Source organism: Microtus oregoni, unplaced genomic scaffold (genome assembly GCF_018167655.1).
Source record: "Microtus oregoni isolate MIOR12 unplaced genomic scaffold, Mior012 000154F_ref0000087, whole genome shotgun sequence".
NCBI lineage: Eukaryota > Metazoa > Chordata > Mammalia > Rodentia > Cricetidae > Microtus > Microtus oregoni.
In genome coordinates, this window is record NW_024544809.1 from 54 (window position 1) to 72142 (window position 72089).

Consider the following 72089-nt stretch of genomic DNA (forward strand, 5'->3'; position numbering starts at 1 on the left):
CAGAGACAGGAAGGTGGCTGGGGCTGGCTGGCCACCAGTCTAGTACCAGGTTCGGTGAGTAAACCTGTCTCAGAAGAATAAGGTGGAAAGAGAGAGAATAGGACATCCTGGTTTAATCCTCTGGTACCTGTGTGAGACAATCATACCCATCTGATGCGCACGTGTATGTGTGTGCGTGTGCATGCACACACTTACACACACATAAATACACAATACACGTGAACACACACGCACACCCCCTCATGTGGGTAGCCTATAAAATATATAACCAGACATATGCATGCGATTTGAAAGCTTACATGTAAAATACTTGCTGATATGAATAGAGAAGAGAATTAGAAGTCAAATGTTCTAAAACCGACACCCATAATATTTTCAGTTATTTAAATGCGCACTAGCAAATTCCTAGCCGCAAGAGAAAAACACAACTAAACAGACAAAAGTCAACCCTTAAACTTTTAAAAAATATAGTTAGCTTCTCCTAGAAAGGTAACTCAATTGAAAGAACGTGGTTCCTGCTGTGCACCTGCCCCGTGTGGTCCTGAACCGCAGCTTTCAAGATCAGGTTTTCTGCATCAGGCAGGACCACGAGACTTACACTGGATGGCTGTGTGAGAGCTGAGTGGAAGCCGGAAGTGAATGCCCAGTGGACAGGAGAAACCCAGCGTACCTTTTCCTTCCTCGTGATGCATCAGCAGAGATGCAAAACACCCTTTCCACATGACTTACCCTAGTTCCCCGAGGATAGCATTTTAAAGACCCGAGTGGACAAGTGCCCCCCCCCCCCGCCCAAGAGCTTACGTTGCAAAATGAGAATCATTTAGCTTATTTTATTCCTTTAATTAGCGTTTTTTCTAACAAGACTAACCCATCCAGAAGCTCTGCACTCAAGAAACCAGACACGTCAGAAGACGTTATTTCTCAGATCTTGCAGTTAATAAACGACCAAGTTAGACTTTAAACCCAAGGGTGCCTGATGCCAAAATCCACTATAATTCATGCGAAGCAGAACCATCGAGCTGTGCCTTTGTGAAATCTTAATATTAACTCCAAGAGAACTTCTTCAAATAACCAAATGGAGGGAAAGTACGGTATGAAACCCACAGCTTAGCACCTGAGGTCAGATTAGGTTTATGTTTGACTCAAAGAGGTTTGCTTAACCCCTTTGTCAAAACTAGGCTCCAAATATGCTATTATCATTTATATAATCTTTCCTTACATAAAGTCAACATTATTATGAAGCCCTATGTTAGATTACCTATGAGCAATTTCTATACCTCGCTGTGTTAGAAGTCGGTCCTATGTATTTCTGGGTAATTCCTTTTTTTTTGTTGTTTTTGTTTTTTGTTTTTTGAGACAGGTTTCTCTGTAGCTTTGGAGTCTGTCCTGGAACTAGCTCTTGCAGACCAGGCTGACCTCGAATTTGCAGAGATCCACCTGCCTCTGCCTCCTGAGTGCTGGGATTAAAGGCATGCACCATCACCTCCCGGCTTTTTGTGTAATTCATAAACCACAGCCTCTATTCCATATCTGCAGAGTACATCCTGAGAAGTATTTGGCCGTGGTGATGGCTCAGCCGGAAGAGTACTTGCTGAACAGGCAAGGCCTGGGGTTCAGATCTTTAGAACTGACTTAGGAGCTGGGTGTTGTGGCAACCCTCCTGGGATCCCAGTGCACGCAAGAGGCTAAGACAGGGAGGGGGCTCACGGGAGCAGGATGGTGAGATAGATCCCTTAAGCCCAGGATTCCTGGATCGAGTAGGAGACCCTGCCTCAGTCTATGATGAGTGATCTGAGAAGACACCCAGGTCTATGCATACATGCCCCTACACATAGAAACACACACACACACACACACATGTATGCACACCACATGCACATCCGCAAAAGAAGATCAGTTTCTAAGGCTTTTGCAGGCAGTGTTCATAATTCATGGTTTCCTAACAAAATAGTTTGGATAAAGGATTATTTAGAGGGTAATCTGTAAAAATAAATAAATAAATAAAAGCACCCTGGTAATTAATAAATTCCTGAGACATCCGGTAGGTTAGAGGATGAGCATTATTAATAAACGTGAAGCAGCCATAACTTCTATCCCGAGTTACACGCCAGCATCGAGCACGTTCACAACAGCCTTGGAGCGCCGAAAATGTGCCGCTGTCTCATTAAGGAAAAGAAATTAAAAAACACCTTCCATCATGTGATTTACCCAAGAGTGAGCCCAGATTTGAATTAGCGACTTCTTTCCCCCTTTGTCTTCTGTCCTTCCTCTGTCTGTCATATGAACTTGACTCTTAGACTGTCTATCTGGTGAGTCTGTCTGTCTGTCTGTCTGTCTCTCTCTCTCTCTCTGTGTGTGCCCCTGTGTATGTCCGTCCCCGTATGCCCCCAATGAAGAGCTTTTGCTGTGTGTTAATTGAACAGCACAGACAGCATCACATGGTAAGGCTGGGAGACTTGACAGAAAGCTTTAATAGAGTTTTACAAGGGATTCAGTCACTAACTGCATCTGATGCAGCTGACTCAGACAGCAAGCACACAAAGGCTATCAAGCAATGCCCATAGTTGTCTTTAACATGTATGCCAGATGTTCATTTTATAAGGTTGCTTTCAACCTGCTTGCTGTTTCCAGCATCTATCACCATAACATATATACATACATGTGTTACCACCCTTGGGTGTATGGAAGAGAAGAAAATTTCAGATTAAGCTATGAATCAGCTTAGGTGTAAAAGTTGATTATATGTGACATCAACAAGTAAGGTTGGTTGTTACATTACTTCCTTAGAAGCAGGATACGCAGAAGGCTATTAGTCCTAAGTAGCCTCAAGGAATATTACTAACTCTGGCTCTGAAGCCCAACCAAAGTTCTAGTCTCTTTGAATAGAAGAGATATTTTCATAATATTATAGCAGCACAGTTTTGTTAAAGATCATGATGCCAATGAAGAAGATGCCCGTACAATGCATTTTCTGTGGGCAAGGGACATTTCTAATGGGATGATAAGGTGATCTTGCTGGTCGATCAGATGGAGTCAGGTGAGCAATGATAGCCGCAGCCTTGAGATGCTAAGAGAGATGGCCGACCATCCCCTAGCGGGATGCTTTTCTGAGTTCGAATGAAGGGTTCCTATCTCGGCAGTGCTTGTGTGTTTATGGATTCAGTTGCTATGTTTGAAAAGCATGGAGCAGCCTGGAGTCATAATCTCCTTTGTTTTTGATGGATGTCTATGGCCATTGGTAAACACTAGGACCAACGGCTCAGGCTGAGGCTGTGAGTCAGTGATCTGTGTTCCTTCTGCTTGTCACAGCAGTTGGGGTTGGCTGTGGTCCAGGCTGCTCTTCACGGCACTTGTCTCTAAGGGTGTAACTTGGCGAACGTACTTGAGCGTGAACCGGGAACGCAGCGCCCTGCGGCCAGACGGGTGACTCTCTGTTTTCTCCTCGTAGAACGCCATAGTATCTGTTAAGGAGCTGTGTGGACTCCCTCCGATTGCCAGTCTGAAGCAGTGCCTGTTAACCCTGTCCTCTCGTCTCATCACCAGTGACAGTGCCCCTTCCGTGTCTCTTGTGATGAAGGACAGCTTTCCTTACCTGGAGCCTCTGGGTGCCCTGCCAGACGTGCAGAAGAAGATGCTGGCCGCATACGACCTGGTAGGCTATGACTGTTGCAACTTTCCGTTTCTTCCCCCGCGTCTATGGGAAGCCCTAAAAGCAAAGGTTCTTGGGTAGTCCTCCAATGACCAGGGCAGTGACTGCCTCTCAAATGTGGCCGGAGGTGGCAGCCAGAGCTCACTATTCAGTAACCATCAAGCCCTGGTGAGACCGCTGGGGACATATGGCAGATTGGGCAGTCCCTGCTCTGACAAAGGGTAAATGACTTCTCCAGTCCTCGGAAGCACGCCTCCTTTTCTTCTGGATGATGTTCCTGAGGGGGAGAGACTCTGCTCTCAGGGCTGATCAGTGATGGATGAGCCAAGAGGCTCGCCTGGATGCCGTTCTAAGCTGATGATGCTCTTTTCTGACTATGTAATAGAATTTACGTAGTGATTAGATTTGGGGATAACTTTATTTCTGTGTTTCGTGCCGTAAACAAAATTAAAAAGCAAATGATAAAATAGATAGCAAAGCTGATTAGGTATAAATAAACATCTTGGCTGGAGGAGAGCTTGCAAGCCAGCCAGAGGAGAAAGGTGTAGAAGCGCCTTACGTCAGTCAAAATTAACTTCTCCCCTATGCGATGCATGAAATTGTCAGATACTAGGTTAAAGCGAAATAAAAACTAAAATACTGTATCTTTTAAACAGCAACCCGATTATAGCTTAAAATGCAAACTTTCATTCAGAAATTTAGACAGCAATTATCTGGGGGATTTTTTTCTTAACCAAGTTCTTTGGTGCCTTGGTTCCTTTTATTTGTCTCTTCTTCTTTTCCTAGAATATAGCCCTTAGCTTCAAGGTCCAAATGGCTACCCACACTCTGCTTGCAACATCTGCATTCCACTCATCAGGAACGATCTGAGAGGACACATCTTCCTTCTTTTATTTTCTGGAATTATAGACAAAAAAAATATTACTTTTCTTTCCTGTTCATCAGCCTGGAGTTGTTACACAGCCACCGTTAATTGCAAAACGTAATCTAAAATGTCATTTCCAGGGGACTAAAATCCTTGTCTTCTATTGCTAAGAAGTAGGAGAGACAGGCCATCAGGCGACAGCACAGACTCTGCCCCAGAGGGCGGCAGGCAGCTCCTTTCCTGAAATGCCATTAAAGCAGCACATCTAGCTTTAAAACACATTTCCAATTAGATAAGTGAATGTATTAAACTAAGCATGGTGGTGTGCCCTGTAGTCTCAGCGACTCCAGGAAACTGAGTCAAGGCAGTTGCTTGAGCCCAAATGATCAAGACTGTCCAGTCGTGAGAAAACAATGAGACCCCACGTCTTGAAAGTAATGTATGAGATAGTCCCCTACCTACCATTAAGTCATCAGCTGTGCCCTGCCGCTTTAACCGTGGTGCTTCCAATCACAAATGTAAGAAGACCAGGGGCTGCAGAGATAGCCCAGAGAGCAAAGTGTTTACTATGCAAGCGTGAGATCTTGAGTTGGAATTCCCAGTGCCCGCTTAAAATGCCATGTGAGACCACACACATCTGTGACCCCAGCGCTGGGGGGTGGAGAGAAGCGGAGGCCTGGAGTGGTCTGGCCTTCCTTTGAGCCCAGTCAGCACCAGGTTCCGTAAAAGATGTGCCCGCTTCTCAAAATATGAATAGAGTGCAATGTTAATCTGCAGTCTTTGCCTCTGTATGCAAGGATGCGCGCGCGCGCGCGCACACACACACACACACACACACACACACACAAAGGAGAATCGAAGACAACTGATACTTTTATGCCGCACACCGCGGCCCCCATCTGTGCTCTATGCGCTAGAACCCAGTTCGCGAGCTTCGGGCAAGGGGCTGGAGGTTGAAGAAACACACGCAGAGACAGACCAACACACGGACCTCCAATCACTGGTACAAAAGCCCTTCTTTAATAGCACCATGGAAGCTTAAATACCCTGCAGTCAATGGCCAACAGGTGAAAATCCCATCCTCTGATCCTCTAGGCTAGGCACAGCTTCTAGTAACTTCAATTAGAAGGCTATAGCAGGGAAGAGCAGCTGAAGGCCAGGACTCACTTTTATTTCCCAGCCTACAGTGCAAAAATAAATTGCTATCTACATTGTTGGAGAGACGTTGGATAAAGCAACTTCAAATGCTTGTTCATTTAACCTATGTGTTTCTTCTCTTTAGATTTGTTAGGGTTTATAGATCTTCATAATGTTGGTAAGGAGGAATGAGCTAAAATACAGACAGGAACCTAGGAACTGGAGAGATGGCTCAGTAGTTCAGAACCGTCTCTGTCTTCGCAAAGAAGCCAGGGGTACCGTTCCCAGCGCCTCCTTGGAAGCTCACATCTGTTTATAACTCCAGCTCCTGGGGATCCCACGTCCTCTTCTGGCCTCCATGGGCACCAGCACCCATGTGACATAATTTATACAGCTACACAGCTAAACATAAAATATTTTTTTAAAGGCTAGGAATCCACCAAATGGGCTCCCTTTAAGAAGCTGTCAAAGTCAGTTGTCTAGCGGCACAGTAAGGGTGGAGGATAAAGCAAGACGCCTCGTGAAGCAGTCTGGTTATAATCATGTATGTACATGTGAGATTTACACGGCATTTGTATGAATATGCACATGCAAAGCACATAGGATGCTAGGAAGACATTAACAGTGCTTTTGTTTGTTGCGAGTGAATTTTATTTTCTTATTTCTTCTTTTCTACATTCTGCTTCCTGTATTTACCAAATATTCTTTAACAAACACCATGAATTTTATAATTGAATAAAATAACTGTCAGTTAAGAAAAGGCTGATATTTTGCCATTAAAAATAACTGGGAGAAAGGCATCTGGCATAAACATCTTCTAAATGAAAGGGGAGAAGTGCCACTGGGTACACCCTGCACACAAACGCTGGGCTGGGGCCAGACAGGGGGAGGCTCGCCTGCTGCCTGTGTCGCATTTTTTTTTTAAATCAATTTTTCATCATAAAAGTGGGGATTGAAAGCTGTTCGGTGAATAGGTATAATTGCCATCTAAGAGGTGAAATTAGGGTACTAGTTGCCATAGAGACAGACAGTAGACATCACTTGTTCCCTTGTAAGCTAAGACAGGAAAATAAGCCATTTGGAGGGCAGTCAGCCCCGAGAGCTGGGTCTGCGTTGAGCCAGGATGGCTCCTTCGTTGTGGTCGGGAAGTGCTGCCTCACATCCTGAGTGTCTGATGGTGTCATGTCCTTGCCATTTTACTTGATAAGCCCAAATATTAATATTAGCCTTTCTCTCATCTCTGTTTTTAAAACGCGGCAGAGCTGGACTTATACAAAACTGAAATGGCTTATAACAAAAAAAAAAACATAAATACTTAAATGAAGTCCAGTTATAATTCTCCATGGAAATAGCTTCTCATTTCGGTAGGAAATGGAGGGAAAATAACCTGCTCCAAATAGTGCAACTTGTACAGCCAGTTCGCTGCATCTTTTGATGGCGCTCAGGCTGAGGCGGGATGGCTACGATGCCACTGGCCTTGAGGAAGGAAATGTCATTGTCGCTCTGTGGAACTGTGTTCTCTCGTTGGGCATCTTGTTTGCCGTTCATGAGTGTCTGTGTTTGTTTGGAAAAGGTTTCCTGAGATATTGTCCAGACCCAGAGCAATCAATCATGTAAAAACATGGACGGGATCTTTCACAACGATCAAATTCTGTGGTGTCTTCTGATATAAATAAGTTTGAAAGTGCTGACTGACGTCATCAGGGGGGCTCTGTGATCTAACACCTCCGCAGCCTTTACCGCTCCTCCCGCTCCCCCCAGACCACACTGGTTCTGGCTCCAGGCCGTCGTGAACCACACTGCCTTTGTCCTTGGGATGTCCTTTCCTTCCCTGGAAAGTTGAACCTTATCTCTTCATTCTTAGCTGATCATTTCCTGAGAGACCCTTCCCCAACTATTAACCCATCTGCCCCTCCATCTCCTAGGTGTTTTCCCACCACGTTTTATAAAACAAGTTTTATTAAGAAAGCATCATTTGTTGACTGTGTGCACTGCATCAGTTTGCTTCCTTTTTTGACGTACCTGTGTCTATGTCCTTAGTCTTAGCCTTCGTCAAGGGACAAACACATTTTGGGTACCTTTTCTCTGCAGGGTGCCGTGTGACATGCTAGGGGTTGGCCTTCCCAAGTGGGTGGCTCTAACAGGAAGGCAAAACTTACAACGAAGAGGGGGTGCACGGAGACACACAGCTGAGAGAGACCAGTGGCTACTTTTTGTCCTGAGGCGGACTCTAAAGACTAATGAGACTTCATGGGGACCCGCGGGGCACCTTCTGCACCTCAGCCACCCCACCCTGGCTTCCCTGGCCCTTGGCAGAATTGTATTTGCAAATAAGTAGGAAAGGAAGCAGCTTTAGGTGCTCTTCTCTCTGGATGGCTGAGTGTCTACGCTTCTAATGTTTTGCCAGCCTAATTTTTCCTGCATAGTTAAGAAGCATTCGCTTGATATATTCGAACTTTTTATGGGTTTTAAATTAATATGGGAGATCTTTTGGGTCACTAGTGTCCTGAACGCACCATTCAGAGGGGGATTAGATATCAAGGACTCCAGCTGTAAAATGCCCACCAGAGCATTCTTCCAAGGTGACTTCTGGGCTGAATTATTTAACACTAGCCTAAAAGTTAACTAACTCAACTCTGGCAAGAACAACAGAATTTCTGGTGGTGAAGATGCTGAGCACTCTAGCGAGCACACATTGAAGGTTAATGGTTTACAAAGTGGGTTTGGTTGTGATTTGGAAAGCAGGTTGTGCTGGCGCAAGAAGAAACACAGCAGCAAGAAGGAATTAACCACCATCTAATCGTACTTGGCAGCTGAACTAGTGGAGAATATCACAATTAGGCTAAGAATAATGGGTTGGATAACTATATTGTCTTGTTAGTGTTATTACCAAAAGATAGCTTCAAGATGGAAAGACATTGTCTGTAGTTTCCTAAAGTAGCACGTAGCATCTCTCTCTCTCTCTCTCTCTCTCTCTCTCTCTCTCTCTCTCTCTCTGTCTGTCTCCCTTTTTCCACATACATGCACATGCGCACACACCACACACACACACACACACACACACAGGACTCTACGTGCTTGCAGAGGTCAGAAGAGCATGTTGGATCTGCTGGAGCTTGAGTTACAGAGGCTGAGAGCTGTCTGACTTGGGTGCTGGAATCCACATTCGAAGGAAGCAGCATGTACCCTTAATGCTGACCCCTCTCTCCAGCTCCCCTCTCTCTCCCCACAATATAATTTTGCTTATTGAAACTGAGGTTGAAATAAGTAAATAAATCAAAGGTATTCTCCTCCCAACATTGTCTCATTATAAGGTTTGCGTAAATTTTTTTTTATTGGTTTGAAAACCAAAAAGTGCATTGGTTTGCACAGCGGTAGAACTTGGGAAACTAGCTATGGACTTGTATGTGCTTGCTAGAGCTGGTTATTTCAGAACAATAAAGTTAGGACATAGAAACCCCCCCCCCCCTCAGGGACAGCAATGCCTTCTGACACATTTTAGGGGCGTTGTATATGATGGGATAATCACTGTCATCTGAAGGGGCCACCATTTCTACCTGGTACCGGGTTTCTGACAACATTGACTATCAAGGCTGCATCGACAAACGGTAATTTCAGGGTGTTTATTTGGCCTGACACGCGTGCATCCTTGTTTGACCTCGTGTTCCTTGCTTCTCAAATTCTTGGAACACTTTGGCGAAAGGCAGTCAGTGCGGTAGTCAAATTGGCCTGGAAATTGCAGAGAGATTTCGTGTGATGGTTAATTGTGATTGTCAGTCTGATTGGAGTAAGGAAGACCAGGGGCAGGAATGGGGTTCAGCTTTGGATCTATCTGTCAGGATTTTTCCAACGAAGATTAATTAAAGGTAACAATCCCTTGTGGGTGAGTGGTATTATTCCATAAGCCCAAACTGAATCAAAAAGGAAGAAGAAAAATGCTGGCTCATGCCAACATCTCCCTCTTCGGGCTTTCTGGTCTCTCAGGAGGGGAGCAAGCTTCTTCACAGTCCCTTCCGTGACGGGCTGTCCTCCTCCACAAGAGCCAAACCCAAACAACCAGAGCACTTCATAAAATCTCCTCACGTGGTGTTTTCTATGAATGAGATAAATCGTAATAGGAGCCGAGCCAACACTGATATTTCAAGCAACTTCTCAAGATTTGTTGATAGCTGCTTTGGAAACAGAAGGACGGGAACAGCACAATGTCCCTTTCTGAAGAAAGCAGGCATGGCAGTGGAATTGTCACCAGAAGGGAGGAGACACGGTCTGCTGTGCTCAGGTTCCTGCACCATCATAAGTCAGGCTGGGGAATGTGGCTCACGGCCAGCCCTGGTACAGGGACATCGTTGCCAACACGGGAGGTGTCATGAGCTTCTGGGCAGCTGAGAGGTGTTCTGAGTTTTATATTTGATGATATTTCCTGGAGAGTTGGCCATCTTCACAGGACTGAATGCTAAAAGAGAAAGACGCCAGTCTACAAAAGATGCTTGTATGCGTCCCATTTAACAGAAAGCACTGAAAACTAAGAAAAACGGTCCTTCACGATGTCATCTATCACGAAGGCATCATGAGAATCAAACTTTGCCGTGGCTGTGTCTCCTTCCAAACAGACTCAACCATGACACACGTCAGTCACAAGAAAGAGTCCTCCTATCTAGTCAGGAAACCCACATGTAACAGCAAGCCTATCTTCAAACGTGTTGAGTTTGAGAGCGTTCGACTCTGACTTTCAGCAATTCAACCAGCTGACCCACTGTGCAACCAGAGAGCTGAGACCTGGTTTGGGACTAGAAGGAAGACAGTAGCTAGATAGGTCTTAGGGGAGAGCACAGAAATAGAACCGAATAGCTTCTTGAATTGTCCCAAGCCGTAACCTGTCTAGAGTTCCCGCTCCTTTCTTAAAAAGTAGGGGTGTGGGTAAAAGCTTCTCTAGCGAGATTGCACAGGAGGACTCTTTCTCGTGACTGGCGTGCGTCACGGATGGAGTCTGTTTGGAAGGAGATGCAGCCGTGGCAAACTTGATTCTCGTGATGCCTTCGTGATGGATGACATCGTGAAGGACGAAGGGACAGTCCCCAACTTGTCCTTGCCGTAGAAACCCAACCTTTAACACGGGTTGCAGCGTAACTCGTAAGCTGGGCTGTTAACCCATAACTCATAAGTATTGTGCTGTTTCCAATACCTGTATTCTAGGCTCCATTGTTTCCTCTAACCCTGTGCCTTTATGCGAGCCAGCTTTCAGATCTGGTTGGGTTTTTTTTTTTGTTGTTGTTTTTTGTTCGTTTGTTTTGTCTACAAAGAGGCATTGTCCACGATAAACTATTCTTAAAGTGGCTCTGAGAAGAAAGTTACATGTTACTCTGAATTTCAGTGGAATTCCAGAGAAAACTGGTGTCCATGGGGATTTTTGAGTCGTGACAGGATGAAAACTTACTATTCAATCGGTTCAGCTTCTCTGTCGAATCTAGGAGACGCAATCTCACAGCAGGATTCCTGGTCCTCCGGCCCTCACGATATTTCTGCCCCCTCTCCTGTGATAGTCCCTGAGTGTTACATGTAGAAACTGGGTTATAGGTATGTCGAGTGGGGGTGGGCACCAATTTCTCTCTGTTTTGACCGGCAGCAGCTGGCTGTCATGGTCTTATGCTACAAATAGAAACCTCCTTGTTGAGGGGTGAGATCTATACCGCTCAGGCTGGGCCTGAACACAGGATGTGCAGGCCCGACTGGGCCTGGAGGTTGTATACACGGCAAGCGGGTAAGGTCAGGAGACAAAAGGGGCCTTGGCTACCATGGGTGGTGAGCGCCCAGCAGTCAGCAACAGTGGGAAGCTGTGGTGACAGCCAGGCCCACGGAAGTAAGAGACAGCTATTTCTGGCCCTTAGGACTCTTCTGCATCTGCCCTTGTCTGGAGCTGTTGCCTGGCAGAGAGGAAGTTGGGACACTAGAGCCCAGCAGGGAGGGAACCATGGGGAGGCTGTTCGCTCTACTGAACCCTCTGAGATCCCTGTTGGCGGCTCCCTTGCAAGGATGATCTCAAGAGAAGTTAGAAGGCAGGAGAGCATTGTGTGCTACTGCTCACAGCTCAGCCTCCCTCACCCGAGCCCTCACCTGAGCCCGAGTGGGAAGGGCAAGTAGAGTACTCAGCACAAATCGTACTTAGTCTGTAAAGATCGCGAGAATATTCTCATCATAAGCTGTATATACAGACTAATGCCTTAGCCTAGACATAATCAGATGCATCAGAAGTAGAAGCAGGTGTAGCATCTCCCAGTGTTCTGAGTGTGCCTGGCAGATCTGATGGAGTTGTCCTTGTTGTTCAGCTCACACTGTGCCTGGGGAAGTAATGATGGCGAGTGTCTGTCCAGCAAGCGGCTGTTTACCTGAGCCTGTGAGGTTGCTTTCGCTTCCTCTGTTGGAGCAATAAAATAGAAACGGAGCCACTTTCCCGCTCTGCTCTGTAGCCCTTTGCAGGTTGAGATACCCTGGAAGAGACACTGGAGTGGCGACTGCCTTTCAGCTTCTTCCCAGCACGAAGTTCATTTCTTTCCTCGCGATACCCTGGCAACCATATTGGGAACGCAGGGCTTTAATTCAGCAAGGTAGCCCCATCAATCGTTCCAGATAAAACAAAGGTTAAAAATCAATCTTGTTTCATCTCACACATCAGATATCTATGTAGTACACCCCACTTCGTGCCATAGGGACTATGAACCTCATGCCTTGAAAACCACGATTGTGGACCACTGGGATTGATGACGGAGGCAAGTCAGCTACGAAGCGGCAGTGATGGGTACAGGATATTTGATGTCTTTAGGAAGGGATAATGATACTGAGAGGAGAGATTACCAGTGAGGAGAAAGAGAACAGAGACCAGGCTGTTTCCTAGAGGCGTGGAAATGGGAAAGGAAATGGGAACCCTAGGAGGAGGATGGTAAGTTGCGTCTAACCGCCGAGCTGTGAAGACTGAGAACCGGGGGAGGGGGGGCGGGGGGGGGGGACAGATGCTGGCCAGGGCTAACGTCTGACAGGCACAGTAAGTCCTACCCAGAGTCAAAGCGCTGAACGCCCACTGGCTTGCTAGGGGATGAGGGCGGCTCTTGCATCGTTTCCTCAGCGGCTTTGTTGGAAATGTTTAAGTTAAGAGATGACGAGACTAGAGAGAGGTAGGATCCATACATGGCAGATAAGGGGATCATTAGAGAGGGGTCTCCTGGAGATGTGGGGAGAAATGGTACCGGCAGTCTGGAGAGACGAGCCAGAGATGGAGAAGAGGACTCTTCCATCTTAGCTGTCCCAGAGGCAGTGGCACTATCAGATGCAGGAAATGTCCTCTTGTCAGCACAAAGGGGATCTTTAGTTAAAAAAAACGAAAACAAAAACAAAACCCGCAAATCAACAGACAGGGATTCTTACTAGAGAATGATGCTACATTTTCTTGTTTGAGTGTACGACCCACACAGATGCAAGTCATCTCAGTTAACATACTAGCGAAGGAACTTATCGGTCATCTTCTTTAAAGGCTTTCCCCCCCTCAAAGAACAGATTAAATCTGGTTGTAATGGGTCATGTGTCTGGCCTTGTGTGTGTCTGTGGGTTAAAGTAGGTACACTCCTGTGTGTGAGCCTGTGCCCTCTCAGGTGGGCATGACGGGGACAGGCAAAATCAAAGAAGTGGTAGCCCAAAGTGGAAACAGGTTGTGTGCCAGGAATGGGGATTCTACGTCTAGCGCCATCATAAATTAATTCCGTTCCACCGATCAGGAGTTCTAACCTTATCGTTTCCGAATCTACAAAAGAGAGGGCTTGCCCTGTGATGGCTGTAATTCCTTAAGCTTTAAAACCCATCCATATTTTAAAAGTCTGAAATGGATTAGGTGGATTTCCGTTACTATAGCAGATACCTGAGATCAGTTTATAAAGAGAAGTGGCCCAGCGGGACTCCCAACTTTAGAGGTTCTGGGGTACAGGGAGGCAGACACATTGATCGCTGGTCTCTAGGCGAGTGCTGCCTGGCAACAGACGGGGCACTTGGCAGACTCAGCCATTTACCTCATGGCTGGAAGGGAAAGAGAGGAAGGGATCCCATCCCATAGCCCATTGAAGATCGTACTCCAGTGTCCTGAAGACATCCCAGGAGGCTTCCCCCACCTGCTGTGAACACTTTCCTGGGAGCAACCTTTAATACACAGGCCTTGGGGCACAGTTAAGATCCAGACAGTGGCAGCTGTGTTAAATGTGGGGTTTGTCCAACCTCCATGAATGTTTCTCTTGCCGGAATCTTCTCTCCTCTTCTTTCTTGCTCTTTTGCCCTGGCTGGTATGAAACTCACCGCGTAGTCCTGATTGATCTTTGCTAGGTAAACAGGCTGGCTTTGAACTTGTGGTCACTCTCTTGACCCTGCTCTCCACAGGCCGTGGTCAGAGGCATGGAGCCCTCCACTAGACACCATTCCTTGGAAATAGAAGGTGTTCATGTAAATGAGCACTTTGGTGCCATCTAAACCTTCACAGGTCTTATGGTGTTGATTACTGATTTATCATTTATATCCAGTTATTCAACAATTAATATTTTGTATCTATTGCATGTCTGGTATGTTACACAGCTGAGGCCATCGTAAGAAAGACGACTCCGGTCTCAGTGTCTGGGTGAGCACTGGGGCAGAGATTTCCCCACCTCTCCCCATCTTTCACGACGGCCCCTCGCTCCCGGATGTCTTTGCGAAGCCTCTCTATGCACTGTCTTCCCAACGAGTCAGGTCAAGGGTTTCTAACAACTACTGTTTGATGTTTTTTTTTTTTTTTTTTTTGTGGCAGATGATTCAAGAGAGCCGGGTCGTCATAGAAACGGCAGACACCGTCCAGGAAAAGATTGTCCAGTGTCAGAAAGCAGGTAATATTGTTTTCTACTTTGTTTAGAAACCACAATGACAAGCCAGGTCTTAAAACTAAACCCTTTCACCGCACTGTTTAGAGTTTAAGTTATACTCGGTTTTGTCCGGTAAAGGAGAGCTTAGGTGATGCTGGTGATATTTGTGTTTAGGAGGGTGGTGTTCAAAGATGCCAAGAGACGAGGGTTTATGAATAAACCCTTCTGGTTGTGATCCTCTGAAAGCCTCCACTGCTAGCGGAGAAGCTGTGGTTCTGTGTGACTCTTTAAAGCCCACTTCGTAGTTAGGATTGGAGCCACGGTCCTGTTTCCTTCTGAGTTTTTGCCCTTCTTCCTCGTTCTCACGTTAGATTCGTACTTTCTCTAGGAATGGGAGAGGTCACGTGACTGTGAGCACCCACCTGGGTTTGTTTGTGCCCACTTTATATCTATACCACAGAGCTTGTGTTTCTTGGATCCAGGGGCTCCTCCGTCCACAGGGATGAGGAGGAGAGAGACAGGGCAGAGCTGGCAGCTGCTCTCTCTCTCCCTGTTCTTATGTTTGAAGTACGAGCCCTGTCTTACCCGGTCTTCATGGCGACTGAGCATGATGTCCCGTTTACAGAAGGGACATGTGAGAGGCTGGGGACTCATCCGAGGTCTCAGTGTCAACCCAGAACAGAGTGGACTCCTGGACACAGACTAGCAAATCTGTGCTATTTACTAGGCTGGCCAGCAAGCGACCTTAGATGTTTTAATTGACAGGAAACACGAAAATCAAAATTCCCAATGCATACAGGAGCTCCGTCCCAAGTCTGCAAGCTTTGCATGCCTTGACCCATTTGATCTTCACCATGGTCCCACTCCACGGCACCCATTCCCACCCTTTCACCATGAGGAGAGCCAAGCCCTGAGAGTCTCCGGGGCTAGCGCAGACTCAATTAGTGCGTGGGTGAACTGTGTTCCTCCTGGCTCTCACGGGCTGTGTCTGGTATACAAGCACCAGCTAAGCCAATGTGGTTTTAGCCTACAATAAGAAAAGCCGCCCAGAACAAAAACAAGCGCCAATCCTTACCCAGTGTGAGCTGTTGGAAGCCCAGGGAGGACCCTGTCTGTTCTGAGATGCAGCTGTCTGCATCACTCACATCCAGAAAGTTGGCTGGTCCAGCGGCCCCGCCTGGATGCCATCCTCAAGGATGAATCACCAATAAGCAGACACGAGTTAGACCGCCCACTGTGGGGCAGAGAGAGGATCCAAGCGGATTTAATTCAGCATCTTTCTTTAGACATATAAAGGGCCGGACTGTGGCTAAGACATCAGACCTCCTTGGTCTGGGGCCAGCGAGTGCCGAGGGCTAGAAGTTCTGGGGAAGGAGACCTTGGCTCAGCATCAGTCCCATCCCTCCAAAGACGGAACAAATTGTCCATAAGAGAATGCGATTCTCATCCTGAAGTTCTGAGGAAAAGGCAGCAAGAATGGATGACGGCGATGTTGTTGGTGGGCCAGAGAGTACACGGAAGGCTGCTCCCAAACGTGAAACATGGGTGCTCCCAAGATTGCTGTCTTTGAAAGGCTTTTTATTTGGGGTCCAGCCGGCTAATTGTCGTTTTACCTGCAGGGACTCCATGGCCTGCTTCATAGTCACGCGGCCGGCTCATTAGCAAACACAAGAGACGTGTTGTATACTCACGTGAGGTTATCTCTGCACCCCACACCCTTCCGTACAAAACCAGGAAAGGACAGATGAGGTCAGGAGCATCTGCCAGGAGGTTTACTTCTCATTTCCTCCGGTGTTTATCTGTGCATCCAGGCCGCTGAATGTGACATTTAGCCCCTGATTCGCTTACTCTTAGATACCTTCCCCGTGGGATCTAAATGACAAAACAGAAAGAATTCAGGGGTTTAGAAATTATGAGAGGAAACAGGAATGTGAGTTTATAGTTTGTTGGCAATATTTTCATGGTAAATACGCACGTTTTCCTCATATTCTTCATGTGTATTCTTTCCAAAGGGATGGAGTTCCACGAAGAACTTCATAATCTGGGGGCCAAGGAAGGCTTGAAAGGAAGGAAACTCAACAAGGCCATCGAGAGCTTCGCTTGGAACATTACTGTGCTGAAGGTACAGCTCCCTTGCTGCCCCTTCCCCTTCATTTCTCTCCTCTGCTCTCCAGGGCGGAGAGAAGCATCGTCAGCTAAACATGGTGATTTGAATTTTGAGCCACGAGGGGGATGATAGCCAGGTTCAGCTCTAAGTAATGGGGACGCAAAGCCTAGGCAGAACTTGCTCTGATTTTTCTTAATAGGGAAACGCAGTTCATGATGGAGGTTGAGGGGAGTACACGAGTGAGACCTGATCTTAATGCCGCGTGCATGCTTGTGTGTGTGTGTGTGTGTGTGTGTGTGTGTGTGCGCGCGCGCGCGTGCACACACGAACCCCTCCACAAGTCAATATGGCTGTTCTCATTAGTGTGAAGTCGTGCCTGATGAGGCTGGGAGGATTCCAACGTAAGACAGTTGGAACAGCCTTAGACTATGAAATTTCTGGGGCCACTTAGGATCTTTATTTTCGGAATATTCTCTATAAATGCATTTCTCTTGAAAATGTTTTGGAAGTCAGTTCCTTGAGATTCTAATGTGCTTTCTGCGGCAAATCGACTTCGGGGTTCGAAGTGAACACGCCATGTTTTATGCTTTCTTACGTAAAGGGAGAAACAACTTAGGTAATTAGGAAAACTTGCTCGGGAATTGTGCTGGGAAAATCGATGGTTGTTCATACTTAGAAAATGCCTGCTGTGTCCAGTGCCATTTAATGGCAGCTACATGGAATAATAAGTTAGTACAGCCCTTATAGCTGTCAGTATCCTTGTACAGACGAGGAGATGGAGGCATTGGGGTCCCTCAGCTTTCAGTGGTCCAGCTGAAGTGTGAATCCAGCTGTCTTTAGCCAGCTCGACAGAGCTTGCTGCCGAGCTCTGTGGAAGTTTGGAGTGAGCTGCAGGATATACTCACATCTCCTAAAGAGTCAGCCGTGAGTGCTTATGAGCTCTTACTGTGTGAGATGCGTGGCAGGCATTGGCCGAACACAGGTGATGTAGGAGATGTAGACTTAGGCCCCATTGAGTTTGCAGCCTGAGGCTGTGACACAGAGGGGCACCATTCATCCGGGGGATGGGCTTGGGCTGCAGTGTTCGAAGAAGAGCAACTAGAACTTTAGCATGAGATTCTTAAGTCTTTTCCACTTGGGAAATTGTTCCCTGAGAAGTTTTTCTGCATCCCCAGGTATATAGGTATGTGAAATGCCATATAAATCATTTGCTGGTAATAAATATAAAGATGTTTATCTTAAAATAATTATGAAATATATAATGGTACCATTTATTAAAGACAAAATCTAGCGTTCGTACTAATCAGATGGGTGTCCTTATGTGCCCTTACATAGAGAATTAAATCTTGGCTGAACATCTTCAATGTTTCTGATATTCTGATTTTATTATCAACAGTGCTAAGGCAGGCACATTGTTTTGTGTACAAAGACAGAAACATGATTAGGGCCATTTCAGAAGCTGTGGAAAACGCCGTTCTGATCCCAAGCTATAATTCATGTAATGATTGTTTTATGAGCCCAAGTTGTCAATGCAAACAGCAATTTTAAAAATCAATAATTCTCAAACAAAGCAATCCAAAAAATGTTTGCTATCTATGTGCTGAAGGAAGACAGCAGAAACAGCCGGTCTCTGTTTTCACTACTTAGGCCGTCCAGTTTCCAAAAGGAAGGAACATCTTGTACACGCAGTGAAGACAATATATAAGGTTGGATAGTCTCAATTAAAGGCTGATGTCTTTAGGTGGTGTTTGCTAATGTGACCACGTGCACGGTGTGAGCATGCGTGTTGTGTGTTCAGCACTGAGGCTGCCCTGAGGTCAGGTGACACACAATGCAGTTCATGTGTGTTTGAGGCTCCGAGTACTTTAGTTCATTGTTGTTTGTTGTGCATTGCCCACATACCGTTATGTAGCCTTACATAACATTGTGTTCCAAAGTCGAACAAATTGGGACCAATGGCATAACACAGCATTTACTATATGGAATTTAGTATAAACCCCTTTGGAAAAGCAGATGCTTCTTTGGGCTTGTTGAAGGACCAACTATCAAGAAAGGTGCTCGAGACCAGCACGCACAGCTAGGTACACACACACACACACACACACACGCACGCACGCACGTGTATATATATATATATACATATATATGTATATATATGTACACACACATACATGCTGTGGGACAATAATCTTTTATCCCGTTACTTGTACTATTTTTAATAAAATGCTGATTGGCCAGTAGCCAGGCAGGAAGTAGAGGTGGGGTAATGAGAATCCTGGGAAGAGGGAAGTGCAGTCTGGAGTCGTGACCCAGCTGCAGAGGAAGCAAGATGTGACTGCCTCACCAGAAAGGGAAGCAAGCCACGTGACTAACTCAGACAAGAATTATGAGCTAATGTCAATTATAAGAATTGGTTAATAAGGAGCCTGAGCTAATGGGCCAATCAGTTTATAACTAATGTAGACCTCTGTGTGATTCTTTAGGACTTAATGGCTGTAGAACTGGGCAGGACAGAAAAACCTCAGTCAACACATATGTGTGTATATATGTGTGTATGTATGTAGTATGCATATATTTATACCATATGTGATATACAAGGGATAGATATATATACACATAAACATATATATGTATATACATACACACACATAAATCCTCTATTGCCCTTCACCAGTTCTGCATCGGCTATGTCACATGTCCCCTTAATAGAAGAAGAGACTGAGGCTGGAATACATTTATCGTTGAGTCACATAGTTATTAGATGGCTGAGTGGAGATTTTTAATTGGTTACTCATAATCTTGGCTGTTACCCTGAACTACCGACTATAAAACTCCATCCATGTCCCCAGCCAGCCTCATACAGGGATGAGCACATGTGTGCGTAGGCTGCTGGATAGCCGTGAGGTTTCAGTCTGTAAAGAGCCAATTCTCAAAGCACAGACCTAGTATTGTGTTTGTGTTGTTCCCCTCCATTTTCCAGGCGAGACTTTTCCTCTCAGAGCGGGCTCTCTGTTTTTACTTTTCTCTGGTTGCTAACTTCCGACTAGTGCCCACTTGGTTTTCTGAGGTCTCCTTGGATGTTTGTTTGCTTTAATGACAGGAGCCGATTTCTGGATGTGACTGAGCAAATATTGAGTAGACACTCCAAGACAGATCTTTGAAAACAGAATTGATCTTCCATAATTACAGCTTGTTCCCTAGCTGTTAGCATTGCAGGCTGGGCTCAGAATCCTAAGCAATGGTAGAGGAGCTTTCCAAACGTCAATTATTTCATTGGAAATATTTTAGTATGTCTGTCATCGGGTTTAGTCAGCTTATTAATCATGTGACCGTTATCCTAGAGCTAAAAATGTTGCCTCTAAGGGATTCGGATTATTGGGTAAGAGAATGAAGCTGGGCTCTGGCCCTGCAGGAGTTGCTTTCCCATTGGGTCTGCTCCGAGAAGGACTCTTTCCCATTGGGTCTGCTCCGAGAAGGACTCTTTCCCATTGGGTCTGCGCTAAGAAGGACTCTTTCCCTGTAAACCTTCCTTAGCCCTGGAGTCCACATTCAGAGATATTATTTGCTGATGGGTCTCCAGTCTTGATATTAATTCTCTAAGTTTTAATAAATGATTGTTTTATATCTGAGTTCATTTCAGTCATTTTACCTGGATAGATTAGTAATAAGCACCTCGGCAAGACGTAATCATAGTATCTAAAAATAGTGGGCGTGGCTCAGCTTTAAAAGTCCTCAATGCCTACTGCTAAGCGTCCCTTACACGCCTGTAGGTCAGGTACTCTCCGGTATCTTGGGGTAGAGTGGGGATTTATCAATACTGGCTAAAAATAGGTGTGTTCATGTTTCTAAGGGCATTTAGTGCCAGTATAATTACCAAGTCAGAGCAAAACAGGGACAAATGAGAGCTGTGTACCCAGTGACGGTGGGTCATCAACATGGGGCTGACACGGTTTGGGACATTGGCTTTGGAGAACATTGACCTCGGACTGAAATACAAACTCTTGAGTTTATGTTTTCTGCATTTCCGCATATGATAAATTTAATAGCACATGATAAGAAAGGTAAATAAAAATGTATAGAGAGTAGGTAAATTCAGTTTGGGATCTGGTGAGAGCCCCTTCTCTGATTCCGAGGTGGTGTCTGGCTGTTGCGTCCTCTGGCAGGGTAGTATAACTGGCTGTGTCTGATGGCAGGCAGGCAGGCAGGAAGGACAGAAAGTTACGTCGAGTGTCCCTAAACGCTCTCACCAGGCTCTGATCCTGTCATAAAATATTGTATATATGTGTATGTATGTATGCATGTATGAATGAATGTAATGGGTGTTAGACGGGGGAGGGTTCCATGGTTCCTCCTGTTTGAGAGCCGGTGCCTGATTTACTGAGCCATCTCCCCTGCCCTGATAGCTGCCACCACCACCACCACCACCACCACCACCACCACTACCTCCTCCTCCTCCTCTGCCTCCTCTTCTTCTTCTTCTTTTTTGATATTTATTGAGCTTTACATTTTTCTCTGTTCTCCTCCCTGCCTCTCCCCTCCCCCTTCAACCCTCCCCCAAGGTCCCCATGCTCCCAATTTACTCAGGAGATCTTGTCTTTTTCTACTTCCCATGTAGATTAGACCTATGTTGTCCGCATTGTTGTCTAAGGTCTCTGGGATTGTCAGCCACCACTTCTTGAGGAAAAATAAGCAGCTTCAGAGCAGCGTCTCAAATGCAAGCTTTCACAAGTCATAGCTGCCTTGGCGTCTGTCTCTTCCTCAGGCCCACTGCTCAGCGCCCTGGGCTGTCTGTCCGCTATTACCCAAGCTCTTAGAGCAGAATCCTGGGATCTTTTCCTCTGAATAGCAGAGCTGAGCTGATTTACAAATGAGAGAAGAGTAAGCTTCCCAAGCGTTCCTCTGCAGGCTCACAAGAAGAAAGGAGCCTTCTTCAGATTACGGTTGAGGAGCCTTTAAGTCACTGGCCTTGACAGGTGAACATTAAGAGGGTTTAAATAAAGCTTTGAATCCTACCATGTCTGAAGGAAACGTTTTCCCAATGGTGCATGCTGAATGAAGCCTCTGGCCCCAAGTTCCCTTCTGCCTTATCTAGGATTATCTAAGAGTTTAGACACATGGGAGGCCAGATGATATATTCCCCAGGGCCATGAGTCCTACATTTGTAAGTTGCCTCAAACGCAACTAGAGCTCTCAAATTCTCTCACCCCTTTTGGGGCTTTTTTTTTTTTTAAACTGAATCAAGATCATTCTTTATGGCTAAGATCCTTGCAACGTTTTATATTTTACGATAACATAAAATACTTTCTTTTCAATCCTTTTCTACAGTACAGCTCCATTTCCTTTCTTAAATACTTTGGACATCACTAAATCAATCGATTGTGTAAATCTCTCTACTTTTAAATTCTTTCTTTTACATGGGGCATCTGCCATCTTCTTACCCACAGCGGTATAAGGCACTAGAATAATCATTAGATAATCTGTTGACGGTCTTCCATTGTGGCCCCCCTATTTTGGCTGTCCCAGATAGCACTTTCTAAGAGGGAGCCTAGTCCACAGCTGTCACCCAACCTCACAGGAAATTTTTCGCAAACAAAACGATGTCCGTGTGTCCCTCTACAAGACTGGACTGCACCGAGGACACGCAGGTGACTTTGTAGTGGTTGTGATAGCTGAAGTCAGCTTGCATCTCACAGCCTGTTTGTATCCTGGCAGTACAGATAGCAGTGAGCTACACCTCATGGACCAAGCACTCTACAGTGAAGACAGACCGTTCAGAACAGAACACAGGAGTAACTACTGCTGCAGAATGCTTCTGCCTATCCAGTCACGGGTATTAGCCACCTCGCCGCTCAAAGATTTACCTACCAACCTAAATAGTTTGAGATCTTACAGGTCAAATGGGGTTGATGGCTCAGAGAAGCAATGCTGTGTATTGTTCTGTGTCTCTGGGCTACATTTACTGAAATTCTTTTCATTTTAAATAAAATTATGTTTTTATTTTGAAATTCACCAGTTCTAAAGGCGTTGCCTGAATTTTGGTGGTTGTGGGGTCTGTCCTGTTAGAAACTGTTAGTGACCACAGCTGAGCTTTGACTCCCGAGGCTTGAGTTAATCTGGGAGGCAGCCTCACCTGGCAAGTCTGAGACTCGAGTGATCTCAGCCTGCTGCCTCTTAAAGCATGCCACTGACCACCAGGAAGTAGATGGGTAGTAAGAGAAAGAATTGTAACTGGAGACCGCTTGTTCATTTTCTGGATGCCCAGGCCCGAATAATCATACAGAAACTATATTAATTACAACACTGCTTGGCCTATTAGCTCAGGCTTCTTATTAACTAACTCTTACACTAACCCATTTCTATTAATCTGTGTATCGGCAAGAGGTTGTAGCTTACTGGTAAGGGTACGGGGTCTGTCTCCTTTGGCAACTACATGGTGTCTCCTTGACTCTGCCTACTCTTTATATCTCTTCCAGCCTGGCTATATTCTGCCCTGCTATAGGCCAAAGGAGCTTCTTTATTAACCAATGGTAATAAAACATATTCACAACATACAGAGGGGAATTCCACATAATCTCTCCTTTTCTGTCTAAATAAAAAGGAAAGTTTTAACTTTAACATAGTAAAATTACACATACAAAACAGTTACCAAATAAGAATTACAGTTGCAATATTTAGTCCATTTACATTTGACAAGTTAAGGAAAATACTCTATCATCTATCCTATCTTTGAGAGTCTAAAGTTTTATATCTAATTTATTGTTTATCATAACCAAGGAAAACTATAACTATCTGTCTTTAACTCTTCAAAGACCTCAGAAGGATATAGTATTACCTAAGTTAACAAGAAATGCATTGTAAGCAATTTCTAAAATTCTAGAATTGACAGAGACATCTCGTTGCCTGGACAGTCACCCAAAGTTCTTCTGTAACACTGGGGCATCCATCTTCAGCCTATAGGCCCATGGTGTCTGGCAAACTTTTCCATGAAGCAGGAAATATGGAGATCTGCTCTGCATCGTCCTGACAAAGTTCATCGGTTGCTTTCTTCTGTGTCTGGCAGATTGTCTGGCAGTTTCTTTCATGAAGCAGGAACCCTGAAGGACCATCCCATCTTCTGGAAAGTTCAGCAGTCACTTCTCTGTGGGTCCTGCATGTCCAATTCATACAGCATAACATCAAGCAGTTCAGGCAAGAGCAGTTTCTTGCCCAAATGGTTAGGAAACTCTATAAGGAGCCTCTTCGATGCCCTTGAAATAGATTGGTGCTGCCAAAAACAGACTTGTCTCACGGTTGAGAAAAGTCTAAGTTCTTAAAACATTTTAAATGCCATATTCTGTAGGTCTTTGAAGTGCTGAAAATCATCTAACTGAAATATATCTTTGACTACAAGTTTGCCTATTATAAATGAATATTAATCTGTATTTTTTAATTTTATGTTGCAATTTTAAGTGAGCTGCACAAACACAATACCCTAAACAAGAGTAGAAATACTTACACACAGTGTAACAAAATCGACCTTAAATTTGTATTAATAGATCATGATCCATAGTAATGCAATGCATTCACTTCTGTATCATATCCCCCTTTAAATGAAAACAAGCATATATAAACATTATTTTGGAAATTTGGGCATTGTTTTCTCCAAAATGCTTCCTGCTGTTTGTTGGGCAAGCATTTTTAGGGTTCACAGAAACCTTTCGGGGGTCTTCTTCCATCAAACCACATTAGCCTGAAAGGAATCCACAGATTCTCATCTTCTGTGGAAACAAAAACAGAACCTCTTTTCCAGAGCAACATATTTTTATACCCAAATTTTGAAGTCAAAATACCTTTATGTTGGTTTAACTTAGTAGCCCCTAGAATCAAATGTCTCTCTGTAGAAAAAAAAAACTCTAAGAAAACACAATAATATACATAATCCAGACTCTGTATATATTTTCCATCTTTACGTGGCTTATTTTTCTTTACTCCTTCAATCGATGACTGTACTCTTTTATATTACTTTTACTGTTTCTTTAAAGACTTTGTTTTATTTTTTAAAAACTTTTTTATAATTGTCTATATACTTTATCTTCTCTCTCCCAAGCCTATGTACATTTTTTAAACACACTGTATCTCGTTTAGAGGTCTTTTATGTTTGAATCTGCCCTGTTGTATATCTGAAATCCTTTTTTGACAAGTAACATTTTAAAATGGTAAGCCGTGTGGCTGTGGCAGCCCTGGATGCTGGCTCTCCCTCTCTTGGCCTTTCAATATGGCGGAGGTACTTTCACCAGCTCTGCAAGCCATGCCTACTGCCCTAGCTCCAGAGACTCAGTGGGTCTATCCTGCCATTAAGCAAGTTGTAGCACACTGCTCACAAAACCTAATTAAGTCCAGGTTCTCCATGAAGAGCCGGAGTTCATGCTACCAGCATGTACCAGGGAGCTACTGTTCTTTTTAAAGAAGCCAAGCAGCTTTTGCTGCTAATGCTGAGTCAGGAAACCTTCTCTTAGAAGCGAGCAAACAGAAATGCTGCTACCAAGAAGCTGTGCTTAACCTGTTCCTTTGCATCTAGAATTTCTTCCCAAGCTCTCTCGATTTTATGTGGATGTAGCTGCCTCACGCTGGTGCCATTTGATATGGATACTTCTAGGAAAACACACACACACTTACATGCACACACACACACACACACACACACACACAGACACACACACACACACACAAACAGTGACCTGAATATCATGTGCCAGTACCATTTTCTTTACATACTAAAGAAAATATTTTTAAACTTCAGTAAGTAAAGGGTGTATGTACATCTGAAAGGCAAATCTGAGTGTGGTGTGTTTATCCCAAGACTAAGAGTTTAAAAAGTGACTCCTTCACAGATGCTCAAAACTCTGTTAGTGTTTCGCTTATCAATATAAAGATCTCTGTCTCACACCTCAAGGAATTGATTTATTTCTATTTCAACATTTATAAATAAGGTAGTGTTATGTACGAAAATGACTTCTAATCCATACCTTAGCAATTTTTTGAGATTATCTTGATGGATCGTAAGTTATGTCTTGGGTTGCAAACCTCTGCTTCCCGAGTGTCCTTGCTGTCAATATGTAACCACTGACACCCGAAGAGCAAACGGTGACTCCAAACTAGTCTTTTGTTGTTGTCGGTTTTGTGTTGTTTCTTGATTTTATTTTGAAACCCATCCCATCCTCTCAGTGAATGTGTTTGCAAGTCCACAGAGGGAGCTGTGCCTACAGCCGGGAGTGTGAGGGAAACGGCAGCACAGCCCTGTGCTCTCATGGAGGGCAGTGTGCGACCCTTACTAGGCATGAAGAGAACGTTGGCATTGTCGCTGTTAGGAGTGCCTTGCGGGAGGATCGTGAGATATGATGATGCATTCATAGAAGAGGGTTTGACGGTGCAAACCGTAATCCTAGCCCTTGAGGGACTGAGGAGAAAGAATTGCTGTGAGCCTGACGCCACCAAGCTGCATGGTAAATTTCAGGCCAGTTTGGGCTGCAGAATGATACATGGTCCTAAAAATGAATGAATGAATGAATGAACGAATGAATGGATAATTAAATTAATAAAATGAAACAAAATGAGAACTAAAAAGAAGAGAGACTATACTGTGAGATTTGACCTTATTGGAGGGGTCAGGGAGTTGGGTGGGATGTCTCAGGGTGGAGAGGAGACATGGTGGGGTGTCTCAGGGTGGAGAGGAGACATGGTGGGGTGTCTCAGGGTGGAGAGGAGACATGGTGGGTGTCTCAGGGTGGAGAGGAGACATGGTGGGGTGTCTCAGGGTGACATGGGGAGACATGGTAGGGTGTCTCAGGGTGGAGAGGAGACATGGTGGGATGTCTCAGGGTGGAGAGGAGACATGGTGGGGTGTCTCAGGGTGGAGAGGAGACATGGTGGGGTGTCTCAGGGTGGAGAGGAGACATGGTGGGGTGTCTCAGGGTGACATGGTGGGGTGTCTCAGTGTGGTGTGAGGTCTTCTAAAACCTCAGCCTGATCATTTAATTGCCATTCATTTAGCCTCATGGCTAATCTGTTATTGTAGGAAATCCGATCACGAGTCTTACTGTCAATTACCCAACTTCTTGAAAATGATCTGTGGCAGCATTTTATATTCTCGATCATAAGATTCCTTGACACCTTTCATATATATAGGGAGATGTTATATTTTTTTGAGATACCTAAATAATTTAAAGCTGATAAAGGAGAGGGCGATTTTATTCTGTTTATTTTTGTCATAAAAAGGGGCAAATCTTTTTTTTTTTTAAGTCCCACATTTAGGCATTATTTTATTTTAAGCGGCTCTCTAACCATGCAGGCCAGTCCAGATAAGATAGAATATGCATGCGTTTTAGCATTAAGCAGTCTGGTTTCCGGTGTCCAGATTTCTGCCTTGGGTGGCCTCATCCCAGCTGTGCTGCTTTGGAGCTGTGTGGAGATGAAAGCCCGGATGTTGGCGTGATTGCGGGAGCGCACACCGCTTTACTTTATCCCCAGTTGAACTAAATTTAGTCTCGCAGAGGTACGCTTTCCCCCCCAAATGAAAGCTGCATTTTATAATGATTGTGAATAATTCAGAAGCGGCGCGATCCTAATAAATACATGCATCACAGACCAAAGGGCTAGGCTCCCGCTTGGGAGGGGATTGATGGCTCTTTGTTCTCGCCGATAAACTTCCTTCACAGAAACTCACTTTTGCATACAGTCAGATCGCTGTGAGTTGGAGCTAAGGGAAGTTAGAGGTGACATTAGACAGCTATTGCCTACAGTGACCCAAGGAGAAGGAATATCGAAAATAAAATGATTTTTGTTTTAAGTTTTGCAGATGAGGATCTCCTCTGACTTTGTTAGTTCCTGGAGGGGAAAATGGATGGAAAGTGAACTCATGTTTCTGAATACATGAATATGTGTACTGTATACATAATACAGGTAAAGTCACACATACACACCCACACCCCCCCCCACACACACACACAAGCACGCATGCACATGCACATTCATCGACGTTGGCCCCTCTCCTTTCTCTCTCGTTGATTCTTCCCCTCTCTCTCCATGAAGTAAATCAGGCTGTAAATCTTTCTTTCTTTCTTTCTTTCTTTCTTTTTTTTTTCTTGAGAGAAAAATTTACAGATAAAGAAGGTTAACAGTTTCAAGAATTTCGGGGCACATTACCAAACTGGTATTTTATTCCCCCAGTTTGAATTTATGCTGGAAGAATGGTACAGACACGTGATCATCACACGGTGCTGGACTGCTGGTGAGAACATGGCTGTTCACATACCATGCCCTCATTCTCTTGTTACACATGTTGCCAGAGACTTGTTCATGCTTATTGTATGTAGCCTTGGTATATTCAAGGGACAGCTGTCTGGGATTGCTAAAAACGAAGCCAGCGTGTGAATTCTTGTCTATGAAGAAAGTGTGTATCAGCAGTAACTGCGGTCAGTGAACTCAGGACTCTTGACTCTGGACGTGGCGTGTCCTGAGTCAGCTCGTAGGCCTTGCGAGCTGAAAACAGAAGGGGGATGGGCAGCAGCTTCCTTCCTGCTTTCCTGCACGTACAATGCGATTTAGCTTGGGGGAGAAGGGATTCCATTGAGAAGAACTACAGTTTACATGAGCATAGGTGCTTTGTGGGGCATCTCTGGTTCTTTATCAGGAACTCCCTCAATGATCCCTCTTATTGTAAGCAATGAGGAGTGGAAGTGGGGGTGTCCATGCTAGAATAGAGGCATAGCCCTCTTGGCTGTTTAAACTCGTTCTCAGGACAAACAAGAGACTGTAAATAGTACAATAACTAAGCGCCCCGTCAGAGGGAAGATTCTCATTCCCGATTCCGGAAAACATATTCTTTGCATCTAAATCACTGTTGTGGCAGCAAGTCCGAATCATTTCTGTGATCTCTACGTAGCAATGGCCACTTTCGAAGCACTGGTTTCGCCCCACTGAGTATAATTCTGTTCGAATGACTCTTCCCTGGTCAGAAAGAGAGAGCAAGGACTGAGAGCTTGTGACCGTCCTTTGTTTTTAAATGTCTTTAATGTTTGGACAGCTGCTCCTGGAAAAGTCAGTTCCTTCGAATTCTTTGTCAAGGATGCTCAGTCGTTGTTTGCAGCATGATTCTTGACATGTACTGACCTTGACAAGTCCCACGAGAGTTCATGAATTCCACTGAACACGAATTAATTACACATTAGCACAAACAAAATTATCCTGTTGGAAATGTGTGTCATTATGTTGTATTATGGTGTCATCTCCCTTCCCGAACATGACGTCCATCAGTCAGTCCTGGGGCTGGACAGACTCGCGCATCCCCATGTGTGGGTTTTGCTCTGTAAGCCCTTGGGGTGCCGTTCACATGGGAACTGTATGAATGCTGCTGTGTACATTCGTCCTGTAGCTGCTATGGAGCTGTCTGTAGTGGTATGTTATGTGTGTATTAATAAATAGAGCTTGCCTGAAGATCAGTGCAAAGCAGCCTTTCTAGTCAGCGATAGAGGCCAGGCAGCGGGGGGGGGGGGGGGGGGGGCACACACCTTTAATCCCAGCACTAGAGAGGAATATAAAATGGGAGGAGACAGCTCTCAGTCTCATTCTGAGGTTTCCTGGAGACAGGATTGCCATTTAGGTTCGAGGCAAAGTTAAGAGCCCGTGGCTGGCTGCTTTGCTTTTCTGATCTTCCAATTGAATCCCAGTATCTGTCTCTGGGTTTTTTATTAGTCATGCCCTAGCTGTCAATCTACACATTTTCTCTCTGGCCGCTGTTTACTGTGAGGTTCTGAGTGCTTTTAATATTCATTCACATTCATTGTAATTATCGTATAATACGGTGCTTTCTTCCTTATGAGGATCACGCTTAAGGAACTTCCACAGTTTCGCAAAGGTTCAGATGCACCCGTGAGTCTCCTTGTGGACCTGATTTGTTTGTTTGTTTGTTTGTTTTTGTACACGGAAGCACAATAGAGAAGCTTAAAGACCTAAAGGAGGTCAGACGAGGGCATTCCAGTTGCTGTCCAGCTGCATCTTAACCTCGCGTGAATTTGACAAGCAAACAGAATTTGATTTCTAACCCTACAGTTGAAGAAAACGAGAATCTTTGCTGAAACTCCCAAGACATTCGGTCCTCTCTTCAAGTCTAGTAAAATGTCCTGATAAGAAAAAAACTTCAAAGAACAGACCTTCGTCTCCTGAATAAACAAAGGCTCTGAATTTATTTAAGGACATGAAAATAAAATCACCTTCATAAATAATCCAGGTATACTTGGATGAGAACAGTGACTCACTGTTTGTCTTTCAAATGGAAGAAAAGCCTTCACGTCCTTGGCGTGGGACTGTCCACCGACAGCAGGCCTTTTTTGGCTCAGGGCCTTCACCTTGCCTGCGTGCACCCGCCCTGAGTTCCAGCTCCGAGGGGACTCTCCCCCGCCCACCCCCAGTGCAGCATCGGGACCCTCAGGATGGTTCCCTCATAGGGGCATCCTTGCCCTCTCAGTTCAGCCCGCCAGCTGCTTGGTGTTGCTCAAACCTCCACAAGCACCTCCCTTGCATTCCTGGGAAGCTTCCAGACCGCCAACACTACACTCCCCCTCAGGAAAAATAACTGTGGCTCACACAGTGTCCCCCCCGAGTTCTGCTGAGTCACTCCTCTGTTCAGGGTTTGTACCCTTGAGAACGCTGAGTCAGCTCCTTCAGGGCAGGCCTGAAGGTGAGCATGCAGAGATGAACTTCAGCTCAGGGAAAACCAATGTACAGAGGCCCGGAGGTGGGCTCCAGACGACGTGACGAACTCGCAACCGGGAGGGTAAAACCCTTGTTCTGTGAGAAGCCTGGTAACAACCTCTTTCAAGATGCCCATCATCCCAGTTTGACACAGCCATGTCAAACCTGCCCTTAGCATCCACCAACTCAAAGCCTGCATCTCTGGGAATCCAGCTGTTTCTGCACTTTCCGGAACTTTCCTTCTTTCAGGCCTGTGTAATTCAACTACCCTCCCCCCAGACCTCCCCACTGCATTCAGTATTTGTAGACTATAAACAGCTCCCTTACACCCTGTACTGGTAATCTGGTCTTAAGGTTTTGCAGCAGACCCAAAAACCAGCTTTGATTTTCTTTTCCTCTCTGTGGCTGCCTCTTGCCTGCTGCCCCTGCGACTGTTCATGGGGTCACTGTGGGTGGCTGCACAGTCTTCCCCGCGTGAGTGATCATGAGTGTTCTGCCTCCCTGCCCCATTTCCCCTGCTGTACGCAGAGCACCTGGGTAAGCAGACTGTAACTTATAAGGATTTTCTTGTTGACCTTAGTTCTTAGTTTATAATTCTAATGTTCATACTGCATTTTTCGTATTACAGACGGAGGAATGAGGGATATGCACGATATGTTTGTTGAATTGACTTACGTGGATATAAACCTCTAACAATTAAGGAATTGCCCTGGCAGAATGAGATTTTAGAAGCTGTTGTCATTGGTTGCTCATAAGAGGGTTGAAAAGGGCACTCTGATTCTCTTTACATTTTTGACTTTTACAGTAAGGTCCCATTATTAATAACATAAGAGAAGGTCAAAGGTTTTCACATCATCTTTTTAAATGCCTGGTGACTTGTTTCTGTGGATTTCTTCCCCCTTTGTGAATTATCAGCCTATTTACCAGTGTTACTCTTCATATATTTATCCGGCGCTCCCCATACATACACATAAATACACGAAGATGGTTAGAGGAGACGCAACCTTTCCTAGAGTTCCCTTAGACTCCAAACGGGTCATCTTCCCTGCACATCGAGAATTAACCCTTTCATCTCAATGTCATCATTTTCATCCAGTCAAGGATGGCCAGACCAGAACTGAGCCCCCAGCCATCTGGTTCTGGGAGATTTGATCTAGCCTGACAAAATTTTCCACCTGCTACCTGACCCTTTCCAACCCAGCCTGTGACAAAGCAGACCAGTTTTCCCACTGGAAAAGCTGCACTGTGGGATCAGATGAAGCCCCTCAGCTCGGAGGCGTGCAAACGCAGAGAGTAGGTGCTGTGTTCAGAGGGGCCGGCAGGGCTTGCTCTTCACGGTCAAGTAGGCAATCGTGCTTTAGACACAAAGGAGTCTGGTGTAGTTGAACATAGATAGTAAGTTAATACTTATTAGAGGAGAGGGAAGTGATGCCGTTGGCTGGTGCTGTCACCCAAGATTCCTGTGTTGTAGTCCCATTTCCAAGTGTCTCAGATCGTAACTGGTTTTTAGGACCCATAAAGAGGTAGTTAAATTGCCCTGAGGTCATAAAGTGGGCCCCCAAATATAGTGTGTCCTTCTAAGGAGCCATCTGGACATGATGGCCCCTAGAATACTTGCTGCCTTATAGAGGCGTATAAGGCAGTGCGTGGAGGGACCAGGTGACATTTGTAGGTGTGTAGTAATATGGGGCGGCAGGGCTGCGTCCCCCACACCCGGCCGCCCACATGGCTAGCTTATGCTCCGAAATAACAACACACAAACTGTATTCTTTTAATCACTGCTTGGCCCATTCTCTTCTAGGCTAATTCTCACATATTAATTTAGCCCATTCCTAATCATCTGTGTGTAGCACCCCAAGGTGCGCTTACCGGGGAGATTCTAGCCTAGTCCATCCTGGGTCCGAGCTTCATCCCGGGAGCAGGGCATGGCGTCTCTCTCAGGCGTCTGCTCCCGCGAGGAAAGCGGTCGAGTCTCCGAGCTCACTTCCTCTTCCTCCCAGCATTTTGTTCTGTTTACTCCTCCCACCTATCCTCTAACCAATAAAATGGGCCAGGGCAGTGCCTTTATTAGCCAATGACCTTCCTCCATCATTTCCCCTTTTTCGGTTTAAACAAAAAAAAAAAGGATTTAACATAGCAAAATTACATATAACAAAACAGTTATCAAGTAAAAGTTACAATAATCTTTATCATAACTAAGGAAAACTATAACTATAACTAACTATTCTTAACTCCATCAAAGACTCCAGAAAGATATAATATTACCTAAGTAAACAAGAACTAAGAAACTTTTAAAACTCTAGAAATGACAGAGACATCTCGCTGCCTGGACAGTCACCCAAAGTTCCTCTGTACCGTTGGGGCATCCATCTTCAGCCTTCAGGCCCATGGTATCCAGCAGACATTTCCATAAAGCAGGAAAATTCAAAGTCAGTTCAGTCACTATCTGTTGTGTCCTGCAGAATGTCTCGCAGACTCTTTCATGAATCAGGAACCCCGAAAGATCATCTCACCTTAGGCAAGTTCAGTAGTCCTCTCTCTGCGGGTTCTCTGTTTCCAGTTTATGCAATAGTCCAGGCAAGAGCAGTTTCTTGCCCAAATGGCTATCAAACCCCATAAGGTGCCTCTTCGATGCCCATCTTCCTCTTGAAGTAGATTGGTGCTGCCAGGAGCAGAGTGTCTCATTGTCATGAAAAGTCCTCAGTTATTAAAACATTAAATGTCCTATTCTGTAATCTTTGAAAGACACGAAGAATGTCTATCTAACTGAAATACATCTCTATATATCTAGAAAATCTAACTAACATGACTACAAGCTTTAGTATTATCGATGATTATCCATTAACAACCTATATTTCTTAATTATACAGTACATATTTAAATGAACTACACAATCACAATACCTTAATCAAAATCAGAAACACTTATACATATAACAAAATTGACCTTAAATCTCTATCAATAAAGCAAAATCTATACTAATGCAAATTATTCATATCTATATCATATCCCCCTTTAAATGTAAAAGAACGTTTATAAACCATATTTGGGAACATGGGCGAAGTTATTTCTCTCCAAACTGCTTCCTGCTGAATGGGGGCGTCGTTAATTAGGTCTTTCATAGTATAACCTGTGTGCTAGTTTCATCTCAGTTGGCAGTTGAGCAAAGCAATTTTTTGAAGATGTTCACAAAAACCCTTCAGGAGGGCGTGGTACATCATACCAAATCGGAATAGAAGAAATGAACAGCGTCTCATCCTCTGTGAAAACAAAATAAGAAACTCCTTTCCAAAGCATCATGTCCTTAGATCCAAATTTCAAAGTTAAGGCATCAAAATATCTATGTCGGATTAGTTCAGCAGCATTTATCAATAAATATCTTTTAGCAGCTGTTGCTTCTTCCTCAGCATTCAAACAATTCAAAGAGAGCATAATAGCATACAGTATCAAGATTCTCTGTGTATTTTCCATCTTTGTGCAGCTTTGTTTTAACCTCTATTTTGTTTATTTTTACTTTTAACTCTTTGCTTTTTGAGACAGGTTCTCTGTATCTTTGACCTGAAGTAACTCTGTAAACCAGGCTGTCTTTGAACTCTCAGAGATCCGCCTGTCTCTGCCTCCCAGGCATTCGGGATTAAAGGTGTACACTACTACACCTTGAACTCACAGAGATCTGTTTGTCTCTGCCTTCTAGGCACTGGGATTAAAGGCGTGTGCTACCACACACACAACTTTCTTCCTTTTTTTTTTGTTACTTTAAGAACTTTAAATTTTAGTCTGCATATATTTTTAACACACTTCAAACCATTTAGAAATTTTCTTTGTCTTTGAATCTCTCTTTACTATATATCTCTCTTTTTCTGACCACACGAGCCTTTAAATTACTGAGCAATATGGGTAGGATTAAAGGCGTGGCTTTGCCAGCTAGATCCAGTCCATTCCTTAGCTTTCCAGCCTCATGGCTGAGGTACTGGCTGTAGCCAGCAAGCGAGCTTCAGCAGCCTGTGTTTGCAAACCGCAGAGACCGCCTGCGTAAAAGAGTCAGAGTTTGTCCTGGCAGGACAGCCCAGAAAGCCGGCATTTTTAAATGGCGCAGCTTTTTTCCTGCTATGGCTGAAAACCGAAAAGCATGCGTTCAGCTTTAACCGTTTAAGTGTTTTGTGGCAGGACCTCTTAATGAGCTGCAGGCTTTTGCAGCTAAAGCTGAGTCAGGAAGCCTCTCTTAGATGACGCGCCTGCTTGCCTCTAGCAAGCAGAGCAGACCCGAGAACACAGCGAGTCAAGTTGCCATCAAACAAATCGTAGCACTTTACTCCAAATGCTCTATTCAAAAGCTCTGTCTCCCGCAGGAGCCAGACAGAGATCGCAATGGCGGCACAGCCCCAGGAAGTTGCGATTTAAAATGACAAAGTGGTTTTTCTGCTACTGTTGCTGAATCAGGAAATCTCTCTACAGCACGACACCAACAAACAGCAAAAATCTGTGTTAAACTCTCTCTCCCTTATTTTTAAGCCTTCTCAGGTTTTTTAAGTGGGTTTCGGCTGTCCACATGTCTGGGCGCCAACTGTAGTAATATGGGGCGGCAGGGCTGCGTCCCCCACACCCGGCCGCCCACATGGCTAGCTTATGCTCCGAAATAACAACACACAAACTGTATTCTTTTAATCACTGCTTGGCCCATTCTCTTCTAGGCTAATTCTCACATATTAATTTAGCCCATTCCTAATCATCTGTGTGTAGCACCCCAAGGTGCGCTTACCGGGGAGATTCTAGCCTAGTCCATCCTGGGTCCGAGCTTCATCCCGGGAGCAGGGCATGGCGTCTCTCTCAGGCGTCTGCTCCCGCGAGGAAAGCGGTCGAGTCTCCGAGCTCACTTCCTCTTCCTCCCAGCATTTTGTTCTGTTTACTCCTCCCACCTATCCTCTAACCAATAAAATGGACCAGGGCAGTGCCTTTATTAGCCAATGACCTTCCTCCATCATAGGTGAGGAGGGAGGCTCAGGCATCCTGATGCAGGACTTACTTCAATTCCTCAGAATTGTGAGACGATGCTTTCTTTGATGCTGTCTAAACCATCCTATCCATGACCCTTTGCTATGGCAACATTTGTACATTAAGATGATGATCCAGGAGGAGAAGGGACAAAGACAAGATTAATTTTATCAATATAAACCATCAGGACAAAAATTAAAACCCCACCATTTTATCTGGATCTTTGGATAAAAAAAAAAAAAGTAAGTTAACTTGAATGCGTTGTTAGCTGAAGGAGGATGCTTCGGCATACGACCTGATTTCAACATGAGCAGACAGGACGGCAGAGCCATTAGAATGACCCCAAGTGCTCGTCTTCCTGTTGTTCCTTACACTGTGGGCTCCTGTGTCCTTCAAGGTATTCCAGTTATTACTTCACCCAGTGTTGGCGTTGCCAGCTAGCATGGGGGCCAGTCCTTGGTAATATTCGTCAAAAGGTTTATCCCGCAAAATGCCCCAGTAACAGGCAAGGGACCGCGTATCAGTTATAAACAGGCCAAGTCTTGAAGGATCCAACCATTCTGGGCTGGAACTGAGAAGTTGGAAAATGAGATTGGAGGTGGGTGCAGTAGCCCTGAAAACTCCAGGCTGAGCAGAAGATGCATTAAGGGTCGAGTACTTTATTTTCCCCCCCTCAATGAAGGCTGCGGAGCCTTGCTTGGGAATGACCCTGCGCTAACTGCTGGGACCGGCAACTGTGACAGCGAGGACAGAAGCAGCCTCCGTGCGTGTGTGCGGTGGCTTTTGTTCTGGTGGGATACGCCAGCTATCAGAGTGAAGCAAGGTTGGTTATCGAGTTGTAACCGTGGTGGTTGCCAACAGGAAAGAGGCTGAGATGAAAACGATGTGGCTTCATTCACAATATCGCTGGACGCTGAGATGAAAACGATGTGGCTTCATTCACAATATCGCTGGACGCTGGCGCCCTCTCTGCTGTCCCGCAGAAATGCTAGCCGCAAGCTCCTAGTAAAATGTGCAGTACATCGTTAAAATTAAACGAAACTCACATTCTGTCCCCCAGTGGTCCGAGTGGCATTGTGAGTGCCCAGTTATAAACGCCCTTGGCATCGCTACTGTGCGCTGGCCTTGTTCTCGCCCTTGGTGTATAAACCTGGGTTGCTAACCTTCATTCTGTGCTACTAACAAGTGACCAACATGGAACCATTTTCTGAGCTGACTGGTGGATGAGAAAACTGGTTTTAACTAATATTGGGGGGAAAAAGTTGCTCACGCGCGCGTGGACAGTTTCAGGGTTCTCTAAGATTGCTTTCCACCTGAAATCTGTGAACGGCGTGTTCACTTAAAAGGGCAGTATTGACTTCTGTAGGTTAGTGGCCTATCCGTGTGTTTGATGACTTTGGAAGCTATCAGAATTTATTTGCAGCTCTACACTGGAGCAGAATGAACCGGATGGCTTCCCAAGGATGCTTCTCACCCTTGGAGCATAAATGCTGTGCTGACAGATGCACTTTCTACTCAAGCCCAAAGCAGGGGTGCCCCCTGCTGGACGATGTGAGAATTTCCCACCGTACAGCGCTAGACGGGCATTGGAGCGTAGCAAATCTCCACTTTTAACTTTGGGTAGACCGGTGTAGACGCAAATAAACGTGACTCATATTTTTATGTATTGATTAGATTTTACACTAGACACAAATACGGGTCTCTGAAATAAGGAGAAAACAAACGTTAGGATACTGGGATACGTCAAGCTCGAGAAATAACATTCAAGCTTGCCTCTATTCCGTTTCACACATTTTTGCCTTTTTCCTTCCGCGGTTCATTGTTTAGTTACTCATTGTTCAGCTTAACTGAATTTATACGTGCGTTTCTTATACATATAAAAAGCACCTAGATATGAATTTGGCCCCTCCAGCGCTCTTCCTCTCCGTCCTCGCCCACGCCCAAACTCCTTAGCTCGCGCTGCATCCTCCTCCTTACTTCCCACTCATTCTCCGCCAACTTTTATCTGTTTTCTCCCACGACACTCCATTAAATCATTCTCTCCAAGGTCACCAGAACCTCCTGGTGAAATACCGTGAAGACCTCACGGCTTTTCTCTTGACTCTCGGGAGCATCAACCTTGTTCTCGTTCCAGGCGCCTGTCTCCTTAGCGCACCGCATCTCTGGCTCTTCTCCCAGAAGCCTTTGCAGGTCTCCGTCACTCCTGCCTCCCGTTACAGGCTGGTGTTTCTCTGGGTTGGAGGTGGGTTCTCGACCCCCTCTTTTCTCTCTGTCTCTCTCTGTCTCTCTCTCTCTCTCTCTCTCTCTCTCTCTCTCTCTCTCTCTCTCTCGACGGTAACAGTCTGTACAGATGGCTTTGATTCCACTCTGTGCCGTCGGCTCACATGCTTCTGATGCTGTGGTGTCTCTGCTTATCTTTGGATGTTCTCCACTCACACCCACACACTTCATAGTCACCCACCCACCCACCCACTAAACTCAAGCCAGCCGATTTCGCACTCCCCCTCGTGAGATTCCTACCTGGATGAACTGACAACCCCTGAATTATCCCGGGCAGGAAACTGGGATTTCCTGAGGGAGATCTTTTCTGATCCAGGTTCAACATGTTGGACCAGCCTCCTGGCCATCCCTGTACGACCTGACTCTTCTTTTAGCCCCCACCATTGTGGGTTGTCTTTCTTTATCATGTATTTGTTAACCGTCCTCTTTCTTATATGTTCCTGCCTCTTTTATAGCATGGCACGTGGGCCAACTTTTCTAGACATCAAAATGGCCATGACCACTGACTCTTCCAGCCCTCCCTACAGATCCCAGAGTTTTCCTGTACAAGCCTCTGGCCCTCCTTCCCCCATCCCTTCCAGTTCCTTCCCTTGGCATCTCTTCCAGGTTCTACCCTAGCTGCACGGAACCCTGATCCTGTTTGTCCAGGTCATGGGAATGTGATCTGGCTGTCCGCAGAGCCTCAAGAGTGTGTCTTGGAGCTGGGGAGATGGCTCAGCCAGGAAAGCGCATGAGATCTGTAAAAAGCCAGGCCCAGCTGTGGGCACTGATAATCCCAGCACAGGGGAGACTAGAGAATCCTTAGGGCTCGCTGGGTGCCAGTTTAACCAGATACTTGAGAGACACTCCTGCACAGTGCGCACACGTGCAAGTATTTATACTCCCGAGAAGCCCACCCTGTCCTCCACCCTCCTCCCCTCAGTTCGGTCCCAGCTCAAGGCCAGTTTGTGTTGTCAACTTTTTTTTTTAATTAAAACGGAATTAGATGATTTTTCCCCTTTCTCCCCCCCCCCAGTGCCTCCCATGTTAACCCAAATATCCCCTTTCAAATTCATGACCTCTTATTCTTTATCATTTTTGCATACAGATTCAGATGTTCGTGCAACTAAATCTATAAATGTAACCTGCTGCGTCTGCTTAGTATCGTTGACTTGAGTTTGGATTAGTCCCACTATTTAGGGGACTCAGCTCCGGAGAAGACTAATTCTCCCTCTCTCAGCAGTTCTTAATTGAGGGCAGCTCTTTATCTAGGGGTGGGGCATCCTGCCCTGGGACGTCAACTGCTGTTGCAATTGTTTAGGTCTTGTTTAGGCAGCCATACTGCTGAGATTTCACGAGCTGGCGCTTTCCTGCTGAATTTAGAAGACACAGTCTTGTAGCAAACGTTCCGGCTCTCTGCCTCTTACAGTCTTTCCGCCCCCATTCCTCCGTGTTCCCCCAGCCTTCAGGATAGGCGATACATTGTAGATGTTTCCATTGGAGTCGGCTACTCCAGTCCGTGCTTCTCTGCATTTCGACTAGCTGTGACTTTTAATAATGGTCTCTGTCTGCTGAGTAAAGAGTGTTCATTGATGAGGGCTGGGAGGGGCCCTTAACTGTGGGTAGTATTTAGAACACAGTTCAGCCTTATACTGGATTAGGAAAGCCTCCGTAGTAGGTTCTCTTTTGAAATCTGTGTGACCTCTGTGACCTTCCCAGCCAAGGGTGGTTGGCTAGATTTGAAGCCAGACCTGATTTCCCTCCTATCTGAGGAGGCCTCAGGCCCAATTAAACAGTTGTTGGTCACTGCCAAGATAACAGTACCCGGCCACTACCCTTGCTGTGCTGATCGTTGTGATTCACAGGCACCACAGCTGGGTAGGGTTGTGAGATTCTTTTCCCCCTTGGCAGCTTACGGCACTTTTTAAGCCTGAGAAGGCTAGTCCTCACGGAGGGACTTTCTGTTGCTTTCAGCTTACTTCCTCTGAATCCCGTGTCGAAACTCTGGGGTTTCTTCAGCAACAGGGTCTTCAGGGAGGCGCCAAGAGCAACAGCTACTGCTGATATTGCTTTGGGAGTTTCTTGGCCTCCCTGGGCAAACACTCGAAGAGGATTCTTGTGTTTAGTACTGGAGTTTTATTAGAGGGTCTGTGGCTTTTGAGGGGAGCCCCATGCCCCACGTGACGTAACTTCATTTAAACTATAAGCATATATATTTGCATATATATAAACTATATATGTAAACACTTATGCATATTATATGTAGCTTTAGGTAAATACAAGATTGTACGGCTTCATATGGCTTTTTCAAACATCCTTAGCATCGGGGCTCACAAGCATGCCGAAGCGGTGGAAGAAGAGGTCAGGGTTGCCTTGTTGATTGTTGACCTACGGCTACAGGAAATATCATCAGGTCTCGTCAGAAACAGCTCCCAATTTTCAGCAGGGGTCACTGAAAGCTTCTCTGATCTTTTGCTTTGTTTTCTTAGTTGATATGTCCGATTTATACAGAGTATCAGCTGCTGCCATATTAAGGAGTAGAGTGTGAAGTCCCAAAGAAATCACACAGAGGTCTACATTAATCATAAACTGATTGGCCAGTTAGCTCAGGCTTCTTATTAACTCTTATAACTTCCTGCCTAGCGACTGGCCAGTCAGCATTTATTTAAAACATAATTGACAAAATGCAGAATTGTCCCACACCAGTAAAAATACCGTGTTTGTGTAGAGAAATGCAGAGTGGGATAAACACATGGTGGGAGAGAGGAGTTATCAAACCAGCATGACTCTGAATGAGCAACTGGAAAGGAAATTTCCTGGACTTCCCACGTTTGGATGGGGTTGGGTAGGGTTGAAAACATTCAACATACACAGTTTGTGTGTAGTAAATAAGAGCGGCGGGGCTGCGTCCCCGGCACCTGGCCGCCCCCACGGCTAGCTTTACCTAAAATAATTACACGGAAACTGTGTTCTTTTAAACACTGCTTGGCCCTTTAGCTCTAGCCCTTACTGGCTAATTCTGATATCCCGATCAACCCATCTCTAATAATCTGTGAGCACCAGTCTTACCGGGAATATTCTAGCCCACGTCCATCCTGGGTTGGAGCTTCATTGCGTGTGTCTGCCCAGGAGCCAGGAGCATGGTGTCTCTCTCTCTGAGGCGTCTGCTCCCGAGAGGAGAGCTGTGGAGTCTGAGCTCACTTCCTGTTCCTCCCAGCGTTCTGTTCTGTTTACTCCTCCCACCTATCTTCTAACCAATAAAATGGGCCAAGGCAGTTCCTTTATTAGCCAATGACCTTCCTCCATCATTTGTGTCGAGCACAGTTGCTGGATGAAGCATCTCTGAGGACCCTTGAGCTAAGCATCAATCGATGGGCACAGCAGAATGCCCTCAGCCATCATAACACTGACGTTTTCCCCTCTAGTCTTGTTTGGTTCTATCCTAGCTCTCTGGGTCATCCAGCCTGGTACTCCAGGCAGAGACACAGGCGAACTTACTCTCCTGGCATGGGTTTTAGGCTAGATTGGTTGGGCACTCCCCTAATCTCTAGGCCACCCTTACCCCAGCACATCCCATAGGTAGGACATGGTGTATGTGGAAGGTTCTGTGCCTGGGTTGGCTTTCCACTCCCTCCACTTGAGGTTTTCGTCGTCAGAAGATGGCTACTTCAGGCTACATATCCACTGTTGCTAGGAGTCTTAGCTGGGATCATCCTTGTAGATTCCTGGGGGATTCCCTAGCCCTAGGTTTTCACCTGACCCTAAAATGTCCCCCCATTTCCAGTCGTCTCTTCAGTATTCTCCCCCTCCATCCCCCCAAAGCCTTTTCATTGAAGTTCCCATCCCCACCTGCCCTCAGCCCACTCACGAAATCTCTTCTATTTCCCCTCCCCAGGGAGACCCAGGCGTGGCCCTAGGACTCCTTCTTGTTACCTAGTCTCTCTGGGTCTTTGCTTTGTGCACAATTATCCTTTATTGTGCAGTTAATATTCACTTATGACTGAGTACACGTCATGTGTGTCTTTCTTGGTCCGAGTTACCTCACTCAGGATAGATTTTCTACTTCCATCCATTTGCCTTCAGGTTTCCGGGTGTCCTTGTTTTTAACAGCTGAGTAACGCTCCATCGTGTAAATGGACCACATTTTCTTTATCCATTCTTCAGTTGAGGGGCATCTGGGTTGTTTCCAGGCTCTGGCTATGACAAATAAAGCTGCTGTGCACATAGCTGAGCAAGCGTCCTTGTGGTATGATTGAGCATCCTTTGGGTATATGACCAAGAGCAGTATATTTGGTCTTGAGGTAGACTGAGTCCTGGTTTTCTGAGAAACTCCCACACTGACTGCACCAATTTGCACTCCCACCAGCAATGGAGGAGTGTTCCCCTTGCTCCACATCTTCTCCAGCATGAGCTGTCACTTGTGATTTTTATCTTAGCCATTCTGCGAGGTATGCGATGGAATCTCTGCTTCCAGTTGTCATGTCCAATGGTCCCTTTGTCAAAATGGTGGCAAGGATTCTCCGGACACGGATCCTGGGGGGCCCCGATACCCCTAAGGCTTTTTCAGAGTTTTCAAGTTCCGCTCAAGGTTTTCCGTTATTCAGCTCACTGGTGTTGAAGCAATTTTGTTGACATTTTCTGTCAGTGGATTAGGCTTGCAGTCATTGCCCGTGGCAGACAGATGGCCTTTCAAACGCTGCGCCCTCGAAGGAGCCCATGGTAGGAAATCTACAGAAGGATAACAGTTCTGTCACAGACAATGAAGCTCGCCATCGTCTTCCTTTTTTTTTGCGGACAGACGGCTTGGGTTCATTTTTACTTTCTCCCCTGTTTTAAAAGAAACGGCCACTTCAAAATGTTTATTCCATGAACAAGCAACCCTTCCGTGTGTTGCACAATTCTACAGCCTTGAAGTGACAAGATAATGGGCTCTCGGGGGTGGGGGAGGGTGCCTCATCCTGTGGAATCTGAGGAAAGCGTCCACATTAGCGCAGGTGCGTCTTAAAACAGTAATGCGTCTTTTCCAAGATAAAGAAGTGTTGAAATCCTGGCTTCACTTTTGGGAACATCTCATTCCCAGTCCTCCCCAAATCCTGTGTGTCGCTGCCTGCCAAACTGCTTTCAAGTTTCAAGGTTCATTATTCCTAGGGTTCTGGTTTCTCTCAAATTATGTTAGCTGCCATCTTTGGCAATCGGCTCGCACGGGCGGGAGGAGGTAATTTAGGCTCCTGGTTGCTGCGAGGAGAAATCACATCTGATAAATAGCGATGAACCCTCGCCTTAACAGCAATCCCTGAGTCTTTAGCTAGCGTCAGTCAGTACTCTAGGGTCTGAGGAAGAACTATTGGGAGATTGAGGCTATCCTGGACTTTACAGCAAACCCAAGGACACGCTGGGCTTTGTATCAAGACCCTGTCTCAACACATTGATAAATGCTTCCAAACTCCATGCCTATATTGGAGAGAAAGGCCAGAATTCAAAAGTATCAGCATAAAGATTGTGTGTGTCATGGGCAAACCACATTTATTGAGAAGCAGCAGGAATGTTAGAAGTGATACAATGATATAATGCCCTGATATGCCCATACTTTCCTCACATTTTAGGAAGTGGGACTCTTATGGCTGACGAAGAAGCATTGCATCACTTGCCAAAGCAATGAAGCCGACATAGAAGGGAGACCTCAAAGCAGCAGGCTACTAATCAATAACCCAGTGGTGCCAGTTGTGGGATTCTCCCATGGGAGGTGTTGATCAGGGGGACTTCAGAGGTCCCCAGATAGTACAGGCTCCTCTCAGTCTCCTTGTTGTCATCAGGAGCTAGAGGACAGACCCCATTGCTAATGACACCACACAGCTCAGTTGTAAGATACAGAGGGAGCAGACTGGCCCGGAGCTGGAAATGTCCTTCCTCTCTTGATGTGGGCTTCCCCTCTGTATGCTGTGAATACCATTGGTTAATAAAGAAACTGTCTTGAGCCTATAGCGGAGCAGGGCAGAACAGAGCTAGGTGGGGAAAACTAAACTGAATGCTGGGAGAAGAAGGCGGAGTCAGGAGAAGCCATGGAGCTGCCACCAGAGACAGACATGTTGGAACCTTGTAGATAGGCCATGAGCCTTGTGGTAAAATATAAAATACTGGAAATGGGTTAATACTAGATGTAAGAGCTAGCTAGAAATATACTTAAGTGATTGGCCAAGCAGTGATTTAAATAATGTAGTTTCTATGTGATTATTTTGGGAGTCTGGTCAGCTGGGGAAACAAGCAAGCGGCCTCCCTTCCTGCTACACTCTCTTCTAGTTAACTTTCAAAGTGCGAGAAGATTCGATAATGGCAGGTGGAAGAGAAAAGGCATTAATGGTCTCACCCAGCTGCAAACCCTGTGAATTATAAAACTCACCTTCCGGGCATGATGTGCTCATATAGAATAGAGTAGCCCAAGCTCTGAGACCCGACCTGCAGACGGAATCCCACGAGGAGTACGGAAACCTGCAAACGCAGTCAACAGCCCATGCACAAAAGTTTCCCCTGATTGTCTGTGTTTACACCCATAGATAAAAGCTGCTCTCAGCCCTAACCAGTGAGTCTTCCTTTTCCATGAATGGTAGTCAATGTAGAGACTGTCACTATCCAAGACACTGAGAATAAAGGGTTGTTGAGGATTCAGCCCTCAATATGATAGGCTAAGGTTCAGAGGACACTGGGAAATATTGGGTAGAAGGAATATGAGAGCTAGGATATATGGAGATAATAATTTCAAAGTGCTGTCATCCAGGCACAACACGACCATTGCAATCACAAACCCACACAGCGTAGAGATAGCTTCATTGTTTCCGTGTGTGGCTGTGTACGTGGAAGGGTCTTTCCGTTCCCAGAGTTCTCATTGGCTGCTTTACATATTTGTGGTGCACTCTGGGACAGCCCGCACGTTTCCTTCCCGTGTGGTAGAGGCACTGGACACCCCATCTTCCTTTGCGCTTGTGAACTGGCACCGCAAGGGAGGTGCAGTTCCTGGGAAAGGTGGGCGTGGGCGAGCCATGCATGCCTTCGGATAGCGACTCTGCCAGATTGCAGCTGAAGCTATCCTCAAACACTAGAGTAGACTGATTTTTGCTAAGAGAGGTAGGAAAAACAAAATTCCTAAGTATCCTCTGAAAGATTACGAAACACAGACGAACTGAGGATTTATATTTAGAATTCCGGTTACCTTGATGCATGCAGTATCATGAGATTAAAGACACGTGATGTCATGCTTAGAATACTCAGTTTTCAAGTCATCTTGGCTACCGTGTCCTGATAGAATTTTACTGACACTCATCCGCTTGTGAATCCCAAGCTTATATTAGCGAATGAGAGAGCAGGAAGGCATCCTAAGGACTAACATTGTTACAGTGACTCAAAGGGGAAAAGCTGTGATGATACGGTAGTCTACAGTCCAAATCCTGCTGGGTATTTCCTTATTTTTAGGCAATTTACTTTAATTGCAATTAGTATAGTTAAAGGTACTTTACCAGGTATGTCTAATTTTGTTTTTCGATATGCATTACCTGTCATTAGTTTTTAGCTTCAGCTTCTTAGAATGATCTGTTATGATTGCCCGTGTTTCCAACGGTCACTTTCTCAGAATGTTGGACTTGCTATGCAGCCTTATATTCAGAAGCCAAATAGGCATGAAGATGAGTGGGGCGAGCCTCTCAGAGCTGTTCTCTGTATCCCCGTCAGCATCAGCACACCCGAGTACCCCATGCTGCTCTCACGCTCCTTTGGACTAAAGTGGCTTCCTTTGCCCCTCTGAGCCGTGACTTCTCACCAGCTTTCTGACAGAAGAGGGAGCGGCTGCTTGACATTTCTCTCAAGTTGAGCATTCTGGGGTCAAACGGTGCCTTAATTTTGCATTCTATGCCGTGACAATCCCAGATCATTTTAGTGTAACAGGAAGCATTTCGATTTATAAGCCACTAAGAAAATAAATTCTCTAGACTTCACTTTCTCTTCTTCCTCCAAAAGCCCTGTCTGAAGAGGATAGAATGAAAACATTCTTTGAAATGCCTCATTGGTTGTGCCTTAACTGTATATTCTACAAGACTCTTTTGCCTGAGACAGTTTGGAGGAGATGCTCCAAGGACAGAGATGTTGGAAGGAAGGAGATCTGGTCTGAGCTGGTTGTTGTTTGTGACGGGGTGGAGAAAGGCGCAGCCAGCTGGTTAGGGGAAATGGCTGAGCCCCAAATCGGAGAAATCACCTAAGAGACTTGCCTGAATGGGGGTCCTTAGCAGGACACATCAGCTCTGTACAGTTTTCTAGAATAAGAAACTGAATTTCTCTTCTGCCTCTGATGTCTCACATGGGAAGATCCAAAGGGAAAAAGTCAGTGTGTGCTTCCTTGAGCCACAGAACAGAAACCCTAATCCTAGCTTCTTGAAACAATGAAACCCAAGCTTCACTAGCTAGTCATTTAATAATTGTTTGTTTTCTTCTGCCAGTGCCTGTCATCGCCTGGGCTGTCGGGAGATGATGGGGGTCTGTCCTTGTCCACTGGTACAAACTGTTTTCCCCGACTGGCCATTGTTTTCTAGAGAGACTGGCTTCTGTTCACCAGAGCTGGCACAGGCTGGCCCTCAGGCTTGGATGCCACTTCGCAGAACCGGTGCCTTGGCAGTGGGCTGATTAAAATGCGTGTCATAAGCCGCTGTGGGAATGGGCGTGAGAGCGTGTTTGGCATTCACACCACCGAGACCGATAGCTGTGTGTGCTTCATTTTTCTCTTATGTGACTGCAAAGTGTGCCAGCTTGCTTTAAAAATGTCTGATGATCGTTTCGAGTCTGAGCCTAAAGGGTTGTAAGCAAAACTGGAAATAATCTCACATGCAGTCGCATCGTTAATAAAGCGTGTTTATAAAGGGATTTTTCCAGTTTTAAAAAACGCTATCCGTATACACCGCTTTGCAAAACAGTCGCTTGCAGGTGCATTTTAAGTATGCCCCTCAAGTCTCTATTGCGAGATAGTTGCGAGTTATTTATGGAGGCCATAGGGGAGCCTAACTGCTTTTGAGATCATTTTATAGCAGTTTATTGGTGATCATTAAATCGCAAACAGCTTTTCAACCTGGGTTCTTCAATCTTCGAGCTGCCAGGAAGGCCCCAAGTCATTCTCAGTTCCTTCGCAGGACATAAAAGCCCACAGTGCATTTGGTGGGAGGCTCTCTGACAGGGCCCCCACCTGGGTCTTCTCGCTGTATCCTGCATCCCTGGCCCCTCGTCCCCTCTGTAGATTCTGTTAGTGCCCCGTGGGCGGTCATGTTCTTCTGTCTCTGTTGTGGCGTGGACAGCCGTTGAACAGGTGGCTTCACTGTGTGATTGTGTAAACAGAAGAGTGTATGATTTGTGCTCGAAAGAGGCCGTACCTTGTAGTGGCAATGACCACAGACCTTTGAACAAGCTGTAGATCCACCACCGAGGGGCTGCGTGACTCTGGAAAAGGTGGTCCCTCTGGCGCTGTCTTATAATAGGTAATCTGGAGTTCATGAAAATATCTGTCACCTGGAGTGTGTGACAACTGAGTGATTCTGCCCAGAATAGAATATTCCCTGCACAGAGTAGGCCCTTTGTGTGTTCTGTTATCTTTACTTAATAATTGCATTTTACCGGTTTTATAAGTGGCTTCAATATTCAGGGTCTTGGGGGCAGGGGTGCTTTGTCCAGCATTCTGTTAAGAGAATTACCCAGTTCCAGGAATGTTGTGAATATGTTCCCCTCAGGGAATGAGTCTCTGACTGTGTGGGAAGGGGCACGGGGCCTGGAGGGAAAGACAAGACTTTGGGTGGCTGTGACCTTGTGCCCGAATGGAAGCTCACCACACTCAGACTCCCTTCTCCTCACACGGAGGTCTCATCTCCACAGCCTCCGAGTTTGCTTCTAAAACCCTAGGCCATGGTTTGGGCAACTGAAGGCAGTCCATTTTAACACAAACGGTACTCACAGGGCAGCCGGTTCATATGAGAGGTTGAGGGGGAGCTTAACTGTCTCTACAACGGGTTAGGATCAGCAACTAATTTTATGGGTTTTGAGAAAATAAATATTCTAAGGCATTTTCTTAGCAGGTAGTCTATACACTTTAAGAAGATGACATTCATAAAATTAAAGAAAGGTTGCTTTTCATCGCGGATTGCTTGCTCTAATAGGCTATTATCCCCTCTCTGAGTGAGCCCGAGCTGGATAGAATGCTCCAGCAGTCATTACTGCCCCCACACTCTCCCATATCATCCCTCACCATTCCGGGGTCGCGCTTGCCTATGCTGCTGTGGGAAAGGGAGGAGAAGGGGGAGGTTACTTCCTCTTTGATCTGTGCACCACAGAAACACACTCCCTCTTCTGCACACTTCTGTAGCCCTTCAGGCCCTGAGCCGATAGGGGGCATCCACTTAAACACTGTAATAATAAACTCATTTCAAAAAATAAAAGTGTAGGTCCTGCTTTCTTCTGACACATTGACGCAAATGGCAGCCAGCGTGTCCCAGAAACCTCTCCGTGCTTTTTATTTTGATGGACGTGCGGTGCCTTGAGAAACGTCTGTCCCTTACCAGACGGAAACATTGCCCTCAGTATGCAGAAGCGCACAGAAGGGATGTGTGTAGGTCACAAGACACCAACAGGAGCTGGCAGCGATAACCCGATCGGTTAAAAGCCAGCCCAGCAGGCACGAGACTGCGTGCGTGCGTGCCTATGTGCGTGCGTGTGTGCGTGCGTTCCATCGCGGGATGCTTCGCTTTGTGCTGTTTAATCTGACAAGCCAGTTTGCTTTTCAGTTTTATGGAAGAACATCTCTCTTCATCTTCTCCTAGAAATCTTGGCCTGACTAGGCAGGAACTTTAAAGGTGAGCAAAGTCTCCGACTATGGTTGGAAGGTTCAAGGGCCCTCTGTGTCCACACGAAGTCTCCCCTACAGGAATCCCAAGGAGCAGCCAATGAAAGGGAGCTGGGGGGGCGGGTTAGGTTTGAGATTCTAGAACCCAAGAGCCAATCCCTCCAATCACGGTGGAAAATAAACGCGGATATAACCCTGGAGAAAGAAGCGCAAAGGTCTGGGTCTCTTGCGTCCTTCGCCAGCATCCCGACAAGAAAGGGAGCAGCGTTGCTCCATGAGCCCGGTCCCTAACCTTCTTCTTCTCTGTGTCCACCTGTCTGCAGGGACAAGGAGACTTGCTGAAGAATGCCAAGAACGAGGCTATAGAGAACATGAAGCAGATCCAGCTGGCCTGTTTGTCCTGTGGCCTGAGTAAAGGCCCTGGCGCTGGCCCCGAGGCCAAGGGCAAGCGCAGCCTGGAAGCCATAGAGGAGAAGGAGAGCGGCGAGGAGAACGGGAAGCTGTGACCGAGGCCGGGCGCATGCGCACCACAAGGACTCCGCTGTCTCATTCTTGCCTTTTCGTTTTGTTTTTACGTTCTTCAGACGTTCACAGAGATGATGCCCTCCATGGGGTGCTGTACATAAACATATATTTTCACAGTGCCAGCATTTTTCTGTAGTTAATTTATCTAAGCTAAAATTGTTCGTAGCACTGTTGTAAACGCTGAGCTGTATGAGTAGACCCGTGTGTGTGGCTGCCTGTGTGCACGTGAGTGTGTGCGCGCGTGTGTGTGCACGTGAGTGTGTGCGTGCTTACGTGCGTGTGTGTGAGTATATCTATGTGTGACTGTCTGCGCATGTGCACATGCGTGCATGCGTGTGTGTGCCTATGTGTGGCTGCTTGTGCGCATGTGCACGTGTGTGTGTGTGTGTACCTATGTGTGGCTGCCTTGCACACGTGCGTGTGTGCGTGCGTAAGAGAGAGAGAAGTTCTGTTAAAATATATTCTCTGTCGCAGTATTGGTTTTAGTAAGTTATTCTTTATGATCATCTGGAGACAGTTGATAATCTAAAATAATAGTGAGCACTTAGTGTAACCCATCGCTCTGGTTAGTTTTAGCTCTGTCTTTGAGATTTAATTAATTTGGGGATTTTAGCACAGCTTATTACTGAAGAAAGCCAAATGTATCAAAGCAAGGATGTTTTTATAGATTTTAAATAGAGATTTTAAAATGGCAGTAGAAATTAAAGCGGATGAATCAATTTTCAAATCAGAATTCTGGGCAGACGAATTCACTTCTTCGTTCAGCAAAGTCTTTAAAATATTTATTAAATGAAATCGAATTTAGGATTTAGTCTCTGTAGATGTTTACTAAGCATGTGGCTTTGGTTGAAAAGCTGACCACAGCGAATCGGTAGCCACCAGGCGGGACTCTGAGACGCACCCAGTGTCTGCGGTGATGGGACCGTTGAAGGGACAGTAATGGAGTCAGGTGTGATATTTCCAGGTTTGCCGGGCGGGAGTGCGGCGTTCATTCGCTGTGACTGGAAGCGGGCAGATGCGCGTGTTTGGACAGGATTGGATTGAGTATCGGGTACTAAATTTAAATATAAAGACATTGTGCAAACAGTATCCTTTTGTCATGTTGAGCGGACATAAATTCTGTAAGTCAGACATCATCTTTATGATGATGTGATAGCTAATTCAATGGCATGCATGGGATAATCGTAACGCATACAGTAAAATTCATAAAGAAGGAAGTGGCTGATGAGGGTGCATTTATAATTATATCTAGATAATTTCACCCTAATGTCTTCATAAACCTCTTAAATGTAATGTTCATTCATCACCACCAACAGAACTAGATGTTCTATGGTTATGAAAGAATATATTTATTTAAAACATTGCTTTTATTTTGAAAAGCTTCTTAATTAATTTGATTGACAAATATGCTAATTTGGGGGAGCCTAGAGAAGATAATTGTTGAAATTTTGCAAATATGAACATCCTCTATAGCTACTGTGTTATTTCTGACTTCTTAATACTACTATGTTCTTGTCGCACATTGCCGAAAGAGTAAAGATATCAAAACATGGATTTTTTTTTGTTCTCCTTTTTTGTGACTTTATTGAAAACGTGAAGGTCTTGTTACGTGAAAATGTTAGCAGGTATATACTGTTTCCACAGACCAGTCATGATAAAATCTCTCACTGGGCTGAAACCAGGCACTTGGGGAGGTGGCTGGGTTCATCTGAGGACCAAGTTCTAAGAGTGCTGTGGCCGCCTGAAAGAATCTCTCTGCTGTCCACACTTGACCTGCTGTGAGAGGGATCAGAGGGAGAGCCGTGTGATTCTGTACGATGAAAGATAAATACTACCGACAGAGACGGGATCAGCCAGCTGGACCTTGCTCGGCGTCTCCAATCCTGTTTGGATCAATCCATGCCTTGCAGGTAATAAAGTTGGGTGGCAAAAACATAGAATACTTATATTTTCTTTGCTTTGCTTTGGGGGATCAAACCTAGTTCATCCCGTTCATCCCCAAGCTCCATTCATACTTAGCATCTGTCTCCGTCTTCCTGAGAACATGCTGGCGATTCTGTGACCGTGATATTCATAGGGCCATTGTCAACACCTTTTTATCCATTCTCTGGGGACCTCTGCTAGTGAGGAAGTAGGGCACAGTTCAGGAAGGAACGTTCTAGCTGCCAAGAGGATGATGCCCTTGTGGCAGTAGACCGAAATGCATGGGGACACACAAGCTTTGTGGGTATTCACGCGGCACATTTTCTACCGTGTACAAATGTCTGTCTCCATCGTAGCCTTGAAGCGCCATACAGAAAACCACTTTACCTGTAGTATTAGGACAAATATTTAGAATGCAGCTCCAGGATTATATTGGGGCAGTAACATGGCAGTTGAATGTTCTCCTTCCAGATCTGTGACATCACTAGCCCTACCTGGGTATTTAGCCAGGTTTCCAGGACCAGGCATGGTTTCCCTCATGTCGAATGGGTATTAAGCCCTGTCGAGAGCTGATGGCTGCTTCTAATCATGCTATGGTGGTCACTGTGGCTCATATGCATCATAGCTGGTTAGGACTGATGGGTTAGCCCCTCCTGTGGAAGCTTGCATGACTCCTTCTAGTCAATGAAAGCTAGTCCTCATGGAGGAAGGAGGTGTTTAGGTCTATCCAAGCTCAGGGGTATTGGGCCCTGGGTCTGACGTGAATGGTGTTTTCACCAATGGGTACTTACCTTCCACCTCTGTGGGGGCAACCACAGCCAATAGAAACAACTTGTGTTTGGGGGAATCTCTTGATTCACAAGAGAGCTTCTTCTCGCGCCTGGTGTTGGGGCTTTTGTTAGATGGTCTTTGGTTCTTGGAGCATTGCCAGGCAAGATGGGAAAATTTCATTTCAACTATGTATGTATGTGTTTATATGGAAATGCATGTGTTGTTGGTATTTTTAGGCAGAGGGTAGATAGTATGATTCTGTATGACTTTTCCAGACGTCGTTACTGTTATTTTGTTCTCCTTCCGTGTTTATCTCTGTTTCCCCTCCCTAATGAGAACCTCCCGTTTCTCCACTTCCTCATCAGATGGATCATACCCTGCTCTTTCCCTCCCCGCCGCTCCCCAGCCTTCAACGGTGCCCTTTTCTGTCCTTGGTTTCAGGGTGTTCTCAAGAGAGGAAGAAATAAGTTACATTATTTATAAATATCTCAGGAATTAAAGGAGAATTAGGATAAAAATGGAAGTTATTTTTGAGTGTAAGTTAAAATTAATTTAATTCAGAAATGACTTCTAGTTTTCAGCCATGGAATTATCAGAAAGAAAAAGATGAAACCGGCGAAAGAGGGACATCATTGAGCAGGACAAACCAGCGAAACCCGAAGTTGGTTCTCTGGAAAAGACCAATAGGATTATAAGTGTCTTACCAGAGATGAGGGGAAAACGAGAAGGCGCAAATTACCAATGCTGAGCGAGAAAGAGGCATCATATTAGATTATACTAATATGAGGGGGATAATAAAGGCTGGGTTATGAAGACTCGGTGCCAATAAATTCTACAGCTACAACAGGACAGAGCAAACTCCTTGAACGACACAGAATACCAAATCTGAAAGTAATTAAGAATCAAGAAACCAGAGTCGAATTACACATCGCAGGTCTTCTCCGTTTTCAGAAACGCGATGTAATGAAGAGTGACAGAAAACCAGTCCATCCATCAGTGGTTGCCGGGGAACAGCTAAGGGCAGCGAGGGAGCTGAGCTCAGCCCTAGGACGGCTGAGGGCTGATCAAGGCGTTTCTAACCTCCACTTGGGGATAATTTTATATTGCCATATTTACACGAAAGCTTCAACGGTATACTTTATACACGCAGAGTTTACTGCAGGGAGCTTTACGTCAGCACAGCTCTTTAAATGCATAGGAAAGCTATGTGTTGGTAACACATTTCCATTCATGAGCAATCATTTCCCCTGCCTGTACCTTTGCAGTTTCTTTGACGTTGGAGATGCTGCCTCTGTAGCGCTGAGGTTTTCTTCTATCTGGGAACCAGTGCATGTAGAGAGTTAGGCATTTAATGTCTGCATAAGCTTTCTCTTTTGTATCGCAGCCTTGTTATTTTTGCATCTGCACACAGTTGTGTGTGGAGACTCGTGTGCTCCTGCTCAGCCGTCCTGATCTTGGGAACAGCAGTCCACGGTCTCATCAGCACCACACAGCACCGTACGTACCCTTTCCCCGCTTCCTCCTCTCCCCTGACGTTGTTCATCTTTCTCTGTGCCCTAGGAGAGTTTCTTATGCTCTTCTTTGAGACAGAAGTTCAATTAAATCTGTCGATTCTGATTTTAAATGTTTGGTCACGGTTTCATTTCGTGGCGTTTCTTTTACACCCTGTGTTTTGCTGTTTACTCTTGAAGTATTGCTGGCAGCATTTTTAGCATGTAACTCTTTTGTGTGTCTTCTCCATAATCTGGTGCTGGACCGAATGCAAAATTAAATCACAAAACAGTCCCACAGAGTCACCTTCTTATCCTTATTTTAGAAGAGGGAACTGAGCCTCAAAGAGCATTTGGGCTCGGGATTACTGTGTAACAAGCCATCTCCAAACCCCAAGCCCATTTATTTTATTCACAAGTATGCTGTAGAACTCCTACTTAGGTAGAAACTCAGCAGGGTTCTCAGGTGACTGTCCTGACAGCAGGTGGAATTGTTTTAAGGTTAGAGACAGAAACCACCCAGAGACTTCTATCTCAGCCACGGCTGGTGGTGGATTCCAGGAAACCGAAATCCCCTCTAGTCAACATGGGACCTTTTCTATCACGTTATATCCACTGAAGCAGCCCCAGAATGGACTCCACTTCTTTCAATCCTGATGCAGAATGGGAAGGTTCTGGAACAGCTTTGGAAACCAGAAATATCACTGTTAGCCACTTTTGGAACCTACTGTGCTCAATAGGCAAAGTAAGCTGTTTTCCTGAGGTTGCTTAATTGAAGTGGAGTTTATTCATAAAAGCAGGTTTTCTGTTTTATTGACTATAAACGAGATGCCATCTAATATTTTCTTAAATTCGAATTTTGACTTTCCATTCCTTTTGTGCTTCCTTGCGCTCTGGGGCGTGGCCTTGCATCCTGGCATATCCCTTCATATTACAATGTGTTTTCTCAAGATCCATTCTGCTTTGCGTCCCTGTGATGTCTTGTCAAAACCTGTTTGATGCGGATGTATCCACCGGGACTCACACAGTTCAAATATGCACCATCCCAACTTGTTCTGCGATGTCTCTGTTCACTGGAAAGAGAAGCTTTTTTGATGCGAAGTGGTAAACACACTCATCTGTGGGTATCAGGATAAGATTTAGACTGTAGTAAGGGATTATACTTGTCTAGCAAAGTGGAGGTAGAAGATTCTTTTCCCCCTAAGGTCCATGACCTCACTAGCTCAGGGAAGCTGGCTAGGTTTACAGGACTCAGCATGATTTTCCCCTTGTGGAGTTGGGCCTGTGTCTGGATTAGATAAGTGTTGGGTACCAGTAACTTGTGAGTGCCATTTACTGCCCCTGTCTAGATGTCTTGCCCTACTGGTCGCTGTTGTGGCTTATGGGAGTCACAGCTGGTAAGGACTTAGTAACTGCTTCCTTCCCTTGGCAGCCTGCAGAGTGTTTTCTGGTATGGGGCGGGGGGGGGGAGTGCAGGGGGCTAGACCGCAGGAAAGAGGCTTTCAGGTCAGACCCAGATCCAAGTCCCACCTTCCGTCTCTGAGAGGCCACCAAGGGTTATGTCAGTAGCCTACGTTTTTTGGGGACCACTTGGACTACTCTGACTAGCCATCTGAAAGATTGCTCATGACTGGCACTGGGGGTTTTTAGCCCTTGGGTCTTTGGAAGCATTGCCATCTCAAATGGTATAACTTCCTTTAACACACACATGCTTGTGTGTGCTTCTGCACACTTGTGTGTGTGTGTGTGTGTGCCTCTGTCTGTCTGTCTGTATAGATGTGATGGCATCTATACTTCAGGGAACATCTCAGAAGGGCGTGCAGGAAGATGGAGAGCCAGAACCCTGGGCAATCTGTGCAAGTCTCTCCTAGAAATGTCTGTGTAAACGAGATCTGAATGATGTGGTATCAATAGGTGTGCTAACGTGGAAGGGGAGGAATGCATGGGGTCCCACTCCCAGACGAAGAATTCCAGGCAGCAAATGACTCCTGAGACAGGGAGAGTTAGTCTTTCCCAGGGCTGAGACCCGTTATCGGTTGTCCAGTACAGAGTGGTCAATGCTGAAACCATATACTCGCAAACAACAGAAACAGACTCAAAGACTGTACTTATATATCTGTGCGTGTACATGCGTACACACGGGTGTGTGTGTAACAGTAATTAAAGAGTCTATTCATTTGAGAATGGGGCCATGAGAGGGACTAAAGAGAAGAAAGGGAAGGGGGAAATCAATGTAATTCTTTTTTAATTAAAATGTATGAAAATAAAAATAATCATGACCTGTTGTTTCTCAAGCGATTCTGTGCGCTTATTCTTGCGAGTTTTTCCTCCTCCAGACTGAGCTTTGTGGGAGGTCGTTTTAAAATTTAGTTGAAGGAAGTAATTGCTCCTGGCTTAACTCTGATGTTACTCACTAGGTGATTATACCAACTCAGAGGGAGAAAGTCTCAAGGGATTTGGTTCCTACTAAAGAAACAACTATGTCCTAATAAGAGGGAATGGTTTATCTGCTCTTTTAAATTTCGTTTCTGTAAAAGGGATTGCTTAGTGCCTTGTTTTGCAGCGTTATTATGCCATAAGGTGGATTTTACGACCTCCGACTCAGCTGTTGGGGAAATCAAGGCTTATTTAGCTAACGGGTCCTAGAGGTTACACCTGTGAGCTCTGAAACTGGCAAATGCTAGCAGTGCTCTGTCAACAGCATATGGGAACCAAAATAGTCATGGAAAGCAGGTTTCAGTCATAGTGGATGGAAGCTGAAATTTAAGGTGGTTTCAAAGATGTCCCACTGTGCCATCGTTTTATCATGATGAGCCTGATTTTGTATCTTGCTGCAATTCAGTATGAATGGACTTCTAGGCACTAAATTTCTAAATTTTTCAGAGGTCCTTGTTTGAAATAACATATTAATATTATACCTGTTGGAATAAATAGATAATACGCGCTGGAATGTATGGGGGAGGTTGTGTTTATTGTCTGGTTTATTTGGCATTGTTCCGCTGACACTCTGCACCTGCGTCTCTCCATTCAAACAACAACGTCCCCGCTGTATAATTGCTTCATAAAGCAAAGTGCATAAATATTGAGATTTCCGGCTGCCAACGCAAACAAGCACACAGCTTTCGGCACATAGCTGCTGCAAAGCCCTTTTTATCTGTCTTTTATATTTGCGATGACAAAATTTCTCAACAAGGCACTCACAATTACTCGGCGGGGTCGAAAACAAGCTACCAACATGGGAAAGCGTAGCCCTAGCTTTCGCGAGAACATTGGACGGCTCCTCTCATCGCTGAGGCACAGAATGAGACCCAGCTGAATGGAAAGGAGTGTTATTCAAATGCAGTCTCTGGGGAATTGGACCCACTCAGGAGTGAGATGTTTCCTCGGTAGCTAATATTAAAATCCTATGTTCTCAGGGCTCTGTCTGTCTTTTTCACGGAGATGATACAGCCACCACAAGTCAGATGTATAGTGGAAGTAATTGGATCTGGCAAGACAAATGATCCAGATCTGAGATTGCCTACATAGTATCTTTCATCAGTATGTTCACATAAACTGAATTATTGGCCAAAATATAGGATCTTGTCAGACATGGGCAGGTGAGTATATCGATCACAGCGCATGGGTAAAAAGCCTGAGTAATATGTTGAATTTGCAAGGATCTGGTTCCTTTCATTGTACCTCTTAATGCTGAAATGTTCATTGGCAGAGCATCCGGAGACACATGGTCAGAGATCCCGACTCAACTATTGTTATATCTTTAGATTTTTGTTTTCTTTTTACCTGGCAGTCTTCATACACTGGTCCCATGACCCGTTAGCTCATTGATTTCTTCGAGTGCTCAAGTATTTCCAGCAAGATAAACACAGAAGTCCACTACAGTTAGAGATAAGTTGCCTACTACTCAGGAAGCCAGTGGTTTTATGCCAAGTACAACATAAGCCAGCCCAGTGGTGCGCAGTCACAATCCTGGAAGTCCTAGGCCACCCCACCCTTGAACTAGGCCAAATAGTGAATTTGAGACCAGCTTGGGATACACAAGACCTCATCTAAACAAACAAATAATACATAAATGCCAAGACCCCTGAAAAAGTATTAAACCTCTCTTATCAGCTACCATATATAGATGCTAACCTATTATCTTTCATTTCGTGGCCTTGTACTGATTATGTTGCATTTTGACTCTTAGTACCATTGTTATTCTATACCAGTGGTTCTCAATGTGTGGGTCGTGACCCCTCTGGGGGTCAGATGACCCTTTTTCCCAGGGGTGGCCTAAGACGATCAGAAGACACAGATGTTTACGTTATGATTTCCAACAGTAGCAAAATCACAGGTATAAAGTAGCAACAAAATCAATTTTAAGGTTGGGGACACCACAGCATGAAGAACTGTATTGAAGGGTCCCAGCGTTAGGAGGGCCAGAGCCACTAAATTTAATGGGAAAATGATGTTGCCCATCTATTGATTTTTCTCCTTCTGCTTTTCTTCGCTTTCTGACAGACAGACTCTCTCCCCATGCCTGAATCACACAGCTCTTGCTCATTGCACTCCTCTGGAGGGTTCCTTTCCCCCGAGTCTTCACAGGGAAACAGGAAAGATAGGGCTTCTGTCCACAAAGCATTCCGCTTAGCTGCGTGGTCACAGGAAATGTCACAGAATCTTTAGATTCATTCCCATGGCAACAGGCAGCTATCACCAGGGACACCAGCGACTCTTCTCTGGGCGAAGGGCTGCCACACTGTATGGGAGAGTCCAAGCCATCTTCTTGGCTAATATTTATTTGGGGATCCGCTGTGATGCGCTGTGTGCAATCGCAGAGCTGACCTTTGTGGCCTGCTCCAGAGACGGGAAGGAAGACGATCAGTCCCTCTTCACCAAGGAAACAAACTGTGGGTTAGGCTAAGGAAGTTTGCGAGGCTGCATCGTGGGAACCTTTTCTGTGGCTCGGACAGGAATAGCTCAGGCGACAGAGAAAGACAAATCGGGTACTGGGAAATAAGCGCACGCGCACAAACGTGTACACGCACACACACCGACAGAGAGGCACTCACAGCAACAACAAAGCAGAAGAGATGCAACAAGAAGCCCCTCTGGATGCTTGGCACCGAAGGCTTTGCGCTCAGCCATCTTGAGGGTGAAATTCGCTGATGTTTGGCACCTAAGTGGAAGGCTTTGCCCCTCCTCCTTCCTGATGCCCCTCCTCCTTTCCTTTCCATCTCCAGGGTTTTTTCTTTTCATTATTGCAGGTGTTTCGTCATTTCCCCCTCCCTTAATGGCCCTTTTAAAAGCTTTTCCTGAATCCATTCCTCGGTTCCTTACCTCTACACACATCCCTGCACACACACACACACACACACACACACACACACACACACACACACATACGCACGCGCGCGCGTCTTGTGGAATGTTATTTTAACGAGGCAAAGATGTGTTACATTTATGCGGCAGAATATTTCTTAACAATGTAAAGCTGTGTTCCATTAGCTTAGGCCGAATTTGTTTAATTAACTAAAGATATGTTGCTATTTCACCTTCCCCGCCTAAGGCACCTAATTGGTCTAATAAAAAGCGGAATGGCCAATAGTTAGGCAGAAGAGGGGCAGGTGGGGCTGGTGGGCAGAAAGAATAAGTAGGAGGAGAGAGATAAAGGGGATGAGGAGAAGGAGAAGAGAATGAGGGAGAAAGAGAGGGACATGCTGGGGCCAGAAGCCAGGAAACCTTCAGCCTAGCAAGACTTGAGAAACAGTGACAGTAAGATATACAGAAAAAAAGAAAGGTAAACACACACACACACACACACACACACACACACACACAAACCAGGGTAAAACAGATAAAGAGAAACAGATGAAAAGAAGGGCTCAGTGAATGCTGAGCACTCATAACTAGAAAGAAGTCTCTGCGGCATGATCTGGGAACTGGCTGGTGGCCCATAAGCAAGAGCCTATCACACACACACACACACACACACACACACACACACACACACACACATTTATAACTAAGAAGCTAGAATCTGCACATGATGCAACATTTGTCTTCCCGAGCCCAGGTTGCCCCATGCTATTTTCCAGGGGCAGTTGGCAGAGAGTCGGCTCAGTTGGTAAAGATTTCGTAGCACAAGGTTGAGGGCCCGAGTCTGATCCCTCCCATCTGTGTCAAGAAGTGGGGTGTTACAGCACTGTTTTCCCAGAACTGGGGAAACAGAGTCAGAAGGATCTCCGGGGACTGGGCGTCAGGCTTCAGGTCCAGTGAGATACCCTGTCTTAAAAAATAAAGTAAAAAGCAACTGATCAAAGCATACTATGTCGACCTCTGACTTCAGCACATGTATGCACTTGACATGAAAAGAAGACGCACACATCCTCATCCAGTATATCGTCCAGTACCATTTTCCTGAAGATTTCACGTTTCTTTATAGATGAATAAATTTTTTTCTGTGTGTGCAGTCACGTTTTTCTCACTGACCAGTTAATGAACATCTGGGCTCATTCCATTTTCTTGCTATGAATAGATGTGTGAAAAATATATCTACGACCAGATATAGAGTCCTTTGGGCATGCGCCCAGGCATGATATAGCTGGTTCATGATGCAGAGCTAGCTAGTAATAAGCCTGAGCCATCGGCCAAACATTTGTAATTAATATTTACATTCAGGGTGGTTATTTTAAAAGTAGCCGTGGGAGTGGGCAGGACAAAAAGCCTCCATTTACAGATTAGAAAAAAAGAGACCAAGAATCATAAGGTGCTACAGGAGGAGAGAGGCTGCGTATGTGTGTGGGGTAGGGGATGGCAGATGGATTGGTTGGAGAGGACAAAGGGAAGGCAGATCACGCTACAGGGGTAAAGACCCCAGGGAGGCTGGGGTGGAGACAATGGAGAGCCCAAAATACTAATGACCCATTGTGCCAGTTTTTACCACGCTGTCCATTGCCAACACTGTTTACGCTTGTTCTCAGACATATATGAATCTTCCGTAAGTATTCCTTCTTCATTCAAAACACTGCACTTTGTTTACAAGGTCAAGGTTTGGGAAACTCCAGGAACTTGATTCATTGTATTTTTTTTCCCATGCCCTACAAATACTTTTAGTGGGAAACAAAGCATCCTTGCCCCATGAAGGAAAGCATCTGCCCACGATTCCTACAAGTGGAGTCGGGAGTCGCTGTCTCCTAGTCTGAATCCTGTAATGTCTGCACCTTTGCTCTTGATATTTGACGAGATCACACTGCTGCTGCCATGGCTCCCTGAGAGTCTCCTGTTAATCACAGTTTTGACAGCCCACGCTCCTCCTGCTGTGTCTGCCAATAGCTAGCACAAGCTCCTAGCACCTTAAATAGGATCCTCGGCCCCATGCTGGCTCTTTATCTGCAGTCAATTTCTTCCTACATTACACCTATCTAGTTTCCTACAACCAGACAGGACTGTCTGTCACTGATGCACAATCCTTGGCCTCCTCTCTCTGGGTACAGTATGCAGTTTCTTCCTGGTGGGTCCAGCATGCGGTTTTATATTTGCTTTATTTCTTTCTTTAAAAAATGTTTTAGCTAGCTCTGAAACTTATCACCTAAGCTCACCTAAGGAGGTGAAAGAGCTTGCGATAACTTGGGCAGTACATAAAAGGCACAGAAGAGAAATAGATCTGCTTTTAATTGGGGAACTCAATTATACTTTGCATTTCCCACCTAGAAAGTAACCGAGAGACCATATTTACAGTTAGCGTCCTGATTGTTTTGGTCTGTGAATTTTAATGACCAATGAGCACATTCATGTAAGTGTTTCAGGCAAGAGAGTGACTCTCATTTCTATTTTTTTGTATTGACCAAAAATTAGTTAAATATCTGTGCTCTTTTGCTTTTTCCTTTGTTCTAAAGTCTTGGCTCCTGCCAGTTTTTTTTTTTTTTTTTTTGGTACAGAATTGAAAGGACTTTTTAGAAAGAACCTGTGACCCATGCACCCTGGGAGCATGTGTTGGGTTGAGACGTATGACCTGAGCCCTCCTGGGCTTACTCTTGGGTCTTATATTATAGGTTAGGATGTTGGTGTTTCGTCTATCCAAAGGCTGATGGGTTCTGTTGCTGCCCAGCCTGGCACAGGTGTGCTCCTACTGACACACCCTTGGGGTAAGCAGGTTCCTGTCGCCTGGCTTGCTTCTTGATTGATTGATTTATATTCAGGGTGTGAGACTCTGTTTTCAGGTACATATTTAAGTATGTTTGCTATTTGGAATGGCTTGGGTACCCCCTGAAATCTTGACAAATTTGGCCCACTCCATATAGAGCTAGAATGATGTAGAAAACATGGCAATTCTTTCTCTTGGTGTAAGAGGAGCAGACCCTGGGCTCTGTCTCCCTGGGTGATTACAGGTTACACCCCTTCCTTCTCCCGCTGTCCAGTTGAGGTCTGCATGTAATAGACACCGTATAGCACGGAGGTCGGAGTGATGGCCATTCTGCCATAACATTGTCCTAACCTCTTCAGGTCAGAGCATAAGATGCGTATGAGTTAAGAAGCAACATTGTCACAAGCATTGCAGGGACATGAGACCCAGTGAGGAAAAGTTAACTTACAGGTTGCATAAGAACATCAGCGCATTAGTTCCGTAGGGCAGGTAGAAGAGAGAACCTTCGCCTGGGGGATCCCACAGACACTTTCCCACAATCTAGAGAACAGAAGTCACAGATGAAAATGCCAATGCCCGGTTTCTGAGGCGGCTCTCTTTGGCTCAGAGATAGCTATCTTCCTTTTGGGTGCTCTGTGGAATGTTTTTCTGGGTATATCGATCTTTCTATCTTGTAAAGATACCAATCAGACTAGATTAGGGGCTGCGCTAATGGCCTCGCCTTAATCGCTGCTGTGAAGGATTTGTCTCTAAGTGGCCACGTTCAAAGGCGCTGGGTTAGAGTATTAATATATGAACTTTAGAGAGGTGCAGTTTAGTCTCCAGCCAGAACAGTGACCATTGTGATTTTTGTCAGAGAGACACAGGGGAAGTCATATTTTTCTCCTCATTTTGTGTTATAGTTGAAAATATTTTGGCATCGAAGTGTTACAAGTAGTAAGATAGAGGGACTTCAGCTAAATGGCAAGAAATTCCACTCAACCCATCTCTCTCTCTGTCATTCCTCATTGTCAGTGACATGTTCAGCACACGCTCACCGCTGTCACCTTTGCTATTCTAGGTGCATGGGTTATGAGCAATCTGCTTGTCTCACGTCTGCTGTTGGATTTTCTTTTACTGCAGCCCCACGCTGGAATGCCAAAATGTTGTTGTTGGTTCTTGTTGACTTTTTTGCTCCAGTTCTTTGCCTCTTTTGGCTTTTTCTCTTTGGGGGGCCACCAGCCACCCAGCTCCCAAGTAATCACATACAGAGTAGAGGCTTATTATTACTTAAAAATGCCCAGTCTTGTCTTGTTTCTACCCAATGTTTCTTTAACTTAAATTATCCCAACTTCTTTTTGCCTCTGGGCCTTTTCCTTTTCTTACTTCTGTATATCTTACTTTCCTTCTTACTCTGTGACTGGCTGGGTGACTGGGTGGCCCCTGATGTCCTCCTCTCCTTGTTCTCTCTTGTTCCTTCTTTTTTCTAGATTTCTCCTCCCATTTATTCTCTCTGCCTGCCAGCCCCGCCTCTCCTTGCTCCTGCCTCGCTATTGGCCGTTCATCTCTTTATTAGACCATTAGGTGTTTTAGAGAGGCAAAGAATCACAGCTTCATAGAGTTAAACAAATGCAGCAGAAACAAAAGCAACGCATCTTTGCATCATCAAACAAATGCTCCACAGCATAAGCAAAAGTGACACACCTTAAAATAATATTCTATGACACACATCTTCACCCACTGCAAGCAAGACGAGATCTCACAGCAACTGTAAGGGTGGCTGGTGCGTAGAGTACGAAAAAGGAACTACACATATTCTTCCTCGCCTTTTCCATCTAAACTCTCAGGAGAGATGGAGATTGGGGGATGTATCGCTATGAGCTAAAATAATCCAGGGACCACTTAACATGACCAAAGTTCTAATTGAGATTCTGTGCTAATCCTACTGGGGACTGTCTGGAGAGGAACACTTCTCAAAGAGCAGCCCTGAATACATGCTACAGGGACATAAAAGACAAAGAACACACACACAAAGAAAGAAAAAGAAAAAAATCTACAGCCTGGTTGGCAGTTGCAGAGGAAGCAAGCAAGCAGCTTAACAAGAGCCAAGAACAAGCCGTTAGCGGGGGCATTTCGACCCCGTGTTTCTAGAACAGGGTGAACAGGGTAGGGTGCTTCCCCACGGAACTTTTCAGGGCAGGGGTAGAAACCAAAGATGCCTTCAGCTGAGACAAGATGGAAAGGCCTTTACCCCGTTACATTACCCCCAGGATAGGAGCAAGAATGAGACTTGGGTCTTGACTTGTCCCAGCCACCCCCGTCAGGGTGCTGTTTGCTGTAGGCACTCTGGGCTGGGGTGTCTGGCTGCAGCTGTGGAGGTGATACCCATACAGCTGTTCCTCCGTGCTGCAGCTACAGCTTTCTCTCCCACCTTATTTTGCTCTTTGTGTGTTGCAGGAAATGGTGGTTGAATGATGGTCCCCGCGGAAGGGACCACTTTTATTAAAGGGCTATTAGTTTTTGCCAAACGCTGCTGCTTCAAAATGGCATTTTAGTCTATCACTACCAAAGCATCCTTTCATGTTTAGCTGATAGTGTTGAATTTCTGGGGTGCTGGGCCTTTGGACGTTTTTATCCTCTTGGAAAGATTGAATTTATGAATTGGACACGGAGGACGATTTTATGCTATGGAGTGGATTTTGCTTCTTAAGGCAACAGGCGCTTTCCTCATCTCTGTTGTTAGAAATACTGCATTCTGGGGTCTCTTAACTATCCTGCTACAAGCCGAAACACTCTTTGTTTCTCGCGGAGGCTGGGCCATAAATAGGGAAAATCTTCTGTGAACTTTTTACCTTCTGATCTTTCCTCAATATTCTTAAGTTCAAGGGATGGTTTAATGGACTGTGGTCAGTCATAATGATTTTCTTCTTTGCGGGCTAGAATTCTAAATTACCCTTTTCTCAAATGCCATGTGCAGCGGGGTCTGGGAAAGGCAAATGAAAGCTATTCTTCTCTCCCTTGTCCTGGCTCCTTTTGCACGGCCCTGCAGCCCAGCAGCGAGAGACTTGGAAACATCCTAGGTGCTGAGCTGTGTGGTCCCTTGCCTCCCTCTCCTCATCAGTCAGCTCTCTCTCTCTCTCTCTCTCTCTCTCTCTCTCTCTCTCTCTCTGTGTGTGTGTGTGTGTGTGTGTGTGTGTGTGTGTGTGTGCGTGTGCGTTGGGTTGGGGGAAAAGAGAAATAGTTCAATTAGTTCAAGTGGTTCTAGATCATTGGAATGAGCTAGCTGGACTGTCCCAATGGTACGATTTGGGGGTTAAATAAGGTAGAAAGAGACAGATGTTGGGTCATTTCAGGGAACAAAGGGATGTTAGACTGAAGGCCTCCATCTGTGGTGGTACCCTGATCCCCTGGCCCATGACCACTTGAGAAGGGTTGGTCTGCTGATGGCCGTGGCAGGGGATGCCAGGACCTGAAGCTAAGGGTCCGAGGCAGTAGTGCCTCCCTCTGGCTAACCTTGATGTTAAGGAGGAGAGATTAGCTCTCAGAGCTGGAGGAACAGTCATGGGCTGGGCACGGCATAGCAGCATTGGGCAGCAAGAGAAGAACAAGCAATAATGAAGCTGCCATGGCCAGCCTCATCCCTGTGCTGTTTGACAGGGCAGCCACCACATTTTCGTTGTCTGCACCCACCCCAAGGAAACTTCCACTTCACACTGTGTTAACTCTGCTGGGAATGATCCGGAGGCTAGAACTAATGGGCCAAGCAGTGTTTAAAAGAATACAGTTTCTGTGTCATTATTTCGGGTAAATAATGAGTGGCGGGAAGTGGCCTGTCACCCCACTCAACAGAGTGGCAGGAAGCGCCCTGCCGCTCATATCACAACAAGACATAACATATATGCAGAGGACCTGGTGCAGATCCATGCAGGCCCTGAACATGCTGCTTCAGTTTCTCTGAGTTCATATGGTATTCACAGCATACAGAGGGAAAGCCCACATCAATCATGGGTGCACCTTCCTTGTTACTTGTTTGTTTGTTTCCATTTTTAAAAATAAAGAACACTTCTGAAATTTGTATGTCCTCTCTGCACAGGGGCCGTGTTCATCATCCTCGTCGTGTTCCAATTTTAGTATATGTATTGCCGAAGTGAGGATTTCCCTGTCATTTCTAGGAGACATAATCTCACAGCATGCTTCCTGGTCCTTTGGGCTTTTTAGTCTTTCTGTTCCCTCTTCCACCATGTTCCCTAAGTGTTGGGTGTAGGCGTTGTCTGTAGATGGATCTGTTGGGCCTGGGCATCACACAAGCAACTGCTCTCTGCATTTTGATGAGTTGTGGTTTTCTGGGATCTCCACCTGTTGCAGCGAAAAGCTTTAATTCTGGGTGAGAGCCACTCTATGGGTAGGTTGTAGGATGAGTCAGGAATTATCCTGGCCTTGTAAGTTAGTGGGAAGAGGTTCTCCTCTGAGATCTATGACTTCACTAGCTCTGGGAACCTAGCTAGGGTTACATAGTCCCAGACATGTTCTACCTCCTGTTGAATATTGAATAGATCTTAAGTTCAATTAGACAGCTGTTGGCTATCCCCAAGTAATAAGTATCCACTGTGTCCGGCATGTGTGGATACATAGTTAATGTTTTGTATTCAGTTCGTATTAATGTAAAGCAAGTGTCTAAGGAAGAGGAACGGCTTATCATAGAGGCTGCATTTGTGGCTGCATCCATCTCCAGTGAGACGTCTCTCCGCACCTGTTACTCACTTTCCAAAAGGAACATTTAGCATTTTCCTGTTGAGTTTTGGTCAGAACATGTTTTGAAATTGTCCTTATGCTCCTCTCTGTTTTCTCAAGAAATCTCTCGTTTTCTGACTACCAAATACAATCTTGGGAGATCCAGATTTGTTTGGTTTTTTTTCTTCTAGAATGCAGAGGATTTTCTTATCATTTCTACATTATTAATCAAATAAAAATGCTGAGTTTTTTGTTTTTAAAAATATATAATAAGAACTTAATAAACAAAACATCGGCATAGGCATCTCTATACCTTCACCATGTTTACCTCAGGGCTATTTGATTCTCATTCATTTAAAAAATAATGTTGGTGGATTGCCACCTACAACAGAATTGCAAGAATTTGGGGCCATACTCACCCACAGACTCCAGGAAGTTGCGTCCCAATTCCTTACAACAGGATGGAGAAAGTGCGTTCTCTAAAACCTGCCCAGATGGACCCAGCCTTCTTCCAGCTGCCTCGGGCCCCATCAGTCAGCTTTGGGGGTGCAAACACAGACTTTTCAAAGTAAAGTTCAAGGAGGCCGGCAAATGAAAGAGAAGAAGGAAGACAGCTGCGTAGAGCGCCAACAGCCAAGCGTTTTCGAGTTTGGAATTCTCGAAGTTTTGGAACAATTCCTTCTGGAAGAATCGCTGAGTTCAGTGCTTTGATCTCAAGTGCGGACCTTGGTTGGAAACCGCGCAGTTCCTAATGACTCCCAGACCCGCAGGCGCTCTTCCAGTCCTGCGCTGTCTCTTCCTTCTTGTCTTCCTCCTGTTTACACAAGACTGGCTCAGAGACAGAACATTACCCTCCAAAGCTAAAAAGAAGGGCCTAGCAGAGAGGCGAGATCCGAGTTTAGAAATATTTGCCCTCTTGGGAGGAGAAAAGCTGTATTCTCCATTCCGACAGACAGTGGCCCTTGCCATGCCCACAGACGTTAATCTGAGCAGTCTGGCGGCTCCATTACTGCTTCTGCCTGACGAAGCTCTAAAGGCAAGGGGAGCTGTTGACCAGCAGGTCCAGGGATGGATCCAGCTGGGCACACCCCAGGAAAGCAGGGAGAGGGACAAAATCTGTCGGAAAAAGGCGGGATCACACAGTGTGGAAGGACACACACAGACAAGTGATTACGTTTTCTTTCGGCTTCAGCAATTGTCTGTGTCTTGCGGATTCTTGTCCTTCGTTCATTTCACACTTTGTTCATTGCTGTATTGAGGCTTTCCAAAAATGCACTAGTATTTATGAGAAATATTATGAGAAAAATCATAAATGCTAACTTACATACCCCATGTATAACTAGTTAAAAATTGTAATTCTTTGACAAGTAAACATCCAAAATGCTGGCAATATTAATAATAGTAATGGAACAATAAGCCTGATATAAAGTTATTTTGTGGCCAGAAATCATGAGAACATCAGAGATGTTCTGGCTATTAGAGCTGACATCAAGGTACTCTAAGACCTGTAGATATACAGGCAAGTGATAGAACTTACTAATTTTGCTTTTATCATAGCAAGCACATTTGTTTTATTATGATAAGGAAGATATTATACCAATTTAAACTTCATAATACTAAACGTAAAGAATCCGGAATAAGGATATGCTTGCTGGTGCAAGCTTGTAATCCCTTAATCCCTGCATATGGGATCAGTAAAAGGATTGCTGTGGTTTAGAATCCAGAAAACTCCAGGCCAGCCCTCTAGACTACATCAGGAAATTAAAATTAGCCACAACCGTATTCCATGTAAACAACTTGAACATGTTATCATCATAAATGTGAATTAAACTGAATATGGGAAAATAAATTTATTTGCATATATATTGTCAAAATCTTCTGTCCAAGGCATGTAAAATGTCACTTTTCAAGCTTTGTGTAAGCCCAGAGTTACCGTGTCCTTCAGGGTTCTGGGCTCAGCATGTGGTGGTCTCTAAAATGGAGGGGCAGAGAAACAAGGGCTGCTTCTTGCTCTGGGTCTCCATTCATAACTGCGCAGAACACTAACGAGGACACTCACAGGGAATTACACTGGAGCTTGCGAATTAGGGGCTCTGCTGGGCCTCAAATTTGCATAACCTTGGCCCTCTATGGGATTTCCAATCATCAGTGTGTGGGCATCTTCTCCTTTGGGGATCTTGCACGCTAAAAGCAGGCTCTCCAGGACACACACACACACACACACACACACACACACACAGCATGCACATGCACACGCACGCATGCACAAATGCCACTCACTGTGCACCCCACCACCCATGCACTCCAGCTCCCTCCCCCCGGTACTAGGATTCTGGATCAGAGCAGAGATCCCACACCCCTCCTGCATCTGGCCATACAGACAAACCCACCCCAGTGTTCACCATCAGCTTCCTTCAGAGCAAAGCTCTTCAGGGGTGGAGCAGAGACCTAGGATTTCAGTGACTCTATGCACAGGCTTCTGCGTAGGGCAAAGGTCTCTTCTCCACGCTTCCTAAGGGAGTCGAAGGTCTTGGTTCGCACAGGTGCAGGTGGACAGCATCGGCTTGCTGCCTTTGCAAACCCCCTCCTGCTTGCCGCTTTTCTGCGCCGTGTTAATTTGATCATCACTTGCCTGTCCCGTCTGCTCTGTCTTTGGAATCTTGTTCCCATCGATATTTCACTGTGACCTTCTAGTCCCTGACCTTTCTTGTCTTTTGCTCCTCTTCAAGTCACCTTTATTTTACAACTTAATCAGATTTTTACAAAGGAGATTAAATCACCACGTTAGTGTCTTTCGGAATTTTTAACCCTCTATGGAGTCAAAGCCAGTTACAAGTGACAGCCATGAGCAAAAGAAGCAAATAGTACTTGCTCGCGGCGATAGAATTTTCTGGAGGATATCGAGAGTTCCAGACGGAAATAGAACTTACCCAGAATGCTCAGCAAATATGAATGAAAGGAATGCTTCTAGAGGTACACTCAGGACTAAAGGGATAAACGGAGATTGTATGGCAGTCAGCCCTGCAAGGGTTGAGGGGGCGTTACTGTCTCTAAGATTGAACGGAGACGGGTGATAACATTACCAGCACCTACAGGAGGGACACCTGGCTGGAACTCTTGCCATGGAGAAGGGTGGATACTGTTGGAGGTAACAAAATATGGAAGGGAAGTGGGAGGAGAAGCCTTATTTCTGGGCCAACATTTCCCAGAGATACTTGCATTTCCTTGTTTATGGTAGCGATGTTCACAGCAATTGGGTTTGGAGCCAAATGGTGCCTGTTGTCAACAGAAGAATAATGGGCAAAAAATTTTTTAGTCCTAAAGGAAGAGGACCAGCCTTGGTAGGAAGAGAGAAGCAGCTGAAGACGGGAGTGTTCAGAGACGTAAGCCAGTGTCAGAGAGACAACCGTCACCTCTTCTCTCATTTGTGCTTTCTAGATTTTTATGATCCATAAAGACACATAGGTTTATATGAAATGAGAGTAGAATGTAAGCGCCTTGAGGAGGAAAGGGGAGTTGCCAAAAAGTGGGGAGGGTTGACAAAGAGCGGGTCGTGGCTATGGCGCTCCGTGCATGATGTGTCTAAAGCCAATCTCCTCATGGCCAAAGAGCAACTATACAAAGGTTTGAAGCGAGGCTCTGTCGTGTCTGGTGTTACTTGCCTTGGTATAAAGACTTATGGAATCTTTTTTATAAATTATAAAAGTTGAAATAACCTCAAGAGCTCAGAGTCTGCTTCAAAGTAAAAGCCAAGACTGTCACTAACACAGGTAAGTCGTCATCACTACAACTGATTGGTCTGAAAACTGATTTCCCACCGAAGGATTAAACAATTCTGTTTATAATTTGGTGCTATTTGAGAATCTTTTATTCTAGGGAGAACATACTACTTTCTGTGCTGTTTTCTATAAGCCCCAGAGCGTTAGCAGTTACAAAAGCACCCAGCCTGTGACAGTTATTAAACAGAAGCACCCACCCTGTGACGTGATTCCAGAGACACCAAAACCCTGGGGTGCCCACGGTGACGCCAAGTGTTACCAAGTCATCTGTGACTGAACTGAAGTCGCAGAAGAAGTGAGAGTCGCATCTCGAAATCATCGTGAGGAGTCACGGTGCTCCTTTCCTTCCTTTCCTACTTGAACTGGTCTCTGCACGTCATTCTCTGCCATTATGTGCCACATCCTTGGAATCAGAGCAACGACACACCAGGTGAAGCACCTGCGAGGGATCTGGAAGGCGGTCACAGTTGCCGCATCTTCAGCAAGAATAACGGGGAACAAAGCAGAGGAACATCCGCCTTCCTTCCTACCTACCGTGTGCACCGCTGTCTTGTTTGTTCTCCATCCGCCAGCAGCCAATCAGCTCCTTCCAATGGTGCACAACGCTGTCTTCTGTGTTCTCCATACACCAGTGGCCAATCACATGCTTCTCGCAGCACACCATAGTTGCGCGCGCACACACACACACACACACACACACACACGCGTCAGTGTGGCACACACGCGCACCTGGTAAATATTTACTGAAGGAGCGCCATCTGTGTCTGGTAGCAAGTGTTTTTTTGTTGCTGTTGTTTTTGGAACCTGATAGTTCTTCCTGATAATACGATCACACATTGTCATGTTAATACATGATAAGATTGTGTGATTTTCCTCAAGTTCTTAAAGATTTTTCATGTGTAATAATTTAGGTTCCTACTTTAGTCCTAAGATTAGAACAGATTAATCTTACGTGAACAGTGAAAGGGCAGAAGCCCACCTGAAAGACTCCCTTGAGGCACGGAACCGATAAATATAGAGTGGAGATACACAAGTTTTCCATTCTCCAGTTCATCGTTTAATGAGCTCAATACACAGCAAGAGCAAAGCTGTTGGAATATTCTTTCTCTTTCTAGACTACTAAGAGACAATTTTCTGCCTCTCCGGGTGTAGCCTTAGCAAATGAGAGCAGACTTTCTTTTCAAGGTATAGCTAGTGGCAGGATGAAGGTTGAAAATGATCAAAGTCTGGCTGTGTTCAGGTACATTACCCTGGGGTCTGTGGCTTCAGCAAGATGGAGTAATCTATTCCTTCTCCTTTCTCAGTGGAGGGTTCTTTCACTGGCTTCCAGGTCCTTTTAACTAATCCAAGTAGGCCAGGCCTGGACCAGGCACCGTAACAAGAATGTGTAATCTTTACAAAATGATGTGGTTGTATTCGTTTTCTAAGTCTTGCATTAAGTTCTGTTCCCCCTCCTTATATGTCACTAGCTGGAAGAGGACCCGCTAAACCCACCTTGTAAGGTCAGGGGCACCGTGCCTGTCCTAAATAGTCGTGGATATGTACTTTCTGAGGCCAGAACATTGGACACTTTTTCTTAAGGTTCCCAAGATTCCCGAGTCGGTTCCATATAAGCTAAAGTCAAAGGAGATAACAAATGGAGAAAAAGTGCACCACAGTTTAGTTAAGAGTATAAAGTAAAACAATAATAAACGGAGCCTAATTCAAGGGCTCCTTTGCGCTGCCCACAAGTCAGTCCTGCACAGAGCGGTTTGGTATAAACAGAGCGCCACCATGCCTGGTGATATGATAGATTACGTTTCTTAAGAATTTTGTATATAGTTGGAGATACCACTGAGTGTTTATTTTTAAGCCCCTTTATTATTTACATCAAATGTACTGACCATGAAACATATTAGATACCGCAGTGTTGTTTTTAGTGAAGAAAGAGAAAACTAAGCTGAAGTGTCCTCTGCCTCAAAGATCCATGTTGCGCTGTGGGTCCTGACAAGTCACGTCCTGGGACTCCTTTTTGAGACAAGACAATTTGTTTGATAGTTTGGGTCAGGTATGAAAACGTAAATGAATTTATCATGGGGTCACTAGCAGCTTAGAATCATGGGTGAAGGCTATCGGTAAGCTTTGGGGTCCAAAGGCCACCAAAAAGCTACTGAATGGGGGCAGAAGTGGGGAACCAAGCTATGGGGAACCAAACTATGCTGCCACTGCCAGAAAGCCAGGGTGACTAGGAAGTCCATAAAACAGCACAGTCCTCTGGAGACTAGCCTGGAGTCGGAGATGCCAAGGAGGCGGCAGAAT

At 45.4% G+C, this 72089-nt stretch overlaps 1 protein-coding gene and 1 non-coding gene across 2 annotated transcripts; one reads left to right on the plus strand and one right to left on the minus strand.

The window, feature by feature from the left end:
• Positions 1 to 3448: 3448 nt before the first annotated feature.
• On the plus strand, positions 3449 to 49319 carry LOC121445051 (inactive phospholipase C-like protein 1; the record flags this gene model as incomplete). The annotated part of the gene is made up of 4 exons (XM_041647034.1): positions 3449 to 3652; positions 14467 to 14542; positions 16531 to 16640; positions 48789 to 49319. Coding segments are annotated over 4 exons (573 nt in total), but the record flags the coding sequence as incomplete, so codon positions are not given.
• Positions 49320 to 65329: 16010 nt separating this feature from the next.
• On the minus strand, positions 65330 to 65439 carry LOC121445053. The gene has a single exon (XR_005973870.1). It is a non-coding gene; the product is annotated as a U6 spliceosomal RNA (small nuclear RNA).
• Positions 65440 to 72089: the final 6650 nt, after the last annotated feature.